General features: G+C 35.4%; 1 long non-coding RNA gene across 1 annotated transcript; it reads left to right on the forward strand.

Moving 5' to 3' along the window:
• Positions 1–27,676: 27,676 nt before the first annotated feature.
• On the forward strand, positions 27,677–55,539 carry LOC107078335 (uncharacterized). Its single transcript, XR_001479279.2, has 4 exons — positions 27,677–27,918; positions 38,211–38,452; positions 43,990–44,040; positions 50,451–55,539. It is a non-coding gene; the product is annotated as an uncharacterized lncRNA (long non-coding RNA).
• The last annotated feature ends 16,550 nt before the right edge of the window (positions 55,540–72,089 follow it).

Below are 72,089 nucleotides of genomic sequence, written 5' to 3' on the forward strand. Positions count from 1 at the left end.
TATGAAGATGAGTTCAGTTGGAATGAAAACCAGAAAACAGAGACCCCAAACAGACTCTTATACAGTACTGTAAAATGTATTTACAATTACCTGACAAATCGTGGTTCTTCCAGGTACAAACTATGGATATTTACGTATTTTATGCCAAACCTTTGGACAATAAGCTACCAATAATGTTGAAAACCCTTTAGAAGTAGTGACAAGTTTATAAAAGAATTCAAATAAAAATGCATGAAAATAATTCCTAAGAGATACAGCCACCACATTGATAACCAGTATTCAGTACATGGAGAGCAGATAAAAGATTTAAATATGTGGGGAACTAATGCATACATGAGGCAATTTACTTTGTTAGGGTAATATTACTGTTTTTATAAATATCATTTTTTCATTTTTTCATTTATCATTTTTTTCATCAGTAATATTAATATATTGTAATATTACAATTGAAGCACTTCTTTAATAATTAGGTTGCAAAATTCAAGATGTTTGTACATACAGCACAATTATTACAATTAAATAATGTCACAAAACAGTAAATACATCATCAAAAAACATCATCAAAATGTCACAAAACAGTAAATACATTTGATGCATTTAAACTATTGAATTAATCAGATTTTATTAAATGTATAACTTCAGAATTTTATGGATTCATTTTTAGGGATTCGTTTTTCTGAGGCAGCTACGGTGTATGGCCAATCTGACTTGAAAAAATGCATTCTGAGAAAAACAAAGCATGCAATGTCTTGTGAGCAAATCATACATCATCTTCTATGGCTCATTTTCGAAAGTTTGACTAAAAAAGTCATCCATATTTTGAAGGCTAGTCTCTAAAACCCTGAAGAGGTTTTTCTGACTGCATGTATGTACTATAAATCGAGAGGCAAAAAACGCAACAACAACGTTCCAATATTCATTTTTTGCCTCTATAATGCTTCTCAGCACTTTTATGGTATGAGATTAAAACCCTTTACTCTGCGCTTCTATTGAAGTCAATCATTACCATTCTTCAGCTTCTTTTATACTGTAAGATGGCTGTAACTGGAGGCATCTAGGACAAAGACAACTTAATTACAGAACAGAAACAGGCAAGTCGTTTGAAGTGTGGATAAAACCTGTTTCATCACGTTTTTTTCATAATTATAAAGAAAACGTATTTTTCTCTTATTCATACGTTTAATTTGATGTATAGAACATGCTAACGCAAATTACAACATATGGAAAAAAACGATTGCGTGAGTCACACAAGAAAGCCTTGAAGACTAAGCAAAAACATTTCTGCAGAGCGAAATTAACTGCATGTAATGTAACTTAAATACTGCATGTAATGTAACTTAAATTCAAAACTTGAATACTTTTCTGCAGAAATTTAAAAGTAAAATTTAAATAAATGTAAAAATAAAAATAAATTAAATTGATTTAGCCTTTTTTCTTATTCAGAGGCATGTAATAGAGAAATGTATTGAACTACAATAATTCAGCTGTTTACTAGTTTATTGTCATTTATGAAGATGAGTTGTACGTATGAATTATACATATTTAGATACTAAGAGTATGCAAAGGTATAAGTAGCTATTTCATTTAACTAAAGTAGAAATAAACTGAACTGGGATTGCCTGAATTTCAAAGCACCACAGGAGCAATACAGAAGACCTATTGCATCAGCTGTGTACCAGAACACTGTCCATGAGGTGACAGCTCGTGTTAATGGACTGAGACTGTACTTACATGCAAATACAGTATAGACCGTGCATTGATTTAATAATAGCGATTGATTATGAAAACTGTAAAGATCGGTATTTGGTAAACATCCAAGTTGTCTTTGTTGGAAACGAACCGTGGATTATCATAGTTTAGATTTGTTATTCCAAGGAAATCATCACTGACAGCTGTGTTGCAGGGAGGTCAAGCCCTTTACAGTTTACAATCTTTTTTAACAGCCCTGATGATTCCTGTACTACTCTGTCCATATGTGATTTTAAATTAAACATACCACCATAAATGCCTTTCAAAGTTCATACCATCATACCCTTTTGCATCTTAAGGGCTGCTCATTTTGCTGCGCATCACTGTAACACCTTCTGGGGACAGGCATAACGTCTTGTGAAACAGTCGTGGATGAAACTCTTTTAGACAAAGCTTTTTTAATGAAGATGGCTGACTGATTGTATCTTCTGTCCCCATTATTCATATTCTTTTTGTTACAAACAGGTTTCTACTGTTGCCATGCCCCATTAGTTTTTAGGACTAATACATTGGTTTTAAAAACTGTATAATGCTTGTATCATATACTGTACATTATGGGTATGGAATAATACAATACAAACTGTATTGATATCTATTATGGCATTATCAAAGAGAACCAGATTCAAGTGAAATATATGACATGTGCTGTATCATGACATATGTACAATTAATAACATTAAATGGATTAGATGTGAGGATTTATTTATTTACAGAAGACTCAACCTTTTACACAATGTGTTTGACTTGTTTGATAAAACTTCTTAAATATGAAGGTGTAAGTTATAATGAACTTGGAGAAAATACAAACACACATCAGATAACGACAAGCTCACAACTGCAAGATTTTTTTTCCCACATGAGAAATACGAATATTATGGTATGGAACAACGCATGAGTATCAAACAGAGCTACGCAAATCAAAACAGAAGATAATGGGAAGGTAAAGAACTGTCAGAGACATAACAAATATGATCCAAATGATCCAGGTTTGAATTAACAGAGAAAACTTTCAAAGAGCAAATACAATGGAAGTCACTTTGAATCTATAAATTGCTCTTTCACGATAAAGTAAACTAAATATAAAACTGAGAATTGTAACGAATATCAATGCTGAGCAAAGGATGGTTTTATGGAATTATACACAGAAAATAACAGCGTTCTACACTGCTTAACTTTCCATCTTTCAGATTGCTATCAATCACCATTGTAAATCAACATTTCTGGACCCCTGTACCTTTAAGTGTTAAAGAGAAGATTAATACTGCCTCTCACTGGGAAGCAGCCAACGTATTAAAAAAAAGAACTCCTCCAACAACATAAAACATTAGAGGAAGTGAGAGACATACTGTAAAACTATTGTAAATGCAGCAGTCAAGTTTGTGAACAAAGGACAATCCCTAACGTTTGGAAAATGTATTTGTTTGATATCTGTTAAGAAGAGCTCATTGGAAAGCAGACATTTATTAAGTGGAGGAGGAGGAATATCTACCAACTACAGAGAAGTCACACCACCCTTATGAGTCATTCACCTTGGACAAGAACATTTCTAATGACTGAGTCATCAGAGTTACACCCCTCGGCAATAGTCACTCAACCAGTTATGTGAAAAGATAAAACTGTCTAGGAGGAGTGCGTTCCTTACAATAATTAGAGGATTTAAAATATACACACTGATTTTTTCAAAAAGTGTGAAGTCTCAAAAAATTCCTATACTATAAAATTAGTATGAAACCAAATGCGAAACACCTTGGCTTTATTTTAGCCTTCAGTGTTAATGGCGTACTGCAGATGAAACGGCATGATGTTTGATTTTTCCAAGCTTTGGAAAGAAAGTGATATTAAAATGTTGCCATTCATGCAGTAAATACCTATAACTGCAACACTAGTAAAATGCCATTTGTAAACCTATTAGCCATATTTGCAAAATAAAACATTTTCTCTAGTTGTATGTTCTTGTAGTTAGTAACTACTTCATTTATACTAGAAAGCAGAAAATATTCAGGATAATTACCACACAAATAAATTCAATAGCAATACATCAGAATCAATGTATTTTCAAGAAAAGTTGGTTTGTGCAAGTCAAACAATGATTATAGATAAACAAAGCTTTTATCTGAAATTAGACAGACCGCATAATGAAAAGGTTTTCTTTTGGCAATGGCGGTAGTCTGTTGTGCTGCTACATGTAAATTCAAAAATGGAAAACAGACAATATTTTGTTTCCTGCTATATATGGGTATGTTTTATACCAAAATAATAGATGTCTCAATGTCTTTATTGAAAACAAAGAGTAGAGCTAAAAGGCACTTTTACGTGCCATCAAGAACAATATTCACTGCTGCAAATATTTTTGCAAATAAACAGATTTTATTTTAGCTTTTTGGTACAGATACCTTTTTGGATTTAGGATTATGTTGTGTATTTTTTAAATGATTTTCAGCTTTTTTGACTTTGATTAAATAATAATTGAATTCGCCTTCTTTTCATGTGTACATTAACTCAAACAATGCTGATTGAACTGTTTTTCATTTTTCCTCATAAAATATTTAGTATATATTCTTATATTTTAAAACACATTTTAAAACCATATCACAGTATGTATGTAACATTTGTAAGTATGTTAAAAATTCCCAAAAATCATTACATTCTTAAATCAATCATTAAATGTGGACATGTTTTGCAAGAAAAAAAGCTTTTAAGGAATTAATTGATTTAATTTAATATTGCTAGGAAAGCCAGAGTTGCTGTAACTTCCAAATTGCTATTTATTACTTGAAGCAAACACATTTCCTTCACTGCTATTTCCAGTTTGTCTGTGCTTGTAATTTATGTACAAAATACATTTTGCTTTTAGATATTTTAATAATACTATGTGTATCTTACTGTTGCAGATTTGCAAGTTTTCCTGCAATGCATTTATGATACCATTCATCTACTGTACAATGCTTATTTGTGTTTTGAACAAAGTTTAAACCGTGGAATGTTAACTTAATTTATTGTTGTTTTTCAACCAAAGAAATGTCGATCCTGCACATGCAGTTAGTAAAAAAAAACAACTGTGTAGGAGGAAAAAAAAGATTTTAAAGGAGCACGAACAACAATTATTTTTCTTCTAAAAAAAACACATTCTGTTTTCCTTTTTTGCACGTAGTTTCTTGTAAGAGTTTGAACGGGAGAAAACCTGTATGATCACATGTTGGAAGAGCATTTAAAAGCTGCGTTTGAAACTATTGTGCAGTAAGTCGCATTTATTGTCTCAGAGGCAATGAAATTTAAAGGGAAATTTAGAATGGAACTAGGTATCCTACAGAACATCTATGAAAAGCATAGACAAAGTGCATCTGAGGGAAATATAAAACACAAAAAATAAAACAAGCTCCATTACTTTGCTTGCTCATAAAATGGTGACATTACCAAGGCAGGATTTTTTATTCTGACAGCAATTTTCCTTTTGGAATATGTTTTTTTCATTTTGAGGCACGCCTAGAACATGTAGTGTATCTGTGAATAAGTGGTTCTTCCAATACCAACGATGCCAGTTTTATTCGGCATTTTTTATTTCCCACTAGGGTTACTCATAAAAGTTGTATTAAAATTGAATTTGGAACATTCAAAGCTGCTTTGTTTTCCAACAGGAATTGGACTGAAAGGTTAGGCAGCTACTGGGTTTTCTTCCTGTCCCAGCTGAGCACAACAGTGTAAGTCACAAAGGATGCTTAAACAATGCCTTGTCATACCATACATTGCATGTTACAGCTATTTTTAAGTAACGCACTGCATCATGAAAATTAAAAGAATTGCAGAACTTGACAAAAACATATCCTGAGATGGAATATACAATGCATTGCCATCACGAGGGGCTAGCCAAATGATATGAGCGAATAGGACTTCCCTGCCAGACTTTATGTATGAAAATAAAGCATTACCTGTGTTGACTGTGACTGAACTGCAGCGGAATTCTGTTCAGGTTTGGTGGAATGCTGAAGATTTTTTTTTCCTGACAGAAAGGTAGAGATATCAACGTTTTTTAAAAGACTTTGTGATCCATTAAATGTCAGTTTCTTTTACAGAGAGACAAAACTATCACGTAACGGTGTTAAAACAAGTCCTTACTTGATTAAACATTTTACGTGTCAATAACTAAATAAAGAGAAGCAACAAAACGTCTTATTAGGTGCTTCAAATATTTCCACTTCAGTATGAAATGTATTTTTTGGGGGGTTATACATCTTTAAGTCCCAGCTGTAGATGCAAACAATCTGGATCTTTGTGATATTTTTAAATTTAGGAATCACATGCCTGTGAATCATCGTGCCTGGGTAACCCACTTACTAAAGCTTAACATAATTTATTCCATATAAGAGAATCATGCAGTGTGCCAAAGCCTAATATTTAGTTCTGACTACAACTTTCCTCTCCTTAACACATATTTCTAACTTTGGGATACACTTAATGGCTCTGGAAACAATTACCACTTCCTTTAGCAAGAACTGTGGGATTTAATGTCACTGGCATCCTTACTGAATCTCTACCTAGTTTATATAATGGCTCTTAGATAAACACTAGTTTTTGGATTGAGGAAAGCTTCGCATGAGCAATGTGAAAGAATATCTATTGGAAGTGAAATTAAATTCTGGACATACAGTAGGGTGTTCATTTGGTTATTTCAAAAAGGAGATTTAATGGAGGAACATGTATTACCCACACTTTCTCATTCTAAGGTTCTGTATCTCATCCTTCATCTCTGTGTTAGCCAAAGGTTATGAACGATAATAAAATATGATAACATGCTAAATCAATACTTCCAACACCTTTTAACAATAACTGATGTAGATGAGATGTCCCAAGTTACTGAACATGCCAGATCAGTACAAGGGAATTTTAGCATAACTGATAGAACTGAGGTTCTAACTGGGGTAAGCACAAAAATAATGAATTGTCAGGGCCTGGTGGTATTATCCCACTCATACCTAAACTGTTTACTTGTTTACTTGTACATTGTCTACTGTTTGTTTGTATATTGTCTTGATGCACTGTCTGCACTTTGTGTTTTTACCCTTGTTTTAACAATCGAGAGACTTTCTGTAAGGAAGAATTCCATTGTACCTGTTCATGTACCGGCTACATCTGGCAATAAAGTTCAAGTTCGAGTTCAAGATTAATGTTATTCATAGGCTCCCAGGCAAGATATTTCAACTCTCATTTAGGATGGTAGCAATACCCACAGCTGCAATTAATTAAAAAAATAGATAATAATTAGTAGAATATTTTAAAAATAATGAAATTGTAATAGACAAAGGGAAGGTCTTGTTTAGGTATTTTCTGGAATGAATCAAACAGCCAACAGTAGAAAACCCTAGCAAATATGGCAGGATCTACTTTGATTTCCAGAAATCATGCGATAAGATCTTCTAAAAAGTTATGGGAATCGAAGTCAATATATGTACATGGATTACTGAAACAGTAGATAGCCTCTAACTGGTTAGAAGTAAGGAGTGGTGTGCCACAATGATTTGTTTTAGGGCCTATTGCTATTCCTGATTTATGCCAATAATCTAAGTGAATATAATCTTAATAATTTCATTATTAAGATAATTCCAACACAGGGGACTGTTTCATGCTCAGTAGTGAAACAAGGACATGTTGTTACAATCAAAAACTAAAAAGGAAATTAAGACAGAGGAACACACCTCAATGTAAAATGCTGTGAGTATCTGCAATCGGCTTCCCAGCCAAGCAGTAGAATGTCTGGGGTCTTTTAAGAAATGGACTAAATTTTAAATTCACTTAGTTAATAAATTACAAGCAAGACAGGCATAATTGCCTCCTCTCATTTGCAACATTACCAATGTTCTTAAGCATTGTTACCACAGCAACGTATCTTTAGATTTAACACAGGTCCAACTATTTTATTTCTTTTGATTTTGATTTTGCAAATTTTGAAAATTCCATTGTGCCAAAGTCATGATGCCAGCACTAAAGAATGTTAAACTCTTCGGTAAACTTGCGCAAATATGTGAAAACTCTATACTTTCATTTTTTTCCTTGAAAATACTTCTTAGAAGCAGCACCAAAATCTTATAATAAGAATAAGGATGATGAGCAGCCTAAGTGATGGAAACAAAATGGAACAGCAATGCCCTCCTTACAGCATCTGCTTCTCAATACTTAAACATAGGACGCTGTTAAGAACAACTTTTCATGATGTACTGTAACTGGTCATTTTTCACCTCTGACTTTAAAATCAATACATTTGTCTCATGGTTTTTAATTTTATTTTTCGACTGGGAAGAAAACTGTTTTCACAGAATGCATTTAACTGAGCATGGCATAGTAAAAACAATTATTTCCTTTCCTGCCGAGCATTGAAAATTTAATACAGCAGCCATATGTGGATGAATGAGTAACATGTAGCCTTCGTTTAGCTGCCGAATATGTGCATTTTGGATGTGTAAATATTTATGTATAGTGATCACTCTTTTGTGCATTGTTGCTGTCTTAAATCAACAGGACCAGACAACTTTTTCATCCATCTCAATGAAGTGGAGAGGAATCTGCACCTACTTGAGCTTGTGTTTTGCACCTTAAAAAGTAGTTTAAAATAGGACTTGATATAAGCTGATCAGTTTAGTCATGCACTGTATAATAATTTATCTATTTCTAACAGGGGACATTAATCATGTAGACTAAATTTATCACAGATATATGTACATATGCTATTTATGGTTATAAACAAATTAGTTTGAGTGCATCATTCAAAAGTACTGGTAAAGATTTTTTTATTAGACGAAAAATGTTTCTTTTTTAAATTTGCGCAGGTTCGGAAAATATTAGGCTACTTAAAATTTAGGATTGACCAAGATATTTCTCTCCAGTCTAAACCACATCCTGAAGCTGCATCTGACAGTGGAAGTCAGGAAAAACCAAAAGCTACTGTGCTCTGGCTTTGTGCCTGAGTTTGCAAGCACAAAGTCGGATGCTGTTGTTTCAAAGAAAGGCCCAAATTCTATTCGCATTAATCAAGCGAGTGAGTTTAAATCTGACATTTAAAATTAAACCATAGATGGATGATGCATGTTCAGAGATTAAGTAAAATACAGACTATGACACAGTGTTAAAAGTATGTTTACGGACAACCAATTAAAAATAATGGAGCTGCAACTGTGAGAGCATACAAGGTTGGCGGCAAATTATGTAATGAAATAATGAAATAAGGATTGAAAGAAAATTATCTGGGAAATGGATTTGCCTTTCTAAACAATAAGACCCTGAAAGACAGTAATATTAAATGGCATAATTAGCTGTGTATATTATAAAAAAACACTGAGGCTGCATGTGTATTTCCATTTCACTCTACAACAGGTAATAAGTGAGAAATGTGAATTTTGTTTATGTACTTACACTACATGTCTAAACTAAATCTAGAGAGATTTTATCCCCTTTTTGGAGCTGCAAAATGAGTTTCACTAATGCCTGCACTTTCAGGATCAACTGGTTTTGACGCAAGTGATGTTGGACAACAATAACAAAGACTGTTAGATATTTGCAGTGGTGTCCTTTCGCTCTGTGTGGCACAACTGTAAAATATTTGTGAAAGAGAAACTAACATTTTTACGAGCCCTCCTGCACTATTTTCTTGTTCCAGGTCTGGTGTGTTTTGCACGAACACGTACGCAAGACAAACTTCATCATCTGATACTCTCGATCCTTTTTAGCCTTATTGTTCCAAAATGTACATATTTGTCAAACACAATTCTCCCACTTCAAGATTTAGCAGGAACCAAGAATGCAATTTGGATCTGCATCTGTTGGAGATCTTTGTTTCCTCCACTAAATGAAGTTTGACATAAGGAAGAGCACAGGGTTCTGGGAAATGTTACGCTAGAGAATATTATGAAATTTATTTTGCAGCTCAAAGAAGATAAAATGGTTACTGTATCCCATAGAAGTCACGGCTAAAGGGATAAAAGCTCTCTTTTGGCCTTGGTATTCTGATTAATGAATCATACTGTAAATAATGTCACTGCCAAAAAGGGGATGCATTGCATATTAAAAAATCAACAAAAGGGTATAAAGACAGCTAGTCACGCATAATATTCCTTGAACCCTTATGTGAAAATGGATTAACTGATCTAACACCAAGAAAATGTCATTATTTACAGAGTGAGTGACAGTACATAAAATTGCATATTAAACATATACAGAATACTGCTCAGCTGAATAGATTTGGATTCTACAAACAATAGGCCTCATTCAGATTTAAACAGCATCTGATTCCTACATTTTTTGTCAGAATTCATCAATAAAGCGACCTTTTTTGTAACGCTAAGAATGTTATGTAGACCTGAAAAGTCATAACTCATACTGTATGTCTCTTCTGTCACAATAACTGCAACAAATACAATGTTTGAATTTACAGTATTTGAACTTTTTAGTAATAAAAAGCGCAATAATTTATTTTACTGTGTACCACAGTGACTTTGATCAATTTGTACTAGTAGGGCAAGCTCGTTTAAAAAAGTCAAATATTATGCACAAAACACAACAATCGCAACTATAGCCAAGCAGCAGTGCCCATGGCTACATTCTTTAATTTAAACTTACATTTTTGACTTGCTAAAAGGGATTTGTTTTGCTACCATGAAATTAAGGGTGAAGTCACATGGTTCTTACTCAGCAGCCTCATTAGTTACTGATTGTACACAAAGCCTGACGGATTGTAAGCAGTTAAACACTTCCTTGTGGGGGAAATAAAAGACTAATGAAAGTCTACTGAACCCTTGAGCTGGTCAGATTCTCACTTTACAGAAGAAACTAAATGTTTAAAGATTGAGAAACAATGTAAATACAGCCCAAGGATGTTTTTTCGAAATAAGAAAATTAAGGAAAAACACAATGTCTCATCTCATACATTTTGATATCTCATCTCCTACATCACACTGTAACAATTAAAGTGTTAAGGAGAATTTTATTAACACAGTAAGGGTTATAGTGTGATTACATTTGCATTCATTTAAGTGGTAATTGCACTTTAGTCAAAGTGTAATTTTTGTTGATTTTGCTGTCGTCTTCCTAGTAACTTATTTTAAAAAATAATCTGATTTGGACAAGTTATGCAATAAATTACATGTCTTATTTGAACTTTTAAAAGTGTTTCTTAGCTGCTACTAGACCCCTTTCACCTTTTCTGTGAAAATAATTGTACTCCTCCTCAGTAACTTCCAAGGAACAATACTTTTTTTATTAAAAAGGTGGGCGGAAAATCATTCTAAATCCCCTCATTAGCGTTAAGGATGTCAGCTCTTGAATTGCTCAATCGCTCCTTTACTGACTCTGATTTTGAAATGGAGGACTGCCATAATGGATTTCTTTCACAATTCTGTAGCTGTTATTAAGAACATGTACTTGCTGCCTCCATCTTTTTTTTAAAGTTCAATTTACATCAGCAATAATTAGATGTTTTTTTGTATACACAATGTTGGGATTCTGTGTTGTTAAAGTCTCGGGATAGTCTCAGTTTCAGGTTATGTCTCAGAGTATTACTCTCAAAGACAATCTGGAAACCTGAACTGATGGTTATTAATTTGGGAGGGTATTCGGGGTTAAGAGTAGGAGATATTTTCCAACCAAAAACACCATCATACGTAGAATAAACTAACAAACAGTAATGGCAATTGATTGTGATCCTTGAAGAGCTTACCGATGGTTACAAACCTACATTTTTATGTGCTTCCAGCGTTCAGCTCAGGTTACGACTGAACTTAGTAAAAGTTTTCCATTTTCTTTGGTTGTGATGAGTCATAGCTGCATATTAAATTAAAGTTTCTAATTGGCTTCCAGTTAGAAAAAAAAAAGAGTATTTTCTCCTACCATGGGAAGGAAATAATTTTATCTACAACTTGAGAACAACTTGATCTTTTTTGGCTTTTATTTTTTATGATCTTCAAATCAATTAAGTGTGATTCACTCTTGAAATTTGAGTTCATTTATTATTTCTTTTTATCCAGGGGATGACCTAGTGTACTGCACTTAAGCCAGTCACACCTTCCTCTTTCTTCTTCTCCTAAGACATACAGGCATTGTATAATGCTGTCTGTATCTTAGTAAGCACACAAAATAATTTGAAATAAGAGTTTAGCAGAGGTAGATGTAAAAAAAAGAGATTGAAAGAAGCTTTTCCGACCTTCTGGAGAGCGTTGCGCCGCTATTTTTCTAAGCTGCATGGGTGGAATTATGACAGGAAATAGCTGAAAAAGTCAATTCCATAATTAAATCTCCAAGTGACAAGTTTAGTTTTTCTTACATAAAAAGCATTTGGCATTCCTGTAAAGAAAGATCTTAAATAAAGAACATTATTCTTCATCTGATGGATTACTTCAGCTGTTGAGGCGTAATAAGCATGCTTTTAAGCTCTCTTGCAGAAGAGGCCATTCTGACATATCTACAGTGAGGGTTAGACAGGAGAGCCACAAGCCCTGGGGCAAGGGAAATTAGCAGTTGTCATTATATAACAGAAGCAATCCGTCCTCTTTCTGTTAATCAATTAGTTCTCAATTCATCACAATGGAATGGGAAGCAAAGACTAATGAGGTAATTTCCTAGGTCAGGGTCAAGGTTAGATACAAATATATCAGGAATGGACTGGGAGGTTGTGTACACCAGATGTTTAACAGAGAGCATTGGTATCGTTGCCTTAGAGACACAGGCAGCACAACTAGTAAAACTACAAAAAAGAATTGAAACAAAATTGTTTTTTACTGTTGTGCACTGACTACAGGTTACAGATTTAAGCTTTTAATATTGTCCTTCTTTCTGCCACGGAAACAATGTATAGTATCTGTTTTGGGATATTTGAAGAAAGGACTATAGATTTACAAAACTAAGTTGTTCTTTATTTTTGTCACATACTACAGGTCCAGAAATTTCCGCCAACCAAGCATTCAAAATCATTTAAAATGTCCATGTTTGTTCCCACAAAGAACAGACTGATAAGAAAGTGCAAAGTAATCTAATACAGGCTGATCGTCATTCAGCTGCAGGAAGAGTGAAAATGCTTATTTCAAATTAAACCCTGGGAAGAAGACACCCTGTGTAAATATGTTTCAAGTGTAGATGAAAATGATAAATAATGAAAGTAGGGATTCCTCGATGCATTATTCAGTAAAAGTCTCAGCTTGTAGTTGAAGGAGAATCCTATGGGTTACATGCTTTTTTAAATTCAAGGCATATCACTGACTGTGTTTTTGACCTTCACTTTTTTTTAATACACAAATTAAATTGAGAGCAGTTAAGATAGTGTTATATATATATATTATCATAACACCTTTATTTGAACTCTTTACCCTCTAACATATAATGATTGATCTCTTTTGTTTGTTTTCTACAGTCACAATAGTCAAGAAATAAAAATAGAGGACTTTATGGTTCATAATTCCATGATGAGCAAATAACTGGGTAGCTCTTACTGTTTTTTTAATGCAGTAATTATAGTTAAATACTCCTTGTGGTCTGTTTATAATAAATACTACTGATGCGGTACCCTACAAAGGTATTACAACTTATAAATGTATATAAATACTGTAATATATATATAAAGAAGTACAAATACATTTTAGTGTGGGGTAATTAAATGCAGATATTGATTATTTTCCTCTTCATATTTGGAGAAAAACATTGCACTCAAGCCAGTGACTTCAAGTGACCATAAGTGTTGTAACACATTCACTTTAAGTTAATTTCAGAGTGTACAAGTCAGTATTTAGATGCAGATCCCCCTGAGGCAATAACTGCATGACTTTTGCGACCCATTTAGCTCACCAAACTCTTTTTTTAATCATTTGAGATGCTTTGCCAAGCCTTTGCTGTAGCCACTTTGAGCTCTTGCCTTCTCTGAAGACGTTCTGACTTTGATTTTTTCTAAAGCAAGTAAAATACACGCTCAGTCGGATTTAAATCTGGGAATTGACAACTCTCAGATTTTCCATTTTTTCCCCAGTGAACTTATTGGTTGCATCGGTTGTCTGTTCTGGGTCATTGACACTCCCAAGAAAGAATTTTCTTCTACACATGCGGAGCAAACGTCAGAATTTATTCGGCAGCTGTCATCGATGCAGTCATCATTACACACTGTTACAGATGAGTGAGCCTGTCCCAGATGCAGCCAGGCATGTCCAGGCCGGGACGTTACCTCCACCATGTAATGGTGAGTTATGGAACAAAAATGTATGCACAGATGAGAACAAGATAAAATCATACCAAAGCAAAAAAACAGTTAAAAGTGTGGAAAAATAAGAGAACCGCACATGCTTCAAAGAACACCACCTCATCTGTAAAGTGTGGTGGAGGAAAACATTATGATTGTATCACATCCATTACATCTATATTAAAGACTGATATTTCAACATACACAATTTGTTTTTTAGTAAACACCTCAATTTTAAAGCTGTATTTTCTGAAAAGAAAATTGTAAGCTACTGTGCTAATTTATTGTGGGTATGACCTTTGATTTTCATATCTAGAAAGGATCTAAACAACATCTACTTGGTTATACGCAATAGCTGTTAACAATGACCAAGCTCCTGTGTCTACTGTATATTACATGGACGAGCACATACTGTTTACAGGCCTTAAGCCATGATCTTTGCAGTCGTGACTCATGTTTGGTGTATTTCATTGCTTGTGACATAGAGGAGGAAAATGGAGTCCAGATGCAGAAGAGGATACAGGAACACGTGGCACACATCAAAGACCATTTCATACTTCCTGTGTTTTTTGACAACTATCTTTGTTAAAAAAAAACCTTACTTCAAGGTCTGCCTGTTAATCCAAGACTTTAACGTTGCTTGGAAAAATCCCCCAAAAAATTTGTAAATCCAATAAAGTGATACTATATCATATAGACTACAAAAAGGTTTGGTCTGGAGCTTACGAGGGTCAGGGGTTAGTTCCCTGCTGCATAGGGTCGGGATGTTATGGGACAGTCTGGCTTTTCATTTTTATGACTAGTTTCCCAATATAGTGAAGGATCTCCTGGCAGAAATGCAACCAGAGGAGTGGCAGGATGTTGAGTCATTGTGGGTGGTTCCTGTGCTAGTATTTATTTATTGGTTTGTTAACATGTTACTTGTGGCGAATTCTGGGATTTATGTGTAGGGAGACATAGAAAATTGACTGCCTCTCCTTTGCCAGCAGTGATAAACTGGGACTGGAAATAGAAGCAGGAGGTTTGTAAGAGTCTGGGGATACCCATACTGTGCATCATAGAACATGATGCATTGGATCTCACAGGAAGGGATGAATTACCATTGATGCCTCTCCTTTGTCACAATCTGCAGGATAGACAATGGCCTAATTCCCAAAGTCAATTCATCAATGCTTGCAAACTGGGCTTCAGTCATGATATGGATTATTATCATTTTGACTGATGCTAAACCATATGGATGGGAATTTATGAACATTCAAAAGTCCAAATGACCACATGTGAGACGAAGCCTGGCCATTGACCTCAACTGCAGCCCTAAACCAGTGTTCTTTTTACCAGGAATAACCCCCCCATTTGTGAAATCTCCTGAAATGCTCCACGCACCAAAAAACAACCATTTAGAACAGGTCTAACTCTGTTCTTGGGAGATGGGAGGAAAAAGGCTCACTCAACAAACGAATATGGACGGAACATGAAAAGTCCATACTGGTGCCATCTTAGCACAGCATCAAACACAGGTGCCTGGAGCTGCAAGGCAGCGTTTTTTATGGAACAATGAGTCAATCTGCAGTCTTTTGCTTTATTCCCCATTCCATAGCTTCAGTTAAAGAAAATGATTAATACTGACATTTTTAAATGAACAGATTGCACAAAATCCATCCTTTAAGTAGAAATTAACCCCCCTGCACTACAAATTAAAATGTACTTTCCAGCTCCTGCATTTTAACTTTCTTTAACTTCTGGAATTATTCACAGAATCATATACAGTATAAAGCAATGGAAACTTATACCTAGGTTAGAGTTTTTGTATTTGTATCACTCACAAGAAATGATTGCCCTTTTTTTTTAAAAAAAAAGCTACAATATTGTTGTGCAGGTGATTCACGTTGAGGCATCTCTGCTATGTTGTCTAAGATTGTTCTAAATCAAAATGGGTTTTTATGAAAATAAAGATTTTTATTCTTCTACTTTTTCCTTTTTGTTTAGATAAATATATGGGGAACACAATACAAATACTGTTGTTATTATTAAAGTCAAAATATAATTTAATGTTGTGGGTTAAAATGCATGATTTTTTTTCATGTGGCATACCCTTAACTTTAATTTACTCAGTATCCAATAAGCAGTTGCTACACAAAAGGCCATAAATTAGCAAAAGTCACATGCATTGTGGCATCTCATACTGTATCTCACTGGACATGACAGATGTGCATCTCATCTGGAGTTCACCAAGTCCCTCGTTTCACTCCTGCTGCCATAGGCACAGAGCCTACTCCGGACCACCACACACAATTTCATCACAGAGTGCTTTAATGCTAAACTTCAAGGGATCAAAGCTTTCAATTCGATACAGAAATTAATAACATTTTTGTTTAATTCAGTGTAGCTGCAGACTTCGGATTTACTCACTACCAAAGTCAGCACTGGCTAATGGCCAGAAAATACACATTTGAACCTACAGTAAATTGACGATATAATCATATTGCTTCATTTTGATTAGGTTGTGTTTTTCTAGTGACTGGTTTGCAGACATATTTCTTCTTCCTTTGGTACAATCATGTCATACCAGACCACCACCTCTTTTGGTGGGGGGTGATCTATTTGTGCTTGACTAAGAAACTGAAATGTGTTCAACAGTAAACAGATTGACTGCATTTTAAGGGTGGGGGCCTCTTTGTAAACACTGTAAATACAGTGGATATAAAAGGTCTACACACCCTTATTAAAATATATTTTTTTTATGTAGGTTTTTTTAATTCCAGTTATTTTTCCTAATAATTATCTATTTGTTTTTCTTTTGAATTTTGTTGGTTGCAAGGTCACATTAGAGATACAAAAACGTCTGGCATGATTTACCTTGATTTCTGGTTTGACGTAAAAACCTGCAATTTCAATAAGGGTGTCTAGACTTTTTTTGTTCTGATTAAATGTAAGTTTAATTCCACGAAATTTGCCTGAAACAATGTACTTACAGTTTTCCATAATACCAAAACGCCATATTAACAACAGCTTAAAAAAATATTTCTTAAAACGATTACTGGGAAGTGTACAAAAGACGTCAATCATTGCATGACACTGAAATTTAATCTGCATAGTGATTTTAAGAAGACAAAAACAGCTTTCAGTTTTACATTACCAGTGAAAATAATTTTAATTATTAACTGTGAATTATTGTAAATACCATTTAATTTGTTGGAATAATAAGTAAACATCATAATAGATATCATGAAGAGAAACTACAGGGAATAACATTTAATATGAACTTTTAAGAGTATATTAAGATATGAATACAAAGTAACTAAAAACAGGAAATTAAAGCTTAATAAACAGCTCTATTGGTTTATAATGACTGGCAGTTTTAGTATTATGTGAAAAAAATGCATATTGCACATTTTATGAACATTTATGATTTTAAATTTAGAATGTATGCCAAATTATGCTCTTTCAAAGGAATGAGTCGTTATGATTACAACATAGGCAAACCTATGGAAAACCCCTTACTACTTTAAAATAGATATATTGAATTGCATGGTTTAATTTCCATCAAGTTACTGTATTTTTGACTAACAGGTTTTGATAAATATCTATGTGTATATGGGAAGTATTAAGAATTAACAATAGTTGCTTGTGCTTTAACAATAGTGGAGTTTCTTACATCTAACACTGTAACTGTGCAAAATGCAAAAATATAATTGAAGTTTTATTGACAAAGTTTATGTTTTATGTGGTGTAAACGTACAGTACCAGTTAAAAAATGTGTGCAAAGCCTCATAGGAGCATATCTGGGGAAGGAGTAAGAAAAGTGCAGTGTTCACCATTTTCACAAATAATAAGCTGCAGAATGTCAAAATGTCCGGGAGGAGATTCTGGTTTTACAAACAGGACTCAGCATTCCTAACTCGTTTACTGCTGCAGCTCTCTGTGTTGCTCTGCAGATCTGGAACTGGGGAAGCTTGAACGGTCATATAGCTGCACATAAAAGTCCCCTGTTTGAAAATAGGCCACACAACAGGATAATAAGAGAGACATGAAATGGCGGAAGCAAGAGCAGGGTCATAATCTACATAAAGACTTTGGCAAAAGTGCACCCAGTAACACTTAAAGTGCAAAATGTAGAGTCTTCCCTCCCAAAACATCATTGTTCTCAACATTTCTAATAACATAAAATTGACTTAACTATCTGCCTAGCGAAATACCATTGTTTAGCTCAGCTTTTGGAGAATGCACATAAAAATTTGAGTCATACAGAATCCCACCTATTTTAGCTCTGGCTTCTGTATCAACCTGTTGAATTCCTTGCATTAGCCTTCAGAAAAGAGGAAGGGTGGGGGAGAATAACACTGTTTGCCAATGATCAATTTTACAGCCCATTTGTCTCGTCATATTAAAACCTGGGTTTGTCAAGAACTCTATGGAAAAGTTTTCACGGTCCTGACCTCTTAATCAAGTGCTTAAAAAATGGTTTCTAAAATAGGATGGGAAATATATCTAAAGAACAGCTTCAAAAGACAAGTGCACTATTCTCCACGAGAAAGAATAGTTTAGCACATCTTTGAAATCTTATTTGGTCTTCATTGCCAGTAAATTGGTGAAGATTTACAACCTTACAACTCAAAAAGACAGCTCCACCATTACCCTGGATTGGATAACCCAGTTACAAAAAGGATGGATGTAAAAAAAAAAGCAACAAGCAAAGTCTGTTAACACAGGGCAGAGCTTACGAAAAAATATGAAATATCATACTGTAAATATAAGACAGGAAGACTGCTTTCATTGCTTTCACCACGCTGTCACAGTTATCTGAAGCATGAATGGCAAACATACAGTAACACTCTTAAGTGAGCACACAACTGTCTCAATAATCACCATATAAACCAAATAAAAAGTGTGGTTATGTGAAGGTGTTACAAAGCAGAAACTTTCTATACTTCCTTAACGGCTTGGGCCCTGAAATACTGAATGTTTCTCTTTGTTTTTTTTCTGTTTATCGTATTGCTCTATTGATCCCTTTCTAATTTGACACGAACATTCTTCCTTCAAGTTTGGTCAAGCCATGCTTTAAGTTGGTCTTGCTTTGCATTGCTTTCCTATGATCAATGCAAAGGAGATTACATTCAAATAGTTTGTTGTGTTCACATGTTTTAAGGATCAAATTGTATTGTACATTTTATATGTACATTTTATGTATTAAGATCTGTGTGTTTCTGAAACATGCTACTATGTACAGTATATTATGTGGAAACAATTATATTATATTGGAAAGGCATTTGCTGTGTGAGATTTGACTCACAGTGATAGAAAACAATAATAATTAATTCTATTAGATACATTAATAATAGAGAATCCTACATCTTCAAGGATATAGATGATACACCTTCTAAAGCTAACAATAAGATTTAACTTCATGCTTTCATTTAAATGTGATGGTATATTTATTAATGATTCATTTAAAAATATGTACATGTTTGCTTTAAGGTGTTAATTTGCTGAATGCAGATTTATTTTTAATTAATATTTTTTAAGGTTATACAACATATTTTAAGACTAATTGTTTCATTGAAATTATTTCATTCTAAAATCCTACACCCTATTACTACCTCCTAATACTAATACTCTTAAGATTTCATAGATTTCATAGATCTTAAGATTTGTTTAGTTGTTTTGACAACAAATGTTCTGCATAGCTCAGCTTTATTACCATGCTGTGTTATTGTGTTGCCACTATATTTCATTCTGTTTTGTAGTTGTGCAAAATTTGTGCTATTGGTTTTAAAGCTGCAATACAGACCCACCGTCGCTGAAGAATTCCAGTGCTTGCTCTCACAAGCAAACTGTCGCAGTAGAAACATTATTTAAAGGGATTTTCTTTCTTTGTGGGGAGAAGGAGTGCCTGTCTGTGGTACCAAACAACAAGGTACCAAATGGAAAATAAGAAAAGTAATTAGTAATGCTAGATTGTATTGTTGCAATCACTTGTGGCAAGTATATTAATAAAGTAAGAAGTGAATAAAAGATCATAAAACATATCCATTAGGATCCAAAAGGCAATCCATAATTAGCTGAGCTTCCCTGTCTTCCTGTTCCCCCCTTCTCTCGCTTTTTCTGTCCAATTTTAGAATGAAAATGTAGAGTGGAATTCAAGCCTTTAAGGATATCCTCTCATCTCGAAAAACAAAACAAACAAATCGTCTAAACTGTCAAACTAATTCTGTTCAGAAAATCACGCTGCACACTTCAGCTTCACTAACACAAAAATGAGATCCGAAAGTTTAAGAAAACACTGCAGTGCTCGGGTATGGTAATCAACTTTGATTATTGTCCTGTCTCCAAATGTACTATATTCTCCTCATATAGTATTTGTAAAAAATTTGATTATTTGCTTGTTTATTTTTATTTTTTTATTTTCAGAAATATCAGAATGCCACTGATGTAACGATGAAGTGTTTTACGATTCACCTCAGAGCAGAGAACACTTTGCTTATGACCTCTGAAAAATGGTGGAAGAAGATGAACATGTGTTTCCCCTTCGTTTAGAGCTAACCAACCACTAATAGGAGGGTATATTTTGTAAAGGAAGTAAGCAAAGCTACTTCAGGAAACTATTTAGCCACTTCACAGCACATTCTGATGAAAATGTAAATTACCAGTATCAAAGGTAATTGATAAGAGTAGGTTTTCTTGTGTGTTCCTTGATTTTACCTATTCATTTCTTAAATTGACTTTAAGTACAGATGGCATCTGACCAGCTGCTAATAGCATTAAATCGTCTTTGTCAGTTGGGTGCCCTAGAAAAGTTATTAATTGCCATTTGCCCTGATGTGCACCTTTTTTAAAATAATGGTTCAAGAATCGTTCCAGCGAAATGAGATAGTTCTTTCTGTTCTGGAAACATATGAAGGTTGCAGGTGGTTTTGGACATCATAAATTACCCTGTTTTGCAATCTAGCTTGTATAACTATCTGTTGATCTATGGCAAGGATAACAGAAAACAGGTTTTATGTTAATTAAGTTCGACAGCTAGTGACACCGACACAGACAGCCAGTGATTTGAAGAAAATTATACAACATTAAGTGATAGAAAAATATGGGCATAAAAATGGTTAATTTTCTTAAGCAAGAATTCTTCTCACAAATGGAACTCCTTCATACTGCCAGGAACTCAGAATCAGCAAATCTGTACATAATGATAAAAACTTCAAAAAAGTGAAAATCTGTCAATCGCCACTTCGCCCAATATAAATTGCCCATCTAGTAGTTTTAACAATCTGCCATTTTATTTCTTCTTCTCAGCATTGTGAGGATGATGGTATTATCAATCAAAAACAGAAATCAGTTACAAATGCATAAAAAAACATTGATGTCTTTTTGATGTCTGAAGGCTTTTTTTTCCAGAAATATTTGGGGATTTCTTACTGTTTGTTCTTTTATGATAATCTCCCATACAATGTAACAGGTGGGATAGCTTAAGGATATTCGCTGCATATTAAATCCTAAGAAACTCCTGGGGAAAATCCTGGAATCCAAGTGGAATTTGTAAATTTAACATATTTTTCTAATGACAAATCTTTGACTAGTCTGTTGTATAGCTTACATATTTTTTTTTAATTGCTGAATTGCCTTTCCTTTTATTTCAGTATATGTTAGATACATTTGTTTTGTCTTTAAAGTAAAGGCTTTAAAGGAAGTCTACCGACCAAAATATTTTGCTATAACATTTACTGTATCAGAACACTAATGTTACATACTGATTCTCCATCAGTAGTGTATATTGATGTTTCGGAGGTTCATACTTGTTTATTTCTTATTTGTGCAGTAAATACAGTGCTGGTCTCTCATGTCTTTAAGGTCAGGGTACATCTGCAGAGCTTCTAGTCTTGAATTCCAGTTGTGTAATTTCCCAGGTATGTGATCCCGTGGGTAGATCATGCCATCTTTGCAGTCTTTAGAAATGATTGCATTTATATTGTCCTGCTAGTGCTGATGACTCAACCATATTAGTAAATTCGCAGATTAATTAATGGACCCAGAAATGAACTTCTCACTCACACTCCAAAAATGAACTTTTGGATCATTTGTATGTCAGAAATACACATGATGTAGTGTAATGTAAGGGTGCAATGTTTTGTTTTTTTTGTCATTGTCTTTGTGTGTTGGTGTTTTGATCATGAGATGAGACTGCAGTTTGTTTTCCTGAAGAATAAGAATTCAAAAGAAGGGTTACTGGAATCTGGTGATTTGAAGTTAAGATTAAAGACAGCATGTCTAAATTGAAATAAACATGACAGAAACAGCACATGTGAAAGGCTCTGAACTGTAAGGTTGGGGGATTTGTTTGGATTCAGCAGCTTTAAGTGTAGTTTTTGATTTTGGCTAGCTTACAAATTGGCATCTCTGCTTCTGAACAATTTATATGTTCCCCATTTATCCAAAATTAGGAAGCACATATGACCACATGTAGTTCATTTCCTAAATGCAGCTCCAGTTTTAAGTTACCCGCTTAGTTTTAAACTTCAAACAGACGACAGGACATTTTTAGCAGGGATATACATCTAATTAGTAACAGGGCTACCCCATCCAAAAGCATATTACACAAGAGGAGTGCTTTTGATCTCAGAGTGCTTGACTTATATATTTTATCACACAATTTTTAAAGGAATAGACTCTGAAATGGCACATTCATTGAAAATCTATTCCACAAAGGCCAGAAACTGATGCTTGTTATAACCTGTACAGTTGGTGTGCTCTTGAAGACAGGTTCAATCATTATGACTACTGCTGTTACATAATACACTTTAAATATATATGGGTAGCACAACCCATCTATAGATTTATATGATCAACCTTTACCATTTTCTCAGAAAAGAAAGATTTTTTTCCACGGGAAATTTAGAAATCTGATGTTATGTGTTTTCTTTCCTTTTTCAAAAACGGAAGGTGGCCACTCATTTCATGTTTGTCTTATTTGACTGCTTAGTTTCTCAAAACTATTTCTCAAAGACCTGGCTTTTGAAACATGGTTAGGCGTCTTGTTCCAGACACTCCACCATGTTTTGTACCTACTTTGAGTAATAAATGCCTTCTATTCACAGGCTTTTGTGCACTTCATTGTTGATTCCATCTGTGTCCTTGCCTTTTTGCTTTGCTGATGAGCATTCATTTATCAATTGCATAGATTTTAGGTACATTTAGGTATTGTTATTTAACCAGATGCCACAGTGCAACTACATGCATTACAGATTCACAATATATTTCAAAGACTTGGCCACACTGCGTCCCGGGGAAACAATTCTTTGTTTTTCATAGTTGTTGTCGCTGCTTTGAACATGCAGAATACCGCCTTTCAAAAAGCTGACAAAAAAAACAGCAAAAAAAATACGAATTGTGGAAAAAAAATCTGAAACAATAGAAGAAGGCCATTTCACTTTTAATCCAAGACAGTACCATCACACTGCAAGAATGTAGCATTGGATTTTGAAGAAAAAAAAACCTGATCTATTTTCTTTCTTTCTCAAATGACATTTGGAACAAAGAGAACAGTTGTTTGAAGCAGTGCTGCACAATTCAGCCCTGATTGACGGGCTCCAATATTCCGCCCACGCTGGGTGGGGTCCCCCTTAGACTGAGTCATCAACGCACATGACTTCCTAGAGATAGGATTTCCTTTCAGGGAGATACAGGTAAAAGTTTTTACTGTGGGTCTGCCTGTCTGGCTTTACATTACCCGCAGTCTGTTTCAACTCCAAGATAGGGAGTGGGTGGGCAGCCTTTGTTTTGACTTGGTCTCTGGGCAACCAGCCAGACCAAATACAGCTTTTATAGTTTAGTTTCCAGCCCCCTCCTTTATCATTAAAGACCTTTAGACCTTGCAGTTTCACATGGCTCTTTCTGTTAAAATCCTGGTGAAATTTTCATGACATTTATGAATCAGATTGATGTTCATAAAGCGGGAAATGTCTATCTCACTCTTCAAACAACGTGCCTGATCTAATTGTTATCGTACATTTTCAGTTCTAGATTAATACATATATGATGCTGTTTCCTGTTAAACTGTTATCATTTACCTGGAAATGGTGACCACAACTCCAACTTGTTAATAATCTATCTTTAAAATATTTACAGGTGGAATCAAAAGCAAAACAGATCTAGAAGCGATTTGCAAAGTTTTTTTTTTACTGGAGTGTAAATGTATTAAGGTGCCAATTCAGGAACTCCTGTCGCTAAAAATGTAAGCATTTCTAACTGGTGATTATGTAGACTTGGAAAAAAATCAAGTAGCAGACCGGCACTGGAGGGTTGTGTTAGAAACAAGATAATTATTTGTCTAAGTGCCCTTTTTGAGGGCTGTGGGGATCTCAGAGAGTCCAGAGAGCAGTGCAGTCCACACATAGTTTCAGGTTTGGGCTGTATAATTCGGCTACTGTGACTTGGATTCCCCACCTAGCTTCACCGTTGGTTGACTGGCACAGGGGCTGGGCAAGGCCTTGTAGCGCTCTTAATAAGAGATGCATCACTGCTGCATTTTAACGCTGGCTCTCCTGTAGACACTGTGGTGCAATGGGCGATGGCTCTGACAGCGCTCGGGTTACGCCCAGGTGAGTCCCAGCTCTCAGCCCTTGGTCTCCTAGGTAACCTGTCACTTTTGCACGAGGAGCTCAAACCCGCCCGGTGCTGCACGTACCAGATTCGGCAGGCCATCCTAGTCACATGCTGCTTGTTAACCTTGATTAGCACTGCATTTAAGCCCCACAGCAGCACTGCTCAGGGCTCGTATATTGAGCTGCTGTCGGCCACGCTGTGTGCTGGCCTGAGAGTTCTGCTGCTGGTAGTCTCGTTCCCTATTGCTTCAGTCTCCAGTCACCTTACCAGCATGGCTCTGGCTGCGTCTGTCTGTTCTCCCTGTGTAGCTCCGGAGCCTTCACCCGATCCTCGCCTGAGAGGCTTTGGCTGTTTCCGTCAGGCCACATCTCTGCAGTTTGTAATTCGTTTTCCACCTCTACAATAAACCAGCCTGTATCACGCATATGGATCCCTTTATTCCTTACCACACTGCAGGCTGTTTGTCACCTTTCTATGGCATAACAGCACGTTCTGGCAAACTCAGTTCCAATTCCTTCCATACTAGAGTGGTAGTGGTCAAAACATATGAAAATATAAATAATCAACATCCATATTTACAGCTAACTATTCTGTGAAAGAAATGCTGACAAACTATGCTTTTTATTAGGCCTTTTCTAGATATTTTATTTGCCCATATGTTATGTGTGTGTGTGTGTGTACACATCTGGCACCTTCATGTTGTTTTTCAGTGTACTGTACATAAGTGCTGAATCTAATAAGGAAATATAAAACATCATGTCAATTACTCTCAGAAAATGCACCATTATTCAAACTTCTTCCTTGAAGAGATGCATAAAAAACTTAAATTATCAAATCTTATTTGTGCGCTTTTAATATTTTGTGGTGCCTTGACTCTTACAGTATGGTCACCTTCAGAAATAATAACTTGTTTATTTAATGTTGCAAATCATCTGAGTGTGCTGACTGCCATGCATTTATTTGTACAAGCCAAATGTTGATTTTTTTAGAAAGGACTACAATTCACTACATCCTGAACCATTTTTACAATGCACTCTCAACCACATTGACCTCATAAAGCCTCAGAAAATAAAACAATGTGCAAGAATAAAGATAGGATTGTACGTGATAAATTTACTTTGTGAGAAAAGCATTAAGAATTCTTCAAAATTAACTGGTTTTGGAGTCCTCATTTTCTGACATTTTTTTTCCTTCCTCACTTAATATGAGAATCTTATTCCTTTTCACGGTTTAAGCTACATAGCTTCTAGTCCCTTGGTTGCTATTGTCAGTCAGTCAGCTTCCTGATTAAACCTGTTTTCAGAATAATCTCTCAGTCTGGGTTCAGTCAGTCCTCTTTGTGCAAGAGTTGAGAATGTGCACAACAAATAATATTTAAACATTATTTTCTCCTAGAATCTCCTAGAACCTTTTTGACAATGATCCTTTTTACTTTCTCTGTGTATACACCACTAGTGCCTGTGTGAAAGCCTGGCCGCTATTCTACGATGAATGGCAGCATAGCTTCAAAGATATAAAACTACTGCAAACTGTGTGTTGTGTAAATAAGTTCATATATATGTATATGTGTAAAGGCACATATTTTTCCAACTTGTGCTGAAGTTGATAGACTGAAAGTACCAGTCTGGTCTCTGTGGGTTAAAAAGAGCGATATGGTGACTTAAATTGAAATAAAACATTAATGCCAAAGTTGGTAGTGCTGCGTTTGAACAAATACTGCTATGAATCACCAAAAGTCTTTTTTTTTTCTTTTGCGTACCCAGGATGGAAGCGTGGAGCAATGAGGCATCAGTAAGTGCTGATTTGAATGATGTGATATTTCTCTGAAGTGTTACCTGGCAACATAAATAAATAAATGCTGATATGCTAACAATAGTGAGTTTTTTTTCCACGTTCAGGGTGGAGGTCCCATTAAAACCTTTCAGCAAAACCTCCGGTTAAGACAGCAGATGCTAAAGTTTCAAGCCCTCAAATTCCATATCTCATTAGAGGTAGTTGTTTTGCACTTTCTGGGAGACGTTTAAAGGAATATTTAGTGTGGAATGGTAAGAACACAACCATCCAATAGATTTCTATTTTTTTTTGTGTAACCCATTGATTTAAATAACTGACTGTGCTCGCATTTTACAAGCCCACAGATCAATTTAACTGTATATTTAAAAAATAAATATAGAAAAAGTTTTTTCCAGCTTACCACCTTTGATTGATCGTTCCACTTCATTTTAACACATAGGCTATGTTAATGAAATTGCTCAAGAAAGAGAATATTTATTTATTTGCGTTCTACATTTCTTAGATGTCACATATTATTTTGTCTTTTTTCAAAGGGCGTTTTGAAAGAACATTGCTCCTTCTATCAGTTTCCTCCTTTAAATAATTTGACACACTCACCTACTAACCTTCAAAAGCAGTAGGAGAGGTGATTTTATCAAATCTTTTGTTGGCTTCTGAGGCAGAAGTCCTCCCCAGTCAAAAAATAAACTGTGCTGTTGTCGCGGATCTGCCCTAATTTCACAAACCTCCCTCCTGGGCAGCTGTTCAAGAACTACCGTAGCAGAAATTCTTTGGAAAATAAGAACAAGTTGGTTTGTGGATTGTAAAGATTCTTTATAAAAAAAGAACAGGGAGATTTTTTGGCAATCGAGTGAGTCTCCTGCCCATTTAATAGTTCTCAACCACCAACACGCAATGTGAAAGCTGGGTATTTCATGGCTTCTGCTACCTTCTTAATGGGAACCTGTTCTATTTGGAGTGAAGGAAAGAGCAGCTGTTTGGCCTCATCAAATGAGATGCAAAACACAAAGGTTTAGACATGTTCACATATGTATGTAGACAAGCACAAGTGACCATCATTGTAATAGATGTCTGCAATACTTGTCTGCAATGTCAATCCTTGAGGTACACCTTAGAAGGAAATTCTGTTATTATTTCAGTTATGTGGCAAATGTGTGCTGTTTTAAATGGATATTCCAAACACAAATAGAACTGTGTTTTTTTTAAGCTCCAACCTACTGCATGACATCTGGAGCAAACCAGAGCAAAAAACAGAAGTCTAAACTCTTTCTGGTCTTATTTAAGGAAAAGGCAGTGCTTCCCCTCCTCTTTGACTCTGGTCTGGGTGTGGTTTTGAGAGACAAAGTTCTGTGAATGATGTGTGTGTCTTTAATTCAGTGCCTGACTTAGGAGAAAGAAGGGACAGATGTGTTTCAGAGAGAGAGAACTTGAGTTTACTCTGAAGCACAGAAACTACATGCAAACATATCTTTCGTTTTCTTCTAACAGCCTTTGCAGGATATTGTGGGTTCTTGTACAGTGCGGTTTACAAAATGTTCCTGTTTCCGATGAATCCTGAGTGAAAACCATCTTTTTGAGTAAGTAAGAATATTTCCAATTTTATCTCCTTACAAATAATTATTTCATCATTATCGCAACGAATAATGCCAGCAAAATATGTATATGTAATAAAAAGTGGTATGCTTTAGGAGTGATAAAACAGGGTGACTTCACTTAAGAGGTTTAAGATTCTGCTGGTGATAAGACTATGAATTTCGCATGCCTAAAGGTTTTCCTGCAGCATTTACTCTTACTGTCTTCCGTTTAATGTTTCTCAGAGAAAGAGAGATTTTAACAGAGAATGAAGGGGAAAAGAACTATAAACGTGGATAACCATTACCATCTGAAAGTTAGCTATACTTTTACTTTTACTTTCTTAATTTTTAAGTGCAACTAGAATAGTGCGACCCATCAATCAGATGGAATAAACATGCAGGCTTATCCTTTCAAAGTATTAATTCATAGATGACTTCTCCCTGCATTGAGAGACAGAGTCAAGAATGTTTAGCTTGATTTAAGGATGTGAGAAATGAGGACTAAATTAAAGACTTGCATTGATGCTCTGTGATCGTTTTTATTTTACGGGGTTGCATGGCCTAGATAATTAAAGATGAGATATCTGGTGTCTCTCATAATAAACTTTGTAAAGCTCCTAAGTTTTTTCCTAAGTTCAGTGAGGCACTATAAATGTTTTATTTTCCTTTGATGATCTTAAATTATATGAAATACTTCTGAGTATAGGTTTCTAGTTTGCTCAGGAAAAGACTATTGAAAAGGCGCCTGTGTTCTCCATAGAAGTAGGATTTCCATATGTAGCGAAAGAAAAAAGTTATAGTTAATTTAACATGAAGAAGCCAGACATGACCCAAAGTCTGAATAATAGCACTAGAGATTATATGAAATGTTTTATGAATTATGGTTACGTCTCAGACAGAACAATTTTCTAATCAGAATGTCTGAGAACTCCAAGTTCTGGCACGTGAATATTATCCTTAGAATCTGCTCATTACATTTCTGGCAGTTTCTCTGACTGATGATTTCAACTCTGTGATGGGGAAAGGTCATGCTATCCATCTCCTGCCTTTATTTCCTTTATTGTGCTTGTCTTAGCAATGAAAACTCAATAAGAGAAAATCCATAGAGATTGTAACGTAGTATCACATGGAAAAACATGAACAGCCTATTTATTTATTTAAAACTAATTTGTAATGAACTGTTGGATGTGGTTACCAAGTTAAGCATGCGTGACAATATTTCATGCAACAGTCACACATTCCGAGAATCCATATCACACATTTTTAAGTTCCCCCATGACTGTTTTCCAAAAATGGTTGAAGAAAATACAGTTTGCTGCTGTTTGTCCTGTCTCACAATTGTTTACTGCACAACAAAGGTGGAATAAATACAATAATCTCTTGTGAGTGGGGCAGTGAACGGAATTTGATTTTTAAAAAAGATACACCACTTTCATTAAAGAAGACTTAAAGCTTTTTGGTGTTTCTGAAACTGAAAAAAGACTCTGTGTGATTCTGCAACTTGAAAAGAAAACCACACCTGGGCAAATTTTTAAGATCGCGTGCGTGCAGTGGTAGAAGCATTTGTTTTGATATATAAAACTAGAAGCTAGATATTATTTTTGTTTCTTTTTTCATTATTATTATTATTATTATTATTATTATTATTATTATTATTATTATTATTATTAAACTACTGCATTCAAAAGGGTATTTTGAAATTAAATTCAAGCCACAAAATTAAAAAATGTATTCAGCAACCACTTGACAATATCTAGGAACGTATGTGGCTAAGAAAAAATAACATTTTTACATTTTAAATAAAATAAAATAAAAACTCTTGGCCATACAGTCCCAGACATGTCCTATACAAGCACCGGGGGTGATCTCTGTTTCCCACCTGACATAATTTTTATGATTGCAGCAATACTGTGGCTTTCTTCGAGGCCTCCTCAGTTGGTTTTAACTGAGAGCTATAGTAGAGAATATAGGTCATGTTACATGTAGTTAAAGAGAACTGTGTGTTTAAATGACAAAGCTTCTGACCCACAAAGTTTGGAAATAACTGCGCTTAAGACTTGAAAGATGTAATCTATATGAAATAGATATATATTGGAAATACCATGGAGTCCAATAAAATGCATTATAAGCAAAATTAAGTTGATTAATTATTAAAAATGCTAACTTTTATATTTAAAATAGAAGGCTGTGGAGGACAGTTCACAAGTACTACACAAGGTGCACAATCTGAAAAAATCAAGTCTGTTTAGAATAAAACGATGGCCCTAAAGACGTTTATACAGAAACCGGGCCTTTTCCAAGCCCGCCAAATGTTTCTGTACAGTTGAAAAGAGAAGGATAAAATTGCACATATTGGTTATGTGAGACAGCTAAGCAAGGGAGTGTAGTTTAGATTTACGTGCTCACATTCCACATTAGGTTACTTCTGTTAGCTTTACTGTTTGAGACAGCACCTTGCTGAATTCTCAGACCCTGCTTGTAAATACCAGTCTGAGAGCAAACAAGTGCCTTTTTCCTTAGGCATGTGCTTTGAGTCAAGTTAAATTAGTTGTGAGCTGTTCACACTTATTTGGGAAGTCAAATGCTTAGTATCTTAATGGGGGAAAAATGGGGCTGCTTTTTGTTGCCTTTCAGTTTCAAAAGCAAATAATAAACAGAACCTCGTTAAAAACAATTCAATCAGCATGAAAAATGTAAAATCTCCGAAGAACATACGATTTAGGAAGTCAGTTTTTCTAAAAAAAATCGATTTTCATTTCCGAGTAATATTAGATTTCTAGTAACCAAAGCATTAAATAAAATCCCCAGACAGCGCTCTTCCATTTGAAATATTTTAGCTTTTTTTCTCAAATTGTATTCCTAATTATGTGTGCTAAAAGCTTCCTCTTTTTAAAGTATTTTTTTAAATTTATTCCTAGAACAATTTAAACATTTATATTTGAAGTGATTATTTAAAACGAAGTATACAGTAAGCTGCACATGCATTATTTTGTATTGAGTAAGGAGTAATTTCTCAGTTATATTATATGCATTTAACATATTTTTTAAAAATATTTCTCATTATAATTGCTTAGGATTTTATCTAAAGGCTAACAGTATGACTGTACGCTTCTACTTAGAAGTACAAATAAGTGTAAAGGAAAAACGAACCATTCCCCGTTAAATATATATATATTCTGTATTGTTTGAACTGTATTACTGAATGACTTTGCAGTTGAAAATACTGTTCAAAATAAAAATCAATATAAATATGTACCCCTCTCCCTACAATGTAATTGTTTGAATTCTGTGTTGAGCCAATTCATTTCAAAGTAGAATTGCACTTCACCGGGTGTTTGATTTTAAGTTTACCATTACGGTCTGGAGTACATAATTATGAAACAAGAACATGTTGTAGCCAAAGCTAAACAAGTGGGATAGTTCTGAACAGATATATTCAGGACAATGTTTTAGAGGACATTTGTGTAATAACAAGGAAAGCATATTTATGGGTCATATTATTAAGATTTCATAATTGGCTACAAAGAAATTACATCATTTAATGATTGAAATTAATTAAATTAAATCAAGTTACTCCCAGACTAGGTTGATTAGTCTTATTTTATTATATGTCATTATACTGAAGAATGGTGAATTGTTTCATGATCAAGGTTTTTTTTAATTAAGCCATACTACATCAGGATTGTGTCATGGTAATGGAATAAAATATTTTGAGTGAATCGAAACTGTGCACTAGTTAAAAAATGAGTACAAACTTAGTACAAAAAGTAACACAGGAAGAGTTTATACCAGTACTTAAAATGTCTGAATGTGATATCAGTTGAATGATATTTATATATACAATCCAAAGTTCTGAAATGAATTCTGAACTCTGAATTCTGGTTTTTAAAAGCAAGTACTGACCGCTTGTGTTTTAAATATCATCCGAAATTATTATCTATTTAAAAACTAACTTGGGTGATTAATGCCAACCTTGTGAAGAGCTCTCATCTTTTTTGTTGTTGTTGTTTTTTATCTTATAATTGCTCCAAATCAATTTCAAAGGAAAGCCATTGTGCATAAAAAACCTGTCTTGTTTGAAATGATATGGGTACACTCAGCTCCTTTGTTATGACAAGAGACCCAGTTTTCACTCTCCTTTGGAATTTGTATTTTTTCAAACAACCCAGTTTTCAACCATTTCTTTATTTTACACATTGAATACAAAACAAGATCTTCCGATTCAGAAGTATGTTAACCATTCCACCAAATTATCAGTGTTCAGAATGTTTCACATTCTGCGTGGTCTCATATGTAATACCCTCTCTTCTTTTGTACCTCATACACAGCTGCTCAGTGTCCATGTAAAATTATATTTGTAATCTCTAAAATATTTAGATAGAATAATTGTACTCTCATTGAGCCTGAATGCATAATAATAAAGCCCTCAATTACATCTGAACACTACAGGATTAAATGGAATATATTGTGTGGAACGGCTCTAACTACCTGGTTTTCTCTGGTTCTCTATCATGTTCTGATAGCACAGCAACACGTCAACAAAGACACTAATGTTAAGTGCATTGGTTAATTTTAATTTCTCGCAGGAGAGTATTCTAATTCTAGCTACGTAATAAATAGATTATATTTATTTTGAAAACAATAAATTAGTAGATAATGTGATAAATCTTAACATAGTCCAAAAGTTCTTTGTTGACCAATGGGAGTCACATATCCTAAATGTATGTTGTTTTAGGGTCAGAGTTGAGGATAGTGGAGAATTAGGCCATAATTTGAAAACAATATACTCCATTCAGTAGATAGGTTTATGGAGGTGTATCCAGTGTACATTTTCACTTAGTAGCTGAAATGTAAAGTTTTTTTTCAGGCCTTTAGAATATTTTTATTAATGAAAATAGATTAAAAATAATATATAATTATAATAAGGAAAAGAAGAACTATATAGAGCATAATATAATTTCTGCAGAGATCAGAATAATAAGGTGCCGCTAGTCTCTAGTTTCTAGTCTTCACCATGAAACAACCTTAACTAATGTGGTACAAACTCTACACTACATTATGATAAAAGATCAAATACTGCAGAAATGAAGTATTAATACAACTATCTATATCTCAGTCATATTCTTGATTGCTGTTTTGACTTTTCGAACATCTGTTAGATGGGATTTAATTTTAAATATTATCCACAATTTATACAATGTAAATAGAGTTGTGCGGAAGTTTTCAAAAGCGCACACTTTCAGCTTTAACTTAATATATCTTATTAAATATTTTGCCCTAACACAAATAATATTGTCTAAGGTATTGGGCATACATGGAGCTATAACAGATGCATTATTCATGGAATACAGAATTTGGAGGTAACAAAAGTGATCCATTAATTTATCTTTGATTCCTTAGGAAAACAAGGAAGTGCAGAGTAAGAAAAGGATACTTAAACCCTCCATTTATTCTGTAAGAATAATACTCCCGTATGTGTCTAGATGTAATTATTCTGTGTAATGTCTAAATTGTGTTACACTGATGTATTTGTGAGTGCTTTTTCTCCATAGCTGCAAGCTTATGATGGGAAAACAATACAACCAGCCTGTTACTGTATCCTGGAAAAATACACTCAAATCATAACAAGCATAAATGATGCACAAAACTCTTCCTTCTCAATGAAACCTTAAGCAAAACACTATGGCAGAGAGCAGAAGTCTATTTGGCTGTGAGTATTTGTTACTGTGGGTCTTATTCACGAAGCACTTAGGAGGGTTGCTTCCTCAAAATGGAACGTTTGGCAAAAGGCAGTATTTTTTAAACAAACTCATGGAAATGGAAAGAAAGGCGTCTTTGAACTGCTAAACTTAATGAAGGCAAAAGAGTAAACCAGTTCAGAATTAATAAGAACATGTGCAGACATACATTATATTTTTTCTATAGCAGTAAAACATTATTCCACAATCAAGAAGAATGATTTAATAGCTTTGGATATAATTATTGGATCAATTTAATGAATTGTAAAAGATCCAAGAATATACTTCTCAATACTTCTCTGATACTAAAAGGCTATGTGAAATATTTCTTTTTGCTTTTTAGTATTGTTTTCTTTATGCATTTTATTGTTAATGGATACCTACTGACTTTGGAAATGTAGAATTAATATAGACTTGTTTTGATTATGACTTTTTATGTCTGCTCAACCAGACTATGAAGAGATTTTTAGATTAGGGTGGCACTGTGTTGTAGGGAAAAATATGAATTTCTTATTTTCTCACCATTTTGTCAGGGAAAAGACTGAGTTATTTTCTAAGAAAAATGTCTGTGAGTGACAGTTAAAGGTTTATCAACATTAACATAACCACTGGGCAGGGTTGTTGTTTTAGCAACTTCAGGTGTGTTATTTTACTAGCAGAAAGCAATTAACCTTGTTTTCTTTGGAGCCCAAATCACTCTTACTCATTAATGTCAGAATTCACCCACCTCACAGTTTTGTAAATTGTGTTCCAAAACGGATTTAATTCAACATTAAAGATTAAATCAAGACGTCAACCCACCTACTGTTCGCAAAAGACAATAGTTCATGGCGGTAATCCACTAAACACAAGCAGCAAGCCTCAAGCAAACAAAAACCACTGTCAAGTAATGGTTTTGTAATTTGAGATTGGCAGGTGAGCCGACATTTTGATTCAGTTGGGGCCTAAGACTCTAGGTGATAATACCCACAGTTCTTGTGTGGCACTGTTAAAAGTACAGCCATTTTTAAAGGTAAGCAAATCTAAGCGTTGTTACTGGTAGGTCAGGTAGTGCTGGATGGAAAATTATCTGACATTTTTCCCTCTGGGTCAGAAAATAGGTGTCAGAGTTCTTTTGGATACAGTCTTTTCTTTTCTACACTATAAATATCCAATGACACCCTTTCATAAAAAATAGGAGCAAGATGAGAGTGACAGACAGGGCCCGGCAAGTCTGAAGTTTGGCTCTGACACAAGTTTCAGCATCTGAAAATGAGAGCAGCCATTAAGAGTTTGATATTTTCCTCACAGCTGTTAACCCTGCGGAATATTTTACGCTGTAAATCTACAGCGCATTATTCTGTCTTCCGTGAACAAATTTTAAAAGACGTTGTTTTGTAGAAATACAAATCCTTCAAAATATTATGAACTATAATACAGATTATCTAGACGAAAATGTAGTTCAAATCTACAAAATGGCCTTACATTAGTACTTTGCCTTGTGATGATTTAACCTGAGTCTGCAAAATCTTAACTACTGCTGTAAGGAGAAATTTCATCCAATGTTGCTATTGAGAATTACCTGACAATACAAGATAAAGCATGAGAACCCTTTTACTTTTTTAAAAATGTCCCTGAATCATAATTAATAATCATCATGTGGTAGGTCCATAGTTTTGTTGTGTCAAGCTTTTTCACTCTAAGAGTTACTGCTATTTAATCACTAATGGATTCTGTGCATTGTATAATTTAGATATACTGAAAAAAACATTAAATTGTATTTGTAATCAGGAAAGCTCAAAGAAAACTCAAGATTGTATTACTTTGTCACATTCTGAATTTCAAATTTCAACTGCAGGGATTCCAACAATCTAAATATCTGCTAAGAGATTATTTTGCTTGTGTAGCCTACTTTATTTTGTTAATTTACTGGGGGTTTTTTTTGTCTAGATCAACTAGCTGTCTAAGATGTCAATATCAGACACCAGTAGACGTGGCTTCATGTTGTAACATTTGTTTCACATGTTAATTGATTTTTTTGGTTCTTTCTTGCCAAATTAACAATCCAGAACCCAGAATATGCTATGTTTCCAGGAAACTGTATTCAGTCACGACACTCTTTAAAAAAATGTAATAATTCCAAGATGACACATTTTTTTCAACTCTTACAACTTAACATATGTTTTCTCAGTTGTTTCTGGATTCACATTTAGCTATGCTGTTCTTTCTTTCAAAAAAGTATTATGCTGGCGATTTACAGATTACATTTGATACAGAAATGCTTCATCATTTGGATAGTTGTACAGGGAGAGGATTTGTTGCCGTATGATCTGTCTACAACAATATTTTGCGAACACTTATACTTTACTCACGCAATTCATAATTATAATAAATAATTACTTTGAGAAAGATAGTGTGAGAAGCCATAAAAAGAACTTCATACATTGGACATGTTACTGCTAACTTCATCCCAGTAGCTAGAATGAAAAACAAACAAAGCACAAACAATCCAAAAATCTGCTATAAATTCTATGTCCTCAGTTAAAAAAAATATCAAATTTCCATTCCCATTAAAAGCAGCCGTTGGAGAAGCAAAAAAACGTTTCAAAGATTGCGTGAATTCATAATTTTTCTTGCCCTGGTATGGTCTTTTCTTGATTATTTTTTATGTAACTATTCGTGCCATCTACGGACGCGATGCGAGATAAGGGCCACAGTGCTCCCTTTCTTGAGCTAAAAATGTTCACTTCTGGGGCTTTCAGCCATGCTAGATGGAAGCAGCTTTTTTTAAAAAAAAGAAAGAAGAAAAGATGAAAGGACAATTTTATGCAGCAACCTGGTGTGTGGGGTTTGTTCTCTTAGGCTTGTTTACAGGAAGTCCACTAAATTCCAACAGATGGGTGCATTCAGAGAAAAGCATTTTATTGCATTTTTCCAAGCCTCATAAAGTCACTGAATTCTGTCCACCTTCATTTATGTGTGGGAAACTGAGGTAGCTGCGACCAGTCTCGGAGGAGTCTGCTAATGTTCTGATGTTACAACGCAAGATTTGGACTATTGTGTTGTCAGTTGAGGAGAAAACAAAACACTTTACCAAAGAGAATGGAATAATCTACAAACGATTTTCATTTAAATCTTTCGGCTATTGAGCCTACTTTGGGTGTCGCCTCAATACTTGAAGGCGGCACAGAATTGACCTTTACTTGCTCCTTCGCAGCCAATACACACAGACAGCAGCTCCCCACTTGACATGTCTGTTGGTCTGCTTTTTTTCTGTTTCCAATCAAAACTCTCTATTTTCATTTAGTGGTATGTTACAGTCCCATCAAAACTGAGACACACTGCACTTTTCTGTGAAAAATACTCTCTTGGTTTTCTAACAGCTCAATCAGCAGAAGCAGTTATTTAGAGTGCAGGTTCAGCCCCCGATCCCAACATTGTCAGTCCAAGTTTGAATCTGAGCTTTGTCCTTCGCTGATTGCAACCAGAATTCCATAGACGATAACACAACTGGGGACTGTTTGAGCTTGAGTGGACCAAAACACCCTTTGTGACCCCTCTGATTTGCCTCTAATTAATACTAAGTCTCGAGTAGGTACATTTGGGCTCAAAATATCCCAGAAATTGCAAATGACTGCCATAAGCAAGTTTCAGACAAAAAGATTTATAGTCCCCTCTGAAAATATGAGTAGGTGTGGGCTGTGCTGATGAACAACTGACAAAAAACGGACTTAAAGAAAGATATTTGGACTCCACACTTTTCTTTTTTTGCGTGTAAACAGAGATTCTGGCAGGGAAAAAGGACAGTTCTTCAACTTCACTTGCAACATAGGATAATAGAGATTCCTCTGTTTTCATGCATTCTTGTTTTTTTCTAGCAACATCCTGGATTTCTGTTATACAGAAACACCTCATCTTCCACTTTTTAACAAGCTGTTCTAAGTATTGTGTCTTGTTAGACTAGGTGGTCTTGCTTGTGCTCTGACCAGCTGGTCAGGTCTTCTTCCATCCTCACTAACACTAACGTCACATGGAGACGTTTTTGGCAAAGTAGTGCTAACAATCCCCCATATTTTCCATAACCCCCGGCAGCACAAAAAATAACTTTGATCTTATATCCCAGGGTAATATTGAAAACCCAAATGTGAACTCTGCACAAACTATGTGCCATTCACAGTTTACGTAAAAAACGTGATACAAAATTCAATGCTTTTCCTCATAATTAATTGAAGAATTAATGCTCAATGATATTCATTTCCATTTCATTTAGTACATTCCTAGATTTAGTGAGATTTTGGGCTTTTCTATTTGTTTTATTCTAAAGAATCAAATTGTTATGTTTTCGCTTATTCTCCTGTTTCTGCTTATTCTAGTTATAAGATGTGAAATATAGTTTCTTAGTTCCATGTTGTGGTGTAAACGCATTTAAACAGTATTTTGATTCTTGACTGAGCACCTCATGCGAAAAGGCTGTGAGGCATTTGGTGCCTAAGAGGCATTGTTAAAATATCTGGCACAAATATCTGGCACAAGTATTTGACCTCAGTTTAATAATTGTTTCATGTGTTCTATCTGCAGGCAAATATAGACCATGCCAGGATGATCATTCAAAAGAAACTTTGACTGACTCCTTCAAGACGTGCTTAACTATTGGGTGGACTCTATGGAAGGTGTAAGCGTCAAACAGAAGCTGGTCTGGATAAGCCTTCCATTGGACTTATCTGTACATTTAGTCTTGATCCTTTCAGTTATGACTACATCTGGCAAAAGAATGAGCTTCAGTTAGAGATCAAGATAACTGAAATCTGAATCCATAAGCTGTAAGTATAACATAATTGCATCCTTGCATATGTACGTATAACTTTGTTTTTAAAGTAACAAATAAAATACAGTACCACAGTCCTTCATAAACTTAGAAAAATCATATTAACTCTTCCTGATACCTTATCTCTTGCTGTCTTTCACATAGTAAGGAAATGCCATCTCAAAACAAGGATGTGCAAAAGAAAAGCAGCACTCAGGTTGAAGGGATATAATCAAATATCTTAGACACGTAGCAGGTCTCAAACAAAATCACAGAAAATGTGTAGAAAATGGGTTCTCGTTGTGAGACATAGCTCACTGTAGAAATGAAAACAGAGCGGGCATCAGGCATGACCTGCTTGAGCATTAAAACAATCCGGAAACAGGCTTTATGTATTCAGTCTCAGCCTCTGAGTACATTGTGGGATGCTTAACCAGTCTTCCTGTGCACCTGCAGTCGGGCAAGGGTTCTCCTGTTGAGGGCATTGGTGAGTTGGTCCCACAGATGTTCTGTTGACTCAGGTCAGGATGAAAAGCTGGTCACAGCAAGACCCTGACATTGTTTCGTAGTGTGGTCTTATATAGTATTGTCCTTCTGGAAAACTGACACTTCTGTGCTGACTTAAAGAAATAGAAGATTATTGGCTTAAGGATGTGTTCCAGTAATTAATGCTTGGTTAGCTATTTACAAATCCCAGAGGTTTGATTACATTCCCATTTCAGTTTTATAGGAAGCGGTTTTACCCAATGTTCAGAGTGGCAAAATGTCTTTACTGTAATGAAGCATGAATAAGGGTTTATTAGCAGTCCCCGTTTCAATGTGTGCGTATTATCCAAAAATAAATCCTTAGTGGGCACCATATTTTCATTGCTTATTTCATCTAAACTTTTATTTGAATCTCTTTTATATTGATACTGATATTTATCATTTGATACATTTGATATATATTGAAACAGGAAACGTTTCATAGAAAATGTTCAGATTTTCTATTCAAAGCGTGTCTTACAGGCCTAATGAACACTGTGGCATAAAATGTTTTAATATCAATGCTGACACCCCTATTTCCTCATTAATGGAGTTTTTAATTAAGGTTCAGGAGGAATGAAAGCAGTCGAGCTCATTCGACACAGCTGCTGCAATTCTCACTAATCCTGACGTAAGCAACCTGTCTCCATATACAGTATATCAAACGTCACCCTCTCCTCTTCCTCGTTCATTTTCTGCATCCCTCCTCCACCCCCTCTCCACCTTTGCAGCTTCCCAATTGGTCGCATGGGGGTCCTATCCTCCCCGTCCAATGGCCGGGAGGTTGGCCCTCAGCCAAGCGGGTTACGCCAAATCTCCACATCTCAAGAAACGATTCTAATTTCTCCCAAGCTTTTGGCTGCTGTCATTCCTCGAGAATTGTTTTTAATATATTGTACCATTTGCTAATGCCGCAAATTACCACACATTAGGAAGATGGGCATGTTGTAAAATTGCACCTCAGCTCCCCCATGTATAAATACTCCCTGGCTGCACAAAACTCCCATTGTCCACCCCAGCTCCACCCTTGCAACTGCCTTTCTGGTTCATTCCTTGTAAGTGAAGGGGGGTGGAGACTGCGCTGATCTTCAGCAAGTCCTGTCCTTTCCTCAGCCAGGGGAGGTAATGCCGCGTTATTAAGTACGTCATCCCTTTTCTGTTTGCCTGCTCATTTCAGCTTTGTTAGGATTTGACTGAGCTACAGAATATTGCATTTCGGAGGTTGCCTTTTCGAGCAAAGTGCGCTCTATTAAGTTCTTAATCGCTATCATCCTGGATGCTGTGTGCAGTAGTTTGAAACCTCTGTTCTCTCTCAATATGCATGGTATATAAGAATTGTTTGATGTACTTACCAAGTTGAGAGTAAAAATAGCAATCATTCTATGTTATTAACAAGACTGTTATTCATTTTTACTTTGGACTGTATACCAGCTGTGCTTCATGCTAGTTATTAGGGCTCTAGCTTCATAATTGTAAAGTAACAATTGGAAAGGCCCAGATCCTGGGTGGGGTTCTGCTATTATATCCTTGAGCAAGGTAGATCACTTAGACTATTCCAGTAAATAATGCCTAGCTATATAAATGGGAACAAAAGTAAATTGCTTTGGAAAAAAGTATCAGCTGAATACATTAATAATGAATAATAAAAATGTATTTATATTTCACAATGTATTAAAAATTAAAAGGGATTTACTGAAATGGAGTGGTTAGTGCTAATTTTAAATGTTGTGGGATATAGTGCTCAGAAGCCCTGGATTACTCTAGGCGGTTAGGTAAGTCTTACTGTACCTAACTGTCTATTATGCTGTAACTATGCTATTTGAGACGTTTCATGAGCACACAAGGAACTATTGAAATTGAAACAGCGGTGAAGTGAGGCTTTATCTATTACAAAAAAGTGGCAGGGTTTGTGGACGCTTTAATTTGTAGGTGACAAATCTGGTGAATGCATTTGTGATACGTGATGAAGGCAGACCGTATTGAATTGCTGTTTCCTGATTCACACTTATCACTCTAGGCTGCTGAGCTGGTATTAACCAACACAGTCTGTGTCAGATCTTCATCCACTTTGTCAATCATCTTACCTCTCCAGCTGGTACTCTGTACCAACTAACAGACTGAAACTTTCTTTCATATTAGTTTTAGGAAATCCACTTTTACCCTGAGTGCAGTGGTCCCTTTGCCGATTGAAGTTTTTCCACCAGGATGGAGATGAACTAAAACATTTCCATACCTAGATTGACATATGTGCCTTGGTATGTTGCTTACTGGCCAAAATAATTTAGAGAGAATCACTGTCTTAACAATTTATTTTTTAGGCAGAGGTGCCTGGCAGACCAGTAATACAAAAACAGGAATTGTTCATTTAATGTCAACAATAAAGAGCAGTGTTCTTTATTGAAAAAATGTTCAGGATTAAGATTGTTATATGTGAGCATGGGGACAAAGTGCAGAGCTCAGACGATTAAACTCACACGACAAAAATCTGAAAAACACCAGTACAGCTCTAGACATGTTTAAAGACCAATTAGTGAATAATGAAATCGGGGAAATGAATACTTCAAAGTAAATCTGCTCTTATTTAAAGTGTAACTGTTTAGGTGATTATGTTTTCTTCTGTTCAATTCAGTTGGTATAATTCAGAACATTGGTTAGCATTCCCAAAAATAAGGAAATAATGAAGTAATGTATTTGCATTACCAAAAATGAGTATTTAAGATTACCACTATTAAAGATTTGCTATTCAGGCAATTGCATGAAGAATACGTTTAGTTCAGGTTGCATTTAGTGAACCCAGTAAGAAAATTCAGCAAATCTGTTGCCCAATCTGTTGTCAGTATGTACTTGTGCATTCCATGCTTAGTTGATGGGAAAGCTAATGGGTATAGAATATTTTCTTTTAAACTACATTCTAACCTGAGTTAACAACAGACACATTATTACTATTGTGATTTAGTAGCTGGGCCTCTTTTGATAAAGCAGTGCCCTCGTTCCTTTTTTTTTTCAGGACAGCGTATCGTAGGTACACAGTTAAATAGATATTGCATTCCTGTCCTGAAGCATTGAATAATATATGCCTTTAAAGGACAAAGGACTGTACTACTATAACAATTCCAGCTCCAAAGGCTTTAAAAGGCTTTTAAACGACCTCAAAAAGTAAAAAAATAAATAAAACCACATTCCAGGCAGGTGGTCCTGTAGATCCGATTTCGCTGAGCACTGTAGCTGATGAATTTTGTTTTACCACACGACATGATTCACCTTTGTGGTGCAATATTAGATGTGGGTCAGAGCACTATGAGTGAATACAGCTGAATCGGAACAGGTGTAATAGTTCATGTGCAATGCATGTGAAGCAAAGGTCAAAAGCAGTGACATTATTGTGAAGGGGCTGTGATGACCAACTTAATATTGCTTATAAAGGAGATCTAGCAAAAAGGTTAACAGAGCAACTGAGATATTTCCGTGACCTTTTAGCCAAAAATAAGTAACCTTGGTTCATTCTTCTACTAATAACATAACATGATGGTTACAAAAAAGCATCTAATTCTTGACCTGGTACTTTATGGTAATAGAAGGAAAAATGGGTAAAAGAGGTGATTAAAATACATTTAAAATTCAGATAGCTTCTTAATGAATAACCAGATTGACAGCTCTGTTTCTAGTAAGAAGAAAGCATGTCATTCTTGACCTGGTACATTATGTTAACACAATGAAAATCTGTTAAAAAAATAGGTGAATAAAATAAATTAAAAATTCAGATAGCTTCTTAATTAATTATATGCCTTTAAATTTCCATTATATAAGAATGGAATTCCAGTTCTCCTCAATTTTTATAAGTCTGGAGGCCATTATAGGGGATTGTACATAATCATTACCTCATTAGGGTACATCGCTGTAAATTTATAATAGCAAACCTATATGTTTAAAACTTTTTAATGTTCTTACAAGACACAGTTAAAGCATTATGCACCTGAGAAAAATGTATTCTGCCAGTTTGACCTCCCAGTAAATAAGATGACTTAAGTAAAAGAATACATCTAAAATTAAATCTTTTTTCTAACCCTTCACTGTGTCCACCTTGGTTCATACCTTTACATTTTATACATGCATTGAAAACAGAGGAGCAGAAGTTGCTTTAGAGACATCTTAAATCTCATTTGATAGTTTATTCCTTTTATTCTATTTAAAAGAGAGACATATGATATTAAAGTTACAGGAATGGGTTAGCAAGATGTTAGGCAGGTCAAAGACACATAGGGCTAACATTTCAGTACTACTGTAGGTATGTCAGGTATTCAGCCAGTAGCCACTTCACCTTATTATTTTATGAGTTACTGCTCCATTTACATTGTAAGCAAGCAGCTGCACCAAAGAAGGCCATAAATACAAATTGACAAGTATGAGAAAGGTAAGGTATGAGAAAAGGTAAAATAAAAGTGTTTTATGAAGAAGTAACTCAGAAGACATGAATTCTTTATATCCACAACAACCCTTCACTTTGCAGTATCCTGAAGAAAGTCTTAACTTGCTAGTCACAGGAGAAGAACTAGTCTCTTACACAGCTTTAAAGACTTTGGGGCATAACCAATGTTGTTCATATTATTATTAGTAGTATTTCCTGGATGTCTGCTTAGTAAAATTGCACGCTCATAATTTTGGGTAAAATTAGTTCAATAAGGACTCTTTGAGGCATATTCTGTATTTTACACTCGTTATCATGTGGAAAATGATCCCTAAAGGCCTCTTTATCTATCTGTTACGACCAGAAGCTGATTATTCCTGCCAAGGAGCTGCAGAGCCTGTCTGAAAAGCATAGGGAGTAAGGCAGAGCTACATTGTGGATAGAACACTAGTCAAAGACGTACATATGCATTTATTAATGGACAATTTCTGAAAGAGAAGGTGAAAATGGGTTTGGGGAGGTGAGAAAGGGTCAAAAGAAATAGAAACCTCAGTGCCTGGACTACTTCGCCATTGCTTCCCAGTGTGCCACCTGAACAGAAACTATGGTTATTTCTTTTTTAGGATCCTTGGAAGCCTGCTTGGAAGTTTTGGTCACAAGCAGTACCATCTCTGGTAGGTGGACAGTTCTGTATTGATTTGTTTTACAAATCTGAGATAAAATCTGTATGATGAGTCCCTAGGTTCATGTGAGTGTCACAGTGGCATGACAATTAGGGATGTTATCTCCAACCTTGGATCCTGGATTGGAGCACCTTCTGCGTGGAGTTTACATGTCCCATCATGTTCCGTGTGGCTTTTCACCAGGTGCCCCAGTTTCCTCCCACATGAAAAAAGCTGGCTAGCTAGGCTTGATTGACGTTACTAAACAGACAATCGTGTGCTCTTGTTACACCAGTGTGCCCAATACTTCCAGAATAAACTCCAGGTTGATGAGGTGAGTCCCTTCCATGGATAAGCAGCTTTCTGATTTAAAATTCAAAATGTGGTAGAATTTCCTGCATTATACATGCACAACATCTCCATTATAATCTTAGAAATCTGATCCTTTGATGTAATCTTAAAGATAAAAGGAATATAAGACGTGAGGTTTAGTTTATTTCAAACAAGATAATCCATTAATCAGACAATTCATTCAGATATGCTGATGTGCTTTCCGAGGTTCTTGTTGTCACGAAAGCCACATTCAGTGTATCATTTTAAGGCCTGTTAAACTTCTGGAATCCTTTATAATGGGTTCAAAAACCCTCCCAGATGATGGCTCATAACTTTATTCTTCCCTAAAGCAACATAGAATTCTGGAGAATTATTGCCAGTTTATATCCGAAGGAATCTGCAGACTGTAAATCACAGACATAATAAGCCCATACAGTAGGAAAAGGCATGCAATCACACAGAATTATTTTCACATAATGTAACGCCGGGATAATGTAAATTATTTGGTTCATCAAAATTATTTTGTTAATTTTTTATATACAAAAGGTACAGAATATAGTTATATTTATAGCTCTGCAGTACATATAATCATGTTAATAACAGGGATCTGTGCATTAAGACAACAACAATGTTAGCTCTGCATTCCCACAGACAATCCGTGTGAGTGGTAAAAGTACATTATGTGTTGCATGGTAGATGTATTATTTCTAAGTGAAGGACGTTCCTAGTTGTGGCACACACACTATTTAACTTAAAATGCATTTGCTGAGAAAGTTCAATAATGTGATATGGTCTAATTGTCTTTACATGATCATAATAATATGGTAGGTCACTATCTGGAGATATCCTTAGGGACTCAAGTTGCCCTTTCTATTTTTGTTTATATGGACCAGTGATTTATACAGGAAAATGTAATCCACTAATGTATGGAGAACATTATGGGCCTTAGGTAACATCCTTTGAAGCCCACGATAAAAAGGCAGAGGAGGAAAAACTAATAAACAAATTAACTGTGTATTTATCTCAGGAATTATAAAAGACAATCTGGCTATTTTTCTAAACTGTACTGACACAGTCACCCATATTTGCTGTCATCACCTGTAAACCCTTAATCACCAAAGTATAAATCTCTTAGTGCTTCCTTAGTCTAGAATACGCATATGTAGAAAAAGGATCGCGGACCATTCAAGCTAAAACCTTATCTTTCAGCTGTAAAAGCAGGTTTTTCATGTCCAGTTTCGGTAAAGACCAAAAACACCAACAGACTAATTTCTTGATCTTAATGTATCTACAGTCATGCTAGAACTTCAAAGCTAGTGCGCCTTAAATCCTGTCATTCCCTTAAACAGAGTTGCAATGGATAAATACACAGGGGAAGCCTCTGTATTCATTAGCAGCCTAGCTGGAAGGGCCTCTAGTATCCTGACCAATGCAGGCTTTTCTTTTTCTCTATTGAATTGTTTAAAATAGAGGAGAATAGGTGAGTGCATCATTCAGACAGCTTTCACAGGTCTAGGAGAACAAATGGAACTTCATGGGAAAACATCAATTTGCATATGGTGCAGACTGAAGCCTGCCCTGTTTTTACAGAAATTCTCTGATCAGGGTCGTCACTGTGTAATGAGCACTGAGCCCATTTCCCCCACAGCTAATAAAGTTGATAGATGGGCTGGGAGCAATTGCCAAGAAACACTCCCTGAAAGTGGACAATCCCTATCCTAAACTTTTAATTACCTTAGAGGAAGCAGAGGGGGATGTTAGCTATTAGCCTTTCAAGGTGCTACGGTTAACCCTTTATAGTTATTTTGCTGCAGGAGTACAAAAATAGACATCAATTCAAACCTTTAACTCATAAATTATGTCCTTACCAATAAAACGCTATGGCTATGTTAGTCCAATTAAATATCTATTAGTTAACTTGGAAAAATTAGAATCAGCTCATTATTGGGTTAGTGAGGTAAGTCTTGTTTATGAATTTATTAAATATGTGCAGTACTTCTGGGTGAATTGCTACATTTATATAAACACTCTAAGGCTTTGTATATTAAGAAGAAGTACATTCTTCATTATTTAGAATTATTCTAATGTGAAATACTTTCTTCTTTTGAGAAAAGAACCTCACATAATGTAAAAAAAATAAACATAGTAAAGGCTTTATGTTTCCAAGTTTCTGTTATGAAAAGCAAGCAGTGAATGGATTGCGGATAAATGAGAGTATTTTGGAGTGTAAATTGAGTACCAGCCAAAATGGAAGAAAAATGAAAGGTCATCTAAACAAAGAGATGTGAGCTGTGTGTTATTGTTTTATAAACATTGTGTGGTCCTTTTAAGATACACATTCTTTTTCATGTTTTGAACTTAATGTATTCTGTGGGCTCTCTGCACCTAAATTATAAAATGATGAATGGGATGAAACAAGCCTTCTCCTAGTGTGTGAGTTCCATTCGGCACCACGCAGATATCTGTCAAGACACGCACTTGCTGAAGTTGGAGGGATTCCTGGCAGAGTGATTTGGTTTTATGTAATAAAATCACATTGCCAGGGATTTCCAACCAGCTGCAAGCCAGACTTCAATGCCCTTTGTGCTGTAAGGAGGCAGCCCTCATATTTTCATTTCCAGAATTCCCTTGCTCAGTTGACTATCCAACAATTTATACTTTTTTCTTCTCTCCGGAACAAGCTAGTGTTTATGTGTTAAATGTGTCAGAGTTAAGGATTTGTCCTCCTCTTACTCGTTCCCCTTTAAAGGATAGGTCAACAGTGCTGTAAATAGTTCCAAATTCTTACAATTTTAATTTCTTTTTGGCTCCCTTCTTTCTGTGATATGTGACAAAAAATAATTATCAGTTGTCAATTCTGAATTGGTCAGCTGTCATTTAGTGTAATCATTTTTATTTATTAAAACTTGTTTTATGGTTATATCAAGCAGACAATATGGGCATTGCTATAGGATGTTACCTATTAACATTTGTATTACTTTTTATCTTGAGTTAAATTTCTAACAATTGTTTATGAATAATATAAGCAAAATGTATACTTCATCAGTTAATTGCATTGTAAAATATGTTCTGTAAAAGCTCAATACAAAGCCAAAGAGTTATCAGTATATATAACCTGCAGATTTAGATATTAAAGCACATGGACTACACATCATTGAAGATTTTACCTTCTCAGGAAACTGTTTGAGCTGTCTCTTGTGTAAAGAGTCCACTACATCATTGAAAGGCTTTATAAATGCTTTGGAAAAACAACTTCCCGTGCTTGACAAATCTTGTCACTATAGACATTTTCCACTTTTTCATAAGGTTTTGTTTTGGAATGTTCATACAGGAAGCAGCAACAAGCTATGGATCAAACGTCAGTTACAGCTCAAAAGCAAATAAAGCTCCTGGCAGTCATTTTTTTCCTTTTACTCACCTGTTCATGTCTAAGAAATAACAGCAGTTAATCTGCAGTGAACTGTGTTAAATTGCTGTAATAACATTGCTTCAGACAAAATAGTGGTTAGTAATATAAAGTTATACAAAAGTACTCTCAGTTCCATTCACAGTCCTGTCATGTTCAGACCAGGATTTGTGTTTTCTTTTCCTTGCACTTGCAAAATCCTTTTGTTGCAACCATTTCTAATAATGACTTATTCTTTGTGATAAAACTAGAATACCATACCCTACCATCTATTAGAGGATAAAGGGATTTTAGTCTAGTGTGCTTTCTTAGCATGGCTGTGTACATTACACAAACTAAGCAATTTGATCTGGTCAGGACTCCCTTGGAAACTCCTGCTGTACAACGTCTTTGTTGTCCTGGGTGTCCTACTGTCTTGTGGTGACGTCAGTGAGGGATGCTCCTCTCCTCCATGTGGTGCTCAACCTCCTATACGCCACTGTGAAAGTTATAATATCTTAGACTGGTGAATGGCTTGATGGGTGAGACGTAAAGACAGATCTGGCAGTTCCACATTGGGTGGGTATGTAAAAGAAATACTTGGCGATTCGAGACATATTTAAAATTTGGAGTTTGGACAGCACCCCAGCCTTAGTTTAGAAAAGGATTGTCTACCATGTACGCCACCCTGAAACTATAGAAAGGGGAAATTACACAATAAACCCATATCCAGCATGAGTCATATGGTGGGGTTTGTCTTTCTTTTGACGTGAAAATGTGATTATGAATACCAGTGGAAAATGGGTTGTGCAGATGGACTCTGCGTCCAGCAAATTACCAGGTCTCCATCGATTTCTCCCTCTATTGTGAGGTTTTTAAGTGAAAACATTAGCATGACTTAATTACAGCTCTCTGTTTGATTCTTTCATTTCTGCCCTGGTTAACATTTTCTGTTTTATTTCAAAGAAACCATAAATTTTAAGAATGATATGGTAGGTTGCCCATCCCTGACATGTTTGCTCCATAGGCCAAGAAATATACAAAAAAGCCACACACACAAATCACTGTATTTTAAAATCTGTGCTCATACTTCCGACCTCTGACACAGCTGCTTTTACTTAAAATGATTTTCATTTTACGGAAGTGGCCATTTTCCCTGCAGTACAGATTTATGCAAAAATATGAATAAATGTACAATTGTTGAGTATTCGATATTATTTTATAGATGCTTCAGGGCTGCATTGATCAGATTATTCCATAATATAGACTTCTTGTATAATGATTCCTATTCTCTACAACCATAAGGACGATACTTGAAAAAGAAAAAAACTTTTCAAGACGCAGATTATACGCACACTGAACAGTCAATTAAAAAATGCTATAGTCACTTAAAAACGACTTTACTAGTACTATACTGGGTGGTCTGTTTTGGCTTTTCAATGTCAGTTTTAGTTTATACACTTTATTTTTACAGTCTTTCATATCTGAGTCCTTGTTTACTGACTTTTGATCTGAACAGATACTAGTATTATAGTACATATATTAAGAAACGTATCCATTGTATTAGCAACATCTACGAAAATCTTGAATACAGAATTTCAAAACAGTGCCTCATAATAGAGCATTTTATTTACTGTAGCTTATAAAATGGTTATAGCTTCACATAAATAAGCCATTCAGCATGGTGAAGTAGCATTGCTTAGTAAGGTGTTGCCACACATTTTTAACTAGACTCCCCAAGTTTTGAAGTATTGTGTGCTGACCCATGAATGGTCTATAATTTTCACTCATGCAATTTTGTGCTTCCAGCCTGAAAGGTTTTGTGACACTGAATAAATCTGCATCTGCGACATTTTTAAGTATAATAAAAAAAAAACCTCAGAAAAACATCAGGGGAGGAGGAGATGCTGAAATCCTCGTGAAAAATAAAGGACATCTGGTTCGAGTGACGGGGCAGCTGAGTTTTGTGAGGTGCAGGACTTAGCTCGCTTTGTGAACAGATTTTGAAAATCCCATGTTCACAGTGGCTAAGTTCCGCTCCTCTGAAGCTGATTTTCCTCAACAATGAAGGACAACTGAAGAGGAACTACAAGGGCATGCCAGCCAACCTCAAGGAAAGGAAGGATTTAATGAATCTAATACAGGAAGGAGCAATGCAAAATATCCTACTTGGAAATCTACTGACAATATGGTACAGAAGAAGCCTGCAGCCCTCTCGAAGAGGGAGGTCAACTTGAATATAAAACTGTTTCACATCCAGGCAATAGCCTGACAGGACTGGTGTATATGTGCAAATCAGCTTACCTTCTTGTATGATTGCCATTTTGTACTACATTGCAAGGGTCCAAAAGTTCACAGATGTTTATTTATCAATTTGATTTGAGCAATCTTGAATTATGTTACAGCAATCAGAATAATTTAGAGTGAAGTAAAGGATGAATTCATGTCTTTTGATTATTTTCAGCTTCTCGTTGTAAATGCAAAGGTGTGATTTCCACTTTACTAGTAAAGGCTGGTTTTATTTTATATTTTCACACAATATTCATTCTTTCCTTTTATATATAGACATTATTGGTTAGACGTGCTGTATTTTTTAAGGGTGAACAAAAGCAGATGTTTGTTTCAGTGTTACAAGACTGGTTCATTTTATTAAGTAAGTACTTAGTCATGTCACAAATTTCCCTTCCTCTTCTCTGAATTGCAGATTCCCTTGATGAGACAATGGAACAAAGACCTTTAAATACACTGACGTCTGCCTCCATTACTCAGTGAGTGATGGCTTCAGATGACCCATCTACCATCAGTCAAAACCCATTCAGGTGATGTATGTTGTTTAGCAGATGAGCACTTTAAAACTTAGTAAATGCAATGAAGGAGGCAGACTTTATCATTCAATACATGGATAGACATACAGTAGCAAAGGCTATTAGAAGAAATACATTTGAAAATGAATTAAAGTGCAAACATTTAAAGACATACAGTTGTGTAATTTGTTAAAAAAAGATAACTTTTCTAATTTCAAGTGGATTCGATTCATGAATTTAATAAATGAAAAATGTAAAGAGAAATGTCAGAACTGGTGAATTATTTTTCACTCTATTTATTTTATATCTCTTCAAATGTTGAGAACTAAGATGGTGCAGATCAAAATACTGTATCAGAAAATCATTGCATGTACAAAACTAATATTATTACTACATTATCAGCTGTATCATCATTAGGTATAAAATCAGAATCCAGGACATTCACATTATAATTAAACCACACTTATGTATAACTGGTTTTATATTCACAGTACATAACACATCCTTCATGTAAACATTCCAGTGATAGTTGTATAGTTTGGATAATTTTGTTTAAAAAATGCAAATTAGTTGGCACTCATTACGTAAATGGTAGGTTAATGTAATGGCAATGCTGTAATAGTTAATAAGCTTTCAACACTCTTAATTCAAATGACTGCTACAAAAACTGCAGTATATTCTAATGGTTAAAACCATGATTCCCAGTGATAGCAGATTATCTTGACACTTCCAGTAACCTTGTATCCTACTTACTGTATAAGTCATTTGTAAGAGACATACCATTTTTCTTTTAAAAGAATAATCACTATTTGTATGGGAAGTGAGGAGTGGTGTTGTTAACAGATAATGGGGTTCTCTCAGCCCACGATACTTCCTATCAGTGCACTGTTTTATCGCTCATTAATAACTCTTTTCTGTGTCGGGGCAGTACAATGTCAACATTATTTGTCAAAGGACTGAAAGCTTCCAGCATTGGCCTTATTGTTCATATGAATTGACACTTGGAGTGTATTAGAACCCTTTCACTGCCTTTTTATTTACTGCAGTCTGCAAATACCAAACACAATAGACACCTTTAGTGCACTTTTTTTGTATACAGCATTATCTGCTTCAACGTACACTTCTGCCCTGAGCAAGAACAATCAAAATATATTAGAATTGATATGAACAATATGCTACATTCCCTTTGTGCTTGCAGAAAGATTAAACTGCCACTTGCTTTGATAAATGTTCCTTTTTAACCTTCCTAGAGGCAAACAGTAAAACCGTTCTCATTCAAAGGATCCTGACAGGTGCACTGGATCAATGTATATTTTGCTGCTTTATTCAGTATTTTGCACTCTTCATGTTTTAGGTTGTTTAAAGTTGTTTTTTTTACTTGCGCACAATTACATTATTAGTTTAACAGGAGAATTTAAAAACAGGAACTAGTCTTTTCATAAATCCCTAAAAGTGTGAGATTGCAGTCTCCCATTCAAAATATCACTGTCTACAGAATGAAAATGCTGGAGGTGTCAATCACTGAAAGTGGTTTCATTCTTGCTAGATACCATTTCTCAGTACCAGGCCAGAGGAAGCAAGCAAATGGGCTCCATCTCCAGTGCCTACTGAGCTGATTACAGTTGATTTATTGAGCACTGGCTCAGTTCAGCAGGAACCGGAGTTCTGCCTCTTAATACACGGATCCCAAAATCAAGATAAATCCCAGAGGACAAAGGCGTCTTGGTGTCTTTTACTGCTTAGTCTACTCTATGCATCATTCAGGATGCTGGAGTGTCTGAAGGGTGATTTAAGTACTGAAGTGGAATGTTGGTGGAACACTGCTTCTGTCATTTGTCCTTTCAGCAGATTATGGGAGCAGAGTTTTTCCAAACCATTGCCTCCAGGAAACATCTTTTCAACACTTAATGGTCCGGAACTTCATTTACATTGTCAGATATGTATTTTTTGGATGCTCTTTCACGGTTATAGGTTTACATTTGTATCGGACGCATTATTAGGTTAATCAGAAAATATCATGTTGTTGACAAATACAGTTGTTGACACGATCGCAAGTGACTTTTTATACTAAAGTAAAAAAAAATATTGGGAATTTTAACAGTCAGTCCATTTGTAAACAGCAGGTATGAAGTTAGAAAGACGGTCCGACATATTCTTGTTCAGATGCATGACCCAAGGTAGATACATTTGATTTATTTTTGTGTGTTTTTCATATATAAAATGATATAACAGTAATAAACAAATTGCAAAATGTGTTACAAACACACAAGTGAATTGGCATAGCACATGCAGACTATAAATACATGTCATAATGAATCAGCACTGTTCAAGGATGGGACTATTTTCTTTTGTTGTCCCCGTAGTCCCTTTTGAAGGTTAATTTCACAAGTATGTAAAATTTGGTCCTGAGACACCTTATTGGGTTACAAATGCACTCTTTCAAACTGGCAGCGAAGAGTCACTTATGAGTAAGCAGAGCTCTTGTTCGTCTTTCTTTGCTATATATAAATTGTTACAGTTAGTTTTAGTAATCGGTTAATGTGACTGATCACGTCAAGCAATTTTCAGTATTGCCAAAATCTTAAACCACATGTGAGGGGAGTCCCCAGTAATTTCATAAGAGCATGTCATTATGAAACACACCCTTACATAAAGACATCTTTTTTCCATCACAAATGGCATGTTTGTACAAACCTTTGGCTTTATAAAAGAGCTCTGAACATTAAAGAAATCAAACTGGTATACTGTATATATTAGTATACTTACAATCACACTACCTAATAATGCTCTTCTATGATGCAGTTTGAACACAAGCACTTCAGTATAGAATTTTCTTTATTAAAATGTTTGTCTTCATGTGATTTCAGACTGCCTCACTATGTAAGGAACTTAATTATACATATTGTAATGGTTCACCTGATTACCAGACTTGCCATATTACCAAAGGTTTATGTAAAGGGTCTACAAGATGTACTGTAGATATTTGCATGAAATCTTGTATTGCTATTTTTAGAGAAATCCGAATTTTATAGACTGCGCAATTCAACTGTAAACATCTTAAAGAGAATATCACTTTTGACAAGCCAAAAATAATGTACTTCTGTATCTCAGAAAAAACTTTATTTTTTTTAAGTTATTTTTTTCCCCATTTCATGTGTGCTTAAAAAGAAGTGAGCAGTTTCATTATTGGAGTTGGCTGCCCTCCTCGCAGGAAATTAAAACAGTTTTTTTTTTTCCCAAACAGCATGTGTGGCATAAGGCATTTAGACTGCTGGTCCTGATGTGCATCAGGTCCTACTGGAGGAGGTGGTCTTGCAGCTTGTTGGCAAAAGGCAGTAAGGAGGACTTCTCTGTCTAAATGTTATTGCCTGTGGGGATGTTTTATCAGCTTTATCATAGCTGGAATGTAGAGCTTTGTGGATGTACTGTATAGCAGTCCAGACCACTTTAAAAGCATTAAAGTTGTGGGACCAAATTTGCTTCATTTTTATAATGAATCAATTTTAAATCCCCAAAAGATGTTTGAGTGAAAAACATTAATTTAATTTTCCACACTTATACAGTATTGGCTTGACAGATATCTTCAAACTTTCAAAATTACTTTCAGAATTGTTTGGAGCTAAGAAAATTCCCCTGCTAAAACTATATTGACACAATGAGACTGTGGATGATTTGTTCTACTTGAGAACGTGTTTCTGTTATGTTGAAAAGTTAATCTGCAGCCATTTTTTTATTTACTTCAGTCTAAATGAGAATACAATTCAGTTGAAAAGGAAGTGCTATCAAAAGGGTTACATGTGTTTTATTCAAACCATCTGCTCTAAAATGTCCTACTACAAACATGTAATTCAGTATTCTATTGCATTTATGCACACAAACGACACAACACAATTGGGAAATGTACTTAAAGTGGAACCTGGGGCCATTTAATGAGTGTTGAATTCCAAAGATAATCACTTTAAAGACTGCATCTCATTTCTTCTCGTTTTAAGAAAATTTAAAGAACTAAAAGAATTGCTAGAGTTTTTTTAATATACATTTCTATTGTAAACAGTACAATAACTGCAGTTAAGGGCATGTGAGCGCTTGGGTTCTGGGTTTAATTTTGGACTGGGCTGACTTATGTGTGGAGATTGCATGTTTCCTTCATGTTTATGTGGATTTGTGTCAGGTGCTACAGGTTTCTCCCACCTCACATGGACATACTGCCTTTTTCACTTTGTGTCTCTACATTTATTGTTACATCTATTAGTGTGTAGGTGTGTGGACAAGTGTCCCATCCGGAGTGTAGTCCAAGCTTTTCCCTACCAGGAAAAAATAACTTTAAGATAATTTATGACTGCCATGTTAAGAACTAATCATAATCCTGTAATTGTTTCAGATTATCTTGATCATTCTAAGATGTATATAGTCAATTTTATTCTTTGTTCTTGTTCTCTTATTATAACAAAAGTCATGCAGGTTTAACAGCATGAGACATATTGTACTGTACTTCCTCTATGGTTGGAATTCTAAATAATACATGGTGCATTACTACAGTAACTCACATGCACACTGTAGACCTTGATACAGGTTAATTAATTGAAGCAAAACTATGTGTTCAATGTAACATGAATCTAAGCTTCAGGTTTTCATGACATGTCCGCCTAGGAAACATGGAATTGCTGAAAAACAGCACAATATAAATTTACCACGCAGTAGCTTTTTATTTCCAAAGAAAAGTATCAACAAGATTGTTAAAAGGAGTGTTATTTTAAAAAAGGCAACACCATTAGAGCTTATTGTACAATCACAAGGCCAGTGATCACACAAGTGATAATAAGGCTAACTCATCATAAAGTTTGTTTTTTTTAATTTAGTTGTTGATCTTAAAAAAATGTTGGAAGAGATTTTCTGTATGTTGTAAAATAATTGAATAAACAATACTTAGTAATGATTAATACATTATATTCTCATTAATAATAAAAAACAACCATGTTTTCTAACTCATTCTTGTTGTGTTTGTCATTGGAATACCATATTTCCTTAATATTTTCTTTCCAAGTACAGAATGCCATCAAAATATGATTCTGAGTTTGTTTTCTGCACCAGTTTCTTTTGGAACAATTACAGACATTTGAGGTAAAACACATGGAAAGAACATCTATCCACCAAAACACAAGTGACTGGCTGCACAGAATATCAGTCATTAAGAGAAGCAGGTTTGATGTTTGAAGTGATGGATTCTCCTGTTCCTCCCAGTGTAGTTTTCTGTAATTGACTGTTTTTTCTTTTTGATTGGATCTCCAGCCCAGCCAGTGTTACCTCATAATAATAATAAACACACAAGACTAAAGAAAAGCTCAGGTGTGCTTTTATCATGAAACAAAATGCTGTCAATGCGACTACATTAAAACAGTATGCAACGTCCTCAAAAACTCTAAAAATGGGTGGCTTAATGGATTTCTGTTAAGAGCATTCTTTAATAAAATTGTATTTGAGTGATTGTGCACTCTCCCAAAATTTCTGCATTGTATTTTTTGTTGCACTTTGGCAGCTGGTTCAATGCCAAACCAGCTGTATCTCTGGAACTGACAACATCTTCTATAATTTGTGACTGTTTTGGGGAGGTTGCAGACATCATAAATGCTTAGGCCAGTTGATTAAGAGCTGCTTGGGACAATGAGCCCCTTTCAACAGGCAGCTCTTTCACCCTGCTCTGTTATAGCTTTCCTGATTCATAATTAATTCCACATTGCTTCCTGCTTAGTGGGACCACAATCAAATTTGTCAATTCACAGACCTCATGTTACTGGTCTTTATTTAACCTAGCTCCCCTCAGTTTTAGGCTACTTGAATCAGCAGTCAGTGTCAGACACACTTCTTCAAAGTCTTCTGTGAGCATGGCGTACTGAATCTTGACTAAATGACATTTTTGCTTTACTGTCTTATACTGAGAAGAGAAAGATAAATGTGACTATTCCTTCATTATTATAGTTGTTAGTTCAGAGTCTCCAGGCTGAACTGAAAACACATGAGCCTCTTATAATGGCTGTTGTCTACAAGGTACTGTAGTTCGAGAAAATGAAAAATAATTAAGCAAATGACAGCTAATTTGAAAAACTGAAATGTCTATGACTCTTGGATTCTACCAAGTTATGACCCAACATAGTTTAGTTGGAAATATATCAGAGACAGAGGTGAAATTACAGAGTGTCTTATTTTTTAAAAGCACAGCTAAAATAATACAGTGACAGCAAAAGTAAATACTGTAACATAACAGCATTTAATATAAAACTATATATAAGTATGGTCATCATATCTCTTACTATAAGGTATCCCAAGGCGCTAGATGGTAGTGATAATAATTGGTAAAGACTTTATTACACTTGAAAGAGTGTGGAGTAATCACTCAAACAAGAGAACAGAAAGCTTTCTCCTAGCGTTCAGTATTTAAGTTTCAAGAAACATAGATGTTTTTAATATTATGCAACAGAGTCAAAAGAAGTGGAAAAACTGAGAACTCATTTGATTGACTTCAGATGCAGCTTTAATTGCAGTTTACAATTCTGGAACAGTATTATTAAGAAAGGTTCTTCAAAGAGAGCCTGTTTTTTTTCCCAACCTTAGCTCCACACACACAAAAGTCCAAAATTATGGTGCTCAGAAAGCTGTGCTGCAATAAAGGAACCTTCTGGGAGGTTTTACTTATAGAGCCAAGAGGTTAAACATCAAGTTGTATGAAATAATTTATTTAAAGCATATGTCTGACTTGAGTTTTCAGAGGAAAAAAAAAATCTTACATGCCAGAAAACACCTCAGACAGCTTCTAAAATTTGTTTATAAATAGAATGTGCCATCGCCTGAAGGGCAAGTAACTAAGAAAGCAATTAAACATTTCTGTCAGGGAACACCTTGTGAATTTAAAATTATATGTGAATTTTCAAGCAAGGAAAAACAAAACACCATCAATTACAATAGTCTCACAGAGTTTAGAAAGATGTTTTTTAAGTTTGAAGACTCAAATATTGGGCAGCACAGCGGCGCACTGGTTAGCGTTTCCGCTGAACAGCGCTGGGGCCCTGGGCTCAGTTCCTGGGGTGTTATCTGTGTGGAGTGTGTACATTTTCCTTGTGCTTGTGTGGGATTCCTCTGGGTGGTCCAGTTTTCTCCCACAGTAGACAAGACAAGGTAGGGTAATTGACTTCTGGGAATACTGGCCCTGAGGTCTATGTGTGTCCTGTGACAGACTGGTGTCCTGCCCAGGCTGTATCCTGCCATGTGCCTGTTGGGTTGCCAGGTTAGGTTCCAGCTCCCTCACAACCCTGTATTGGATAAAGCAGTTTAAAAATTGATAGATGGACTCAAATATTTGAAGACGTCAGACAAACGACTGTCACTATGCTGCATTCATCTGATACATGAAAAGCTAACAATCCATGTTTTGTTTTGCTTTGTTTTTTTTTCCAGTGTAACATGCTTGCGAACAGATGTAGGACTTTATCACAGTTCATGTTTAGGGGAAAAACTGTCATGGATTCATCTGTCAGCTCAATTAAAATATTAACAAGTATGAAATGCTGAAAAAAACACTTCACACTTCGCAATCCATCAAGTAGCTATTCCAAAATCCTTGAGTAAATTCTGCTAAACATACCTGTAAATACTACAATATAGACTAATCTTATTATTATAGAAAGATCTGAGGCCAGGGGTCTCAGACTCTGGTATTCAAGGTCATTTCTTATGTTCTAACCCATTGGAACAATTCAACACTTTTTCCCAGGTCTTAAGCAGGTGTTGGTTTAAAGACCTCTATAGATTCTGGACAGCAGCCATCACAAACCAGGAGAGGAGACCCCTGAGTTTTCATTACAGAAATTTGCACAACCACCACAAATTGTGTTTTGTATTTTTTTTGTCTGAAAGTCTTAGAAAGGTTATTGGTTTTGAATTACCTACTCTTATAGTGGCTATTAAATAAATGAATGGTGGATTTGTCTTTGTGGGTTTCACACTTTTCATTTAGTTTCAGGAGAAAAGAATAAAAGTAGTGCCTAACTGAGAATCTTCCTTCAGGTCAGCAGATTTTTTGCAAAAGATTTTCACATATACATGTAAAGGTTACTTTTTTGGCCGTGTCATGGGGGTTTAATTTTTTTACCTTCATTTTATCTCTCATGTCTGTAGTCATTCCTAGAGACACTCCTAAATACTTATGACTGCTAAGGCTTTTTCCTCTAACGATAAAATAATGAAACTAATAAAATCTAATAAAACTAATAAAAGTCTTCATTCACTAATGAAAAATTGACAAAGAACATACCTCTTACCAAAAATAAAACACACAAGATAAGTCTGTAGAAAGCCAAAGGATTTGTGAATTTACAGAGCTACATTGCAATGCTTTGCTTGGGAAAATAAGATGATTGAGAACACATTTGTGGTTTAACACCCATGAACTTCAGTTATGCATTTTTATGTAAGCACCTCAATTCCAGAAGTGTTAATATCAGGGACTGTTTTTCAAAAATTTAATTGGTAATCATTGGCAGAGGGCTCCTACAGCTGCTCCGGTCCTTTGATATTGCTCCATGTCTCTGTTGCAATTAGAATTGCTTTACAGGAAGTTATATTGTGAGTGCACAGATTCACTACCCTAATATTTAGATTGTGTTCCTCCTAGTTTTCTTTAAAATAATACAATTTCAGTTACTCATTACCACAGGGAAATTTGATTCACATAAGTGGAATCAATGCAAATTTGGAAAGTTTCCCATGACCAAGAAACCAGTACTTAAACTACAGCTTACACAATGTGATCTATGCATACTAAAATAAATTACTTTCCTTCATGACGTTCTGGTCAGTAAAATTTAGGATTGCGTACAGAAATATGAGCTAAGCAAGGCATGACAGAGCAAGTGACGTTATACAGGTTACAACCATTAATTTGAAGGCATTTTGGGCCACATTTGAAAAGATTACTTTCATCAGCCACGAGAAATCGTGTTTCTTAGAATTCCGTTTCTGTTCCATTGGCGCTGAATCCATTCATATCTACAGAAAATGTGACAGCAGATCATCTTCAAAAACATGATTTGCAATTTAAAGAGTTAATACATCCTTTCCGGTTTTTTAACCGCTTTATCTAATACAGGGTCGCGTGAGAGCTGTAGCCTATCCCAGCAAGCAATGGGAGCAAGGTAGGGTACACCCTGGACAGGACACCAGCCTATTTCAGAACACACATAGACATAAACAAACGCCAGGGCAATTTTCCCAGAAACCAAAAAACCTACCAGTATCTTTGGACTGTGGGAGGAAACTGGAACACCAAAGGCAACCGACGAGAGCAAAGGAAAAACATACAATCCCCACGCAGAGAGCACCCCAGGTCCCGAATTGAACCCAGGGCCCCAGCACTGTGAGGCAGCAATGCTAACCACAGCCCCAGCATGCCACCCTAGAGTTAATACAGTATACAGAAAACGTCGCGTTTTTCTTCCCCTTAAGGAGGATAATCTTGAAAATTGTAGACTAATGTCTCGGTCTCTCAGTCTGGGGAAGATGTTTGTGGAATGTACTGGTACTGTTGCTTAATTAGCAGAAATTATAAGGGTAGAGGAATGGCGAACTCCTATTTTTTGGACAGAGCTGTCAGTTCATATCAATGGAAAACTGGGAGTTTATATGGGAGGATTAGGATTCCTAGGACTTCAGACACTGCTGGGATTTCGCTTTCCCTCTTTCCCTGTCTCACTTGGAAATGGGACAGTATCCTGTGGAAGCGTTTTGCTCCTGCCAGGGATTAGTTCCAGAGCCTCAGCAGCCAGTAAGCCACATGTCTCCAAAGGATTCCCGCTTTAGAAAGGCTTGTGTTTCCAGGGAGTCGGCCCTGCTAATCACAACAAGGCCCCCACCACTTTGAAGAGGTTTTCTTGGCAGTAGAGTAGGCCTCATGCCCACTTAGCAGACACAGCACTCCTTTTAATCTGTCAACACCACTCCTTTCTTCAGAAAAAGGGGCCTTAATGAAAGAACAAATGTGGTCTTTCATAGTCACAAAGTGAACAAAACTGAGATTAAGATGTGTTACATCATTAGATTGACCGGGACTTTTAAAAAGAGTTAACCTTTAGTTCTTTGTAGTATGATGAAAAAGTCTAAGACGACCCCCATCCTGTTAAACTGTGCAAATTGCTGAGGTACTTCTTATTTCCTTTTGACCAAAACAACAGAAAAAGGAATGGCACCAGTACTACTTGCTGTTTAAATGCTTCATGAAGAGAACAAATGAGAATTAGCGACTCCAAGCAGCAGCTTTATATAAGTAATTCTTTTTACAGTGTATTTAGACTCTCATATGGTTTGGAGGTAATCTTTTCTGAGATGTGCTTTGTGGGATATTCTGTAAATGTCAGAATACTGGACAGAAAGAGACTTTGACAAAGACGTTCTTCCTACCATAGAGCTGTGTATCCAGCTCCAACAAGATAGGTCTACTTTAGTGTTTTCACATGCTAATCCCAACTTCCTATATTTCTGTATGAATATCAGTACTACTAAAATAAAGATCAGCTCTTTGGAGGTAAAAGTAATTTAAAAATATATATTTAAAAAAATAAAAAAATATTTTTTCATAAAAAATAAGCAACATAACTTGCTTTTCATATTAAAAGATTGATGGTCAAGTACCATCAAATTCACTTTAAATTATAAATGAAATAAGGAAAGGAGTTAAATTACATATTGATGTGAAATAGACATGGAATTATAGCCAGTCGAGTTCGATGAGAAAAGACTTGCGATTCCTACATCGTTTCAACTCCCATTCATCTCTCAAATTCACAGCACATGTATTTTCAACCATTCTTTCCACCTTGGGCGTGAATATTTCTATTAACTAGCTGGGAGTGAAACTGTACATGTATTAAAAACCAATTGATTCACACAGTCCTTTACAGCTCTCTCCTTTTCTCTCGGCTCCTCAGTCTGAGGCAGTCAGTAGTCCATGCAGCAATGAGACGGACACCCATTACCAAGACAACTCAGATCTTACAATGAAATCTGTTTTTCATTGAAAGAGGATATACTTCACACATCATTGATAGGGGCCTTCCTGAGCCAAAAACAGCCCTCATTGGACCCATGAGGAGCATCCAGAACCACATTCCACTTGTCTTCCTTCTTCCATCCTAATAAGCTATTCCCAAGATAGCCAAAGAAGTCTCACCATTTTAAAGAATGCCCCTTCAACTGGAACCTTTTTTCCAGACCTTCCAATCATCTTGCAACTCAGCCTCCTGTGTCCATGCAGCCTTCTGTCATCATGCTTAGACTCACCTTCATGTCTGGGAGCTTTCAGAGAGATTGAATATTAATAGAATAACAGCAGAAGCCAAGATTTCCTTTCTGTCTCTTAAGCCCCTCTTTCACCTACCCCCTGCTCATTATCACATTTTCTGTTGTCTTTCCAAACCAGCCCTTTGCCTCATATTTTGGCTCTCTGACTCTCTCTTCCACATGCCTGGAGAGACTCCACACTCAAAATGTTTTTTTGTCCTTTTCATTTTAAAGAGTGGAATTGACCTTTATTATGTGCAGCTTCCTGCTCTGAGCTCTCAAGAAAGATTTAATGATGCTTTTCCGTTTTTCTTTCAAGGTATCAAATGGTAATCATCTTTGATTCTTTATAGTGCTTAACTGTTACTGTCTCAAAGAGACATTTAATCCTAAGTACATTGATAACATATAATAAGTACATACTTATTATACAGAAAATTTGGTGGTTCACCATATCTTCTATGAGAACCACCTACAGTTTATAGGACTCAGCAATTATTGAGCCACATTTTGAAATGAGTTGTATGAAGGTTTTTTATTCCAGTTGAATTATATTTGTTTTCTGTATCTAAGTAACAGTACTGCCAGGCTGTGTTAGGACATGCTGTGTAAGTGATAAACAGACATTACTACATGGACTGTTAAGACCTACTGTTTTTACTCAAGGAAAGGCATTCACTGAAGTAAAATAATAACTACTGAGTGCTCACTCCTGCATCAAATACTTTAATGACAATGACTCAGTTATTGATGCAGTATGTTAAAGTTTTATCTAGAGCTAAATTAGAAAATGACTAAGGCTGGTTCGCTGCTTTTTCTTCCCTTAAAAATGACCTTTTCTTAAAATAGCTATGATCTATCATTGTAATTCCCCTAGACCATCTTTGTCTTATGTTACTCCTTAATTTACTCATGGCTTTCAAAGATGAAAGGCCCACGGGGAAAAGCATCCGAAGAGGTAAGGAAAGGATTTTTCATTAAAACTTTTAAGCACAATACTGTATATCAGGTGTATATTATGTGCAATTTAGTGACCAATCAGCACATAGTACATCATATATTAACGAGGAACTGCAGTCCCAATTTCTCAGACCTGTTATTACATCTTGGTAACAAAATTAGTTTATTGACGTTATAGTAAAATTGGACAAATGTAGAATCAAGCACAAAATCGTGAACTTTGTGAATGTACTGTAGGTCACCATGTTGTCTCAAACCCCAGGTCTTGCCACTAATGATAGTGACAGTTCCCATGAATTGTGACACGAGATGTTGCAGCCCCTTTCCTGCTCACTAGTCACTGTAATGACTAACGGAATGCAATGTATCATTGCAGGTTGTATATTTCACTGCAGAAATGTTCCAACGTGATCTGCATGCAGGGTTAACATGTAAGTAGTAATGTTATAAGTATGTAACAAGTAAATATACACCTCATTTACAGTATTAAACTGTGCTTAAAAATATTATTGAAAAATCCTTTCCTTTACCTTTTTGTCAGCAAAGCCATCTCAAAATCAAGAGCAACATTTCTTTTTGATTAAAAGAGATATATTCACACCTCTTGTTGTTTACAATGTAATAGGGCCGCATCATGTCACCAGATGTTTTGTTGCCTTATTCAGAATTACACTGTGATCTAAAAAACACTCATCAATACTGATTTTGTCTAACCCCTAAATACAAAAATAGCATTGCAGTTCCCCTTTAAATATACTGATTCTCAGATATACCATACTCACAAGCTAGTAGTTAAAATAATGAAGGATTTGAGGTGCCTATACTGTGAAAGCCTATACTAAGTAAAACCTATTCTCGGACATATTGGACCTGTTTTACTGTTTGTAGCTGATTTACTCCTCGGTAATAGATATTAGAGCAAAGTGAGTTGCAATGCACTTCATCCTGCCCAGAAACTGACTTGATTTTTAATAAAGAAATTATAAAAAAGGATATTGGTTATTATTAAAGCATTTTCAATTGAAGTGTAGGTTTCAATTTCGGACATAACGTTCATTAAAACCTTATTAGACGGATACATAATAAACAACTGTTTCCCCCCCATATTTTGGTGTTTAGATTGCTTTAACATTACATGATTACAGAGATCATTAGAATTAGAGCAATTAATGCTTTTTACAGCCCTGTTTTGAGATTAAGGCTGATAATACATTAATTTTAAATTTACAGTATTAAAGTGATTAACACAAAACAACAGGAAAGGAAGCCGCTATCAGCAGTGTATTTATTATTACAGAGCTGTGATAAGAAATCCCTTGAAACTCTTAGTCATCCTAATGTGCTTGAAGTTAAAAAAAACATTATTTTATTGGATTTTTTTTATGATACACCAATAAGACCCGTAACAATGCTGCAAAATGCTTTCTCTTAGTAAAACATAGAAACTTTAAAAGTTGTTACCCTAAAAAGCTTGTACATTTATCTAAGCAAAAGGCAACATATTGAATGAACCTTACATGTTTGTGTCATGCATGGAAGGAAATGATAAAAAATATTTTACACTGTAATGGGAGTATAATATGTTTTTAAGATACCTCAGTCAACATTGTGGTAAGACAATGTTTCAGACACCATTCATGCCTTTGTGTGCTTCTGACACCTTGTTTCCTTTATTTGATTTCTACAAATATTACCACACAAACATACTTCACATGCTTTTGCCTTCATTGATGTACTGTATGTGTTGGGTGTGATCACCACCAATGTTGCTCAAATTGAATGTGGCTCTGTGTGCTGGGATTTTGACAGGCTCTCCTTTTGTCATTGATAATGATGCTCTGAAGATAAAATATATATATATATCCGTATATAAATGTTCACTTCCTGTTTGACATTTTAGGAAGCTTTAAAATAAACCTTTTTACTTTTTACTTTTCATGTCAGTAACTTGCAGCGTGCCAAAATCTCTGCATCATCTTCTCCACAACCTAGCAAATACTTCTCTGTTCTAATGAAAACAGCAACAGTTTCCTATATTTTGTGCTATCACGCATATTTCAATTGGCAGACCCCTCATTCAATAAAAATCACACTCATGATGGTGTTGTATTAGTGTCCAGTGCTAGGTTTTAATGTAACTTTTTCAGGATTGTATGACACCCTAGCCATTGAAAAAAATAAACACAAAAAAGAACTTTTACATCTGCATTACTGTTTTGTACCAATATTTCTTTCAACTTAGCTAAAAAATAAAATATTACAGAAATATTTAGATAATTAATAGTAACAGTTAATACTTCATAATTCAATGCAATCCCTGACACTGTGAAAAGCATTTTCTACTAAAATCTGAACTAATCACCATATGTATTTTGCATGATCTTTTGCTTACTAAGATTACAGTTTATTGGTCCAGCATGTGAGGTATTGTGGACAAAACAAATTGCTTATAATAAAGAGTATTGAAATCTAGTCCATTTGTAACCACAGGAGATGCTGTCACTTACTTTTGTTTCGTACTTTAGCCCACTCTTGATTCATAAGTGCATTCAACAGCCAGATTTACAGATACACATACTAAACTAATCTAGGTTTATTTGTGATGGAAATATTTAGTTAACACAGTGTTTGCACATCAATTTCGACAAAGACAGGCAGACAATCAGCACGTGAATTTAAGGAAACGCCATGACAAATCATCTGATACCTATCTGGAAAAGGGCTGAAAACACCAGACAAACAGAAACAAAAGCAGATTCATCTCCTTTAACAGTTATTTTGTTTTTGTCTAGTTTCGCCTCCTTTGTTATGATATTGATTTCAATAAAGTTTCCAGAGGCAGGCAAACAGCAATACCATGACTGCAGGCTTTGCCAATGTTCACTGTATTGTACTGATGTCGTTTTTTCATGGATTGTAATGAGTCAGCCAGCATTGTTTTATGTTTTGAGAAATGACCCACATGATGCAGATTGTATTGTTCTGCCATGAGATTATGCACAGGCTGACAGAATTGATTGATTCTTTAATCATATCCTTTGGTATTCGGTGTGGCACTTCAGTTAGACACAAGTTAAAAGTAATTTTTGATATACTGTATATCAACTCATGTGTAATGTTACATATTGAACTTTTAAAATAATTTTTGTAATGCTGTTCTGTGGACACAAAGTGGATTTTTAAAATATGGATTTTACCTCATTTTAATCCTGGTAAAATCTGAATGCTAGTATATCAATGAGTATTTATTACTCCAATTACATATATACATGAAAACCAGAAGACTTAGGGCTCTGGATCCAAAATCCAGTGGGTTTTATGGGTTCTTTTTCAGCACTTGGAAGCTGTTGGAAGGGTGAACAGGTCCAGTTAAGGCATGACTGGATCAATTTTACACTCCTCCCAGGTGTATAGCAGTTTATAACATGAAGCAGTGGTTCCCAGCCCTGGTTTTGAAGGAACGCCGTGTGTTCTGGTTTTTTCTCTACTTCGTAATCACAGGCTTTTGATTTCAGTTTTTTGAAATTTTGCTTTCAGCTCTTAAAAGGTCAAATGAGATATATAATTGGCATCAATCCTGCGCCAACTTCAGCGTTTCAATACTGCACTCATTCAGGTGTTTTGCCTGAAATGTAACTAACTGCACCACTGCAGAAGGATTAAGCACCCTTTGGAGTGACTAATACAATGTCATTCCCATCTGTGTCTGTTCTTCATGGAGCGCTCAAAGAGTGAGAGCTCTGTTGTCAGAAATAATGGCCAGCAAGTTGAGGAGAAGCTGTGCAAAAGTTCTACGTGCTAAAACTGGAAACACTTCTCTTATAGTAGGGAATCTCTGATACTTGAAAACAAGTTAAATAAATGTCTAAACAAGAGAACAGACCAATGAAATCATCAATCAGCCGTGGACATTTAAAGCTCAGCTTTTTAAAATCAGCAGATAAAGTGCTCCTCCAGAAATGGGCTGATAATCATTGACTTAAGAAGACCTAAAATACCTGCTATAAAGTACAGTATATCCTGAGATCTGACCATCTGACCCTCCTCTGATTATACAAAATTGTAAATGTTATAAATTATACAAATGAACAATTAACAGACTCGTTACTTTGATTGTAATGGCAGCTGCTAATGTGATCAAACAAAAGCAAATATATCAATATAATTATATATTTTTTTCACAGCTGATTACCCTGTGTGAACAATTGAAAGGCACAAAAACATACTAGAAACCCTTTTCGAAGGTAAAAACAGTGCCTGGAGCATTTTCTTGCAGCAACGTTCATAGAGGCACCACTGTAACCACTGCCCCAGTGGATTTTGGGTTGGCAACACAAAAACATGAAGCCGTACAGTTCAGCTGTTTTGAAGAAACATGTCTGGCCTCAACAAAAGCACGTTCAAGTGCCAGTCAAGAGGCGACAAAACAAAACAACATAATGAAGCTAAACATCATTTGTTGCTACCACAGTAGAAATAATTCATAGTTTGACTAAACGTCTTTTGCTCCTAATGCACCAGAAAACAAAATTGTTAGGAGTGCCTCATAAAGTTTTTTTTTACTTGTATTATTTCAAAATGTGGTGGCCTTGTTTAAATTTTCTGTTAGCTACCATTTCCTCACACACATGGCCCCAAAGTGTAAGATTTGTTTAATGTGCTTCACAGCAGCTGGTACAAAGCCATTTTCAATTAAACTTTGTAAGTTTTGGTGGAATAAAAATGATGCAGTTTTTTTTTTACTGATTTTGCTGATCTGATCACTCCCAAATAAACATCCAGTGAAAATAATTTTGTCTCTTTTGAAAGTAGCTTTTGCTTCTGTGTAGTGGATAAAAATATCTCTATTTTGGCCATAGATTCATCTAATCAGTGTGTAATAAAATATATAAAACATTAACTTCCGTAAATGGTCTGTAAATCTCTTTAGCAATGAGCAATAATCATCCTTATAATAGTTTTATTAGAATTCAATTGTTAGCTGTAATCATCTAAAAGCAGTTAGAAGGATCTAATATGGCCAGGTTCTGGGAAAGTAAATACTCCTTTCTTACAAGCCACTAGCCTGTTAGTAAGTTGTAAGTCATAACTTATAATCAAAGTATAATCGGCTTTACAAACACCTCCTTAAAAGTGTTACCAAGTTTTCTGAAGAGAAAAATATTACGTTATTACAAAGCATCCCAATTCTCATGATATGTTACTGTTGCATAATCAGCTTTTTTACTGTCATCATCGTCATCATCATCAAAATAATTGCTATTTATTTTTGTTCTTGAGAAGGATAAGGTATCTGAAGTTCAGTAAGCTGCATAGTATAAACACTGGTCACATGCATGATAGGGTTTAGTTCTTGATCTAATGTTTAAGCAAGGAAACCATTTTTCAGCAGGCTATTTGCTAAATTCAATCAATCCAACCTGAGAATAATTTATGGGAGTGAATTTTCACTGTTTATGAAGAACCTCATCAAAGGGCACATCTGCATGCCATTACTATTTATTAGTACACTGCTTATGGAAACGTTGCAAATTCAGTGCATTGATGATTAACAGATTTTCTTTCATGCTATTTTACAAATGGACTTACATGCTAAGAATTGCAGATGTGCAATGTCTTTAGTATTATTATTAATAATAATACACTGGAATTCCTGGCATATCACAAAAATTTGATTTGCCGAAAATAGCTCAACTGAAAATGCTGTATGTTTGTACTTTACAACTCTAGTTATTTCAATTCTTTAAATCTATAAAGTATCAAATTCTAGACATAAATCATCCTGGTGTCATTTCTAAACATTGAAACGGCCAATAATAATTCCTCTACCAGTTCCCGACTGTTTTTCAATGCAAAACTTGGGTGTGGTTATCATTTAGGATGTCATCTCTTTACTTTTTTTCCATTTGACTCAGAAAGAGTATGAGTCATATTGCCTACTGCTGTGTGTTACTCAGGGCTCAAGCCTTTGAAGAAGCTAAAAGGCATGCTGGGAAACCCATCCTGACCACACTTTGTAGCAGTCACTGTCCCTTTTCGTGACTGGAGAGGATTCTGGCATCCTGTCAGGCTGCTACCATAAAACAGTCACAATGAATGCAGCTGAAATAAAAAAAAAAACAGTGGAACGTTCGCCTGGGTGTCTCCTTGCTAAGGCTAACAATAAGAAGGCAAGACCTCCATCACATTTTGGTAATCCCAGAATGACATTCCACAAGCATGGAAACAGCAAAGAGGGTACAGCACTGCCCTGTAATCCGGTGGTTGGGGGGTTCCACAAATGATCTCAAATTAGAAAACAAAGAGCTCAGTCAAATTCAGTTCTACAGTCACCACTGAAAGAGAGGTTTAACCCCTTACCCTTCTGGTGAACTCCCTGGTTGTTTGGAAAAGATTTCAGTATGTCTGTCAGTTGGTTTAAAGAACCCCGACTCTCACTGCACCACTAACACCACATCTGGTTCACTAACACTGTCCTGGTTCACTGCTTCATTACAGCTTCACAAGAAACAATATATTGCTTTAGCCTCTCCTTGCAGTGGCTGTTACAGCAATATGTATTGTGAACTGCAGGGTAAAAAGCATATGGACTTTCTGGATTGACAACACTTATTCACAACACTGTACAAAAAAGATGTACAGCAAGTGGAAACTTCTGAGCTAAGTGTCCGTATGGTTGGACGCATTGAAAGACAAGCTTTTCTTTCAGTAGGGAGGGGTGGATAGAGTTGACTCCCCCACTGTTGAGTACAATACTGCCTTGCTTATTGTCATGGGTCTTTGGACAGCACAAAGTATGCCTCTACTTCATAGACGGATCAATCTTGGTGCTCACAAGCTGCTTTTATTACAAAAATAAGTTCTGCTTGAAATACTTTTAATTAAAAAAAATAACCTAAGACAATATAATCTTAAGTTTCTCACTTGGAAATACAGGAGATAACGTTTCAGAAATAAAGTCTGTTTTGGTGTGTCTGTTCATCCAGGTTTTATGATGTTTTGAAATGAGAAATCTTTTTAAGTAAAGTACCCTCAACCATTTGAGAGAGATTTTGAATGGTCTTTCACCACAAATGGAACTCTGATAGTGGGCCATGAAATGTCTACAGTGCTTTCCTTGGGTTTATAATGGTTTTCATTAGGTGTTTCTCAGATGTTCCCTTTGTTAATGGCTTCACTGAAACGTCTTGGGCTTGTTATGGCTGATTCATTCACACAGAACCAAAGCTGTATTGTATTTATTAAATGTTTTGGTACACTTAGTCATCACCCCTTGACAGCTACATTTTAGTCAAATGAAATACACACAATTTCTGGTTCATTTTTTTTTGTTTCCATAAGGGTGCCAATACTATGAACATCATTCTGTTACCATTCTGTTGTGGAGTACTACACATAATTGTGCTGTAAGAAATTAATGTTATATGAGTAGCATATGGTCTTCTGCTAGGGCCTCAAAAGAGGGGAATCAGTGGTTTCTAACAATAAAAGCATTTTATTAAATAGGTTCAGTATTTTTCAAGCAACGCTTTATTGAACACATTCAGCAACATTACGTATTAGACTACAGTGCCATTAAAGTAAAATACTTTTGTTTAATTCATCTTTGAAATTATTTTTTAAATTATCTTTCCAGACTGTAGTCTGGCTTAAATGCCCAGCCCATCTGTTCTCCATCCTACTGGCCAGATGTGTATTTCAGCGGGGCTTTGCTTGTTTTGATTTTACCACACAATATCCGTGACTCCTGTTTGTTTTCTAGCTCATTCATTTGTGTTGCTGGAATATGAAGCCTGATCTTTAAACATGTTTAAAAAAATCGCTAATGAGAGATAAGATGGCATATGCCACCACCTACTCATCGGCCACAGGAAATGGCCCTCATCACCCACTATTGCAAAGTTCCAGGGATCGCTCCATAAACACTTAGAAGTAGTTGCACTGGGAAAGCAGTTCACGTCTTTGAACACGGGGTGATGAATGCTAGCACATCATTCTGTTCATAATGAAGCCTGATTGATTTGTGCTCTCCGGTGTTCAAAGGCAAGTTTCCTGCAATCATTTCTTTCCATTTTTTTTAATTACAAAATCTTCATCTTTCAGACTAACTCAGAGAATGAAGACAGTAGCCAATATGTATTGTGAACATCTGCTTCTGTTTAGCTGTATGAAACTGATGTTTAAAGTATCGAATGTGCTGTTTCTAGTTGAGGGCTTTTTCTTTCCTTTCGGCTAAACCCCGAATTTCAGATCATCTGAGATTTAAGCATATTTGACAAGGCACCAGTATGAAAGTTTTCTTTAAAAATTCTACTTCCTGAGTTGGAAGGATTGTCGTCCTTTGAACTAGCATGTTAAATACACTGCATAAAAACAATTTTCAGCTGCGTTTCACTTTAATATTCTTAGATAATAACCAATGGTGCTTGTGATTGATGTTGCTCATTCTTTGTAGAAGAAACTCTTCGTTAAACCAGTCCTTTGTTTAAACAGATCTTTTAAATATATTTTTGTCTGTCTTTACTAGATGATATACTCATAATTTACTTTCTATATAACAAAAAATAATGTTTTATAAATCTGATTTTTTTAGTATAGATTTAGAAGACTAAATGTGCTAATAATGGGGAATCTTCAGTAGATTTTAATTTGCAGATACAATTCCTGTTTACTGTTGGCGTTCCTATTTGACTGCAATGTACTGTATCACCTTTGTTCCTCTTTTGTCATAAAAGCTTGGTGATTTTAAAATTCTGTTTTTAATCTTTAATCCTTTAAATGGATGTCAGTTTAACTCATTTGCATGTAACCCTTTGAAGATGAATGTCTGCATCAAAAAAGATTTCAGTAAGAACAAAAACTTATGTCACAGTTTAAATTTAAGCATAACCTTGGAAGATTGCCTTTTTATTTGACTTGAATCACCTGTTGGTACTTTTTCTTGGAATTACAGAACAAAGAACACGACAGCACAACACAAACTGACTGAAACCTAACACACAGCACTAATTTGGTAACAAAAAGATTAATTTGACAAAAAGAATGCCCAGATCAAGAAGGATCATAAATGTAATGATAAACTGTGGTGTTCTTTTATTACTCAGAATCTAATGTTTCATATAATTTAAATTGCCTATTCTTCCAATAGGCAGTGCCCTTGCTTGGAATAGGCAACACTGTGCCACTCCTGCTGAGACTGACTTCTCAGACTATGTGCTTTGAATTAAAGGTCCCCAGTGGAACTAATTCCAAAA

Source organism: Lepisosteus oculatus, chromosome 9, assembly GCF_040954835.1.
Source record: "Lepisosteus oculatus isolate fLepOcu1 chromosome 9, fLepOcu1.hap2, whole genome shotgun sequence".
Taxonomy (NCBI): domain Eukaryota; kingdom Metazoa; phylum Chordata; class Actinopteri; order Semionotiformes; family Lepisosteidae; genus Lepisosteus; species Lepisosteus oculatus.